This window comes from Pollicipes pollicipes, unplaced genomic scaffold, assembly GCF_011947565.3.
Source record: "Pollicipes pollicipes isolate AB1234 unplaced genomic scaffold, Ppol_2.1 Scaffold_1600;HRSCAF=1878_pilon_pilon_pilon, whole genome shotgun sequence".
Taxonomy (NCBI): Eukaryota; Metazoa; Arthropoda; class Thecostraca; order Pollicipedomorpha; family Pollicipedidae; genus Pollicipes; species Pollicipes pollicipes.
In genome coordinates, this window is record NW_023595962.1 from 17,369,203 (window position 1) to 17,440,747 (window position 71,545).

General features: G+C 51.6%; 3 protein-coding genes and 1 non-coding gene across 4 annotated transcripts in view; 1 reads left to right on the forward strand and 3 right to left on the reverse strand.

Annotated features, from left to right (window-relative positions):
- The window catches only part of Sirt1 (NAD-dependent protein deacetylase sirtuin-1), a gene marked incomplete at its 3' end in the record, with an annotated part of 5,550 nt that extends 2,640 nt beyond the window's left edge, over positions 1–2,910 (reverse strand). The window contains 2 exon segments of the mRNA XM_037214552.1: positions 204–331; positions 2,824–2,910. Of these exon segments, the coding sequence (XP_037070447.1) occupies positions 204–329 (126 nt within the window).
- Positions 2,911–10,975: 8,065 nt separating this feature from the next.
- LOC119110571 (cilia- and flagella-associated protein 300) lies at positions 10,976–14,962 on the reverse strand. The gene is made up of 4 exons (XM_037234485.1): positions 14,877–14,962; positions 12,722–12,803; positions 12,242–12,314; positions 10,976–11,157 (listed from the first exon to the last, which is right to left on the reverse strand). The coding sequence occupies exons 1-4, from the start codon at positions 14,960–14,962 to the stop codon at positions 10,976–10,978; spliced, it is 423 nt and encodes a 140-aa protein (XP_037090380.1).
- Positions 14,963–23,061: 8,099 nt separating this feature from the next.
- Positions 23,062–29,191, reverse strand: LOC119110659 (putative protein FAM47C). Its single transcript, XM_037234592.1, has 3 exons — positions 29,163–29,191; positions 24,912–25,311; positions 23,062–23,142 (listed from the first exon to the last, which is right to left on the reverse strand). Exons 1-3 carry the CDS (start codon positions 29,189–29,191, stop codon positions 23,062–23,064), a joined length of 510 nt encoding a protein of 169 aa, XP_037090487.1.
- Positions 29,192–70,880: 41,689 nt separating this feature from the next.
- TRNAR-UCG (transfer RNA arginine (anticodon UCG)) lies at positions 70,881–70,953 on the forward strand. Its single transcript has one exon. It is a non-coding gene; the product is annotated as a tRNA-Arg (tRNA).
- Positions 70,954–71,545: the final 592 nt, after the last annotated feature.

A 71,545-nucleotide genomic window follows, 5' to 3' on the forward strand; every position in this document is an offset into this window, starting at 1 on the left:
GTGCCTCAAACTTTCTGTGAAAATTTATACCCATTAACCTGAATAACAGACCATGCACCCCTTACCACCGCTACGTAGGTTGTGTCCTGCTTTCTGTCTGCACAGACCACCAGCTGCACAAGCCCTGTGCGACAAACAGCCCAGCTTGCGGTGACCATCTGGTGCGGCGCACCAGGACAGCACGCTGGCCAGCTCCCACTGACCTGCGACAGGGGCTGCTCTGGGCCGGCGGGTGCAGCCGGCAGCTCCAGCTGCAGCTCGGATGCCGGGGCCGTGGGCCGGGGCTCTGCCATCGCGTCTAGGCCGATCTCTGACGTCAGCGAAGCCATAGCTGAGGACACGTACAGGCGTCACTGGACAGTACACCCATCAGAGCCTCCACAGATCAGGTCAGGGGAGGGGTGCGGCTCAGCTGGGAGGCCCTTCACCGGGAAGCCACAAAGCGTGTTGTTTAAACCTGGCTCCATGTCAAAAGTTGCATCACCCAGCCAAAATCAGGGAGTGTCAGCACTTTTGGCGCTCAGCAGCCTGAGTTCACACCAGGTCAGGAGGGATACTGTTAGCATGGGGCAGGCATTGATAACAGCTCTGCCCCACCAGATGGGCCACACCCAAAATACTGAACCAGTTCCAATCTAGACCAGATTATAGCATCATGTTCTAGACAAAAACTGAGGTAGTTTTGTCAACATGATATTTCATTCAAACATTGGCTCTCAATATGCTGAAATTTGTGGTGAATGTGCACCAAGCACAGAGTGCTTGGATTTACAACATGTGTGCATTTAAATCTTTGCTGGGATGTATATTGCTGCTGCTATGCTTGACATACATGTGTGTTTTATTCTAGAGTAGACCGTGGTGCAGGCGTATGGGCCCCATCCAGTGTTCAAATATTCAAGTGTTAAAATATTCAGCGATTTGAGTGATATTGATGTGATATTTTTCATGCTATACACCCCAGCTTAGGGCTCACTGCCTACTGCCCCTCCCCTTGCTCAAAATCAACCAATCAGCATCAAACCTGGTGGCTGTCAACCCAGTATCTAAACACCTCAGGCTTGACAATCAGGCTGGGCAGGTCACATGTCTTGGTTCTGGGTCAAAGGGCAATGAATAAGTGCCAACAAATTGCATGCCTGAGAGGGGGGATTCTGGGAGGGGGCACTGGGGGCACTAGGGGCACTGGGGAGGGGGGCACCGTGGAGCTGGGACTTTTGCGGCATTACTTCACATTCACTTCCTGCACACCCTACTGGATAAATTTTGGAATGCTGGGTCTGACCAGTGGTAGCAGCAAAATTTGTCCTAGTGTGGTTACTTTTTAAGAGAATGCAGGACTCAGCCGAACAACTATTAAAAAATTTAGCTACATTTACCACATGCTGTAATTGCATTTCCACAAACTTTTCTTGTGAATATGAATGTGAATGCTGGCCTCTTTACTGCTCCTAATTGAAAGAGAGACCTATCAAACAATATATACGGATTACATCAACACAAAAAATGTGGATAACAAAAATTGCGCATCAGACAAGAATCATGTTTGAAGAACCACTGAGGATACTTCATTACACAAGACCTACCACATCATTCCTGGTGGCCCATAGCAACTATAGGCTTATAAGGCTAGGAGATTTTTCAATTCTCTGCCTGTGAAAAATCTGTTTGCAATATCACTGCCTGAGGGCCTTGCAACACTGGTCAGGGTATACGTTGCTACCTCATGTTAAGAAAGGGCTTTGTACATCAACCGTCATTTTTAAGGCAGAACACATCATGATTAATTGTAAAACAGGTCATCTAAACTCTTATCTTGGAACTTAGATAACTACCATAGTGAACAAACACCCAAGCGCAAACATGCAGCAACCACGACCCTGGCGCCATTCCTATGCGTACTATTATTGCATGATCAGAACATTACAATGCATCAAGAACCATAAAAATGCATGAGGCCAAGGTAACAAGAATCCAATAAAATGTGTTTCTTGCATATCCAACCAGTCTTCCAAATTGTTTGTAGTTTGGTCAGCATGGTGGGGAAATATGACATTTTTGGGTGGGAATGAAGAGCAAAATGAGAATATGGTGGCTAAACAAAACTTCTTAATACAGTACATATATATGGCAGGGAGCATGGATGCCAGTGGGACACTGGGTTGAAGGAGATAGGTTAGGGTGGGGGGTTAGGTTAGGTTGTCAGGCTAGGTTAGGTTCAGTTCAGTTATGTTAGGTTAGGTCTGGTTAGGCTAGTTCAGGCTATGTTCTGGACTATTGTGGCCTGTCTGTTTCATTAACATACCTAGACACGATAAGAAACATTTTTCATTGCATTATTACTGTTACCTCAGTCCGCTACACTTTTTATGGTTCTTGATAAGCAGAAATATTGTAATTACGCAACAACAACACAGAAACGGCGCTGGGGAGTCGAGGCGGTGGGGTGCGTTCGGTGCCTGGGAGCTCACTCTCGTAGTTATTAAAATTTGAAGGTAGGAGGCTGATTCTGCTTGTTTTGAGATTATTTACAATATGTTCCGCCTTAAACATGACAAATGGTGTACAATTATTTTTTCTAACATTAGGTAGCAAAGCATACCTACACCCAACACCACACACTGAATAACTGACATAAGCTACAACTGATGCCAACTGTGCAACCAAACTCTGAGCATTGGAATTAAGTTGTAAATGCAAAGACATAGTTGCCACAAAGCTGTCTCTAACCTACATCTGTTAAATATGACACATTTATTCATCTACAAGATGCTGCCCAAAGTACTATACAGCGTTATCTATGTTTCAACGTATTATATTCACCTGTACATTGACAGAACTCCTATGGGGGGAGCCTAACAACGGAGCAAAGAGAAGCACAGAAAAGCGCGTTGATTCTGAGCAACCGGGAATGTTAACACGCGGAAATACAGAATATATGCATTTGCATACCTGTATGTGTTGAATAGTCGCATGCACATACCCCTCCCAACGCAAAAGAGGCTATTGCGGCGTTTACGGTTTCTCAAGAATGCGGAAACCGAGGCGTTTACCCGAGTCACAAATGTCTTATCTGGTAACAAAATGACGGCAGCCTGGAAGGTACGACATACTGCGGAGCTCAGCGTAAGTACATCGCGTGAAGGTGCGCTGTATGTGTTTTCACACAAAAAGAGATTGCTTCTTAGTTTAATATCGTGCAATTGTGAAAAAATAAAATTTTCTGACAGCCCAACCGAACTGCATTCTAATACCAATTGCAAAGTCGGGAGATTATATGAGCTGGTAGACGCCCCTGGTCGCACTAACAGCTTCTACCGACTGCCACTACACTGCACCACATTCGGTGCGCGTAGTACCTGCGGGAATCCTGGGCGGCTTCATGGAATCCTTACAGCTGTTTAGTACCTCGAAAGGGATTGCTGACAGGATTTGCACGTGATTTTGGATTATCGAAACTATTTCGACACCAACTCGCAATACAACGCCTGCATTCCTGCCCTGACCGAGCATCGCCAAGCAACTCCCGGTTGATTGCGATTCCACCTCAGAGACGTGACTCTGTTGCGGCCTGATGGAATCGATTGTTATCGAAGCTTTTGGAGATGATCCGCACTGTGGGCTCCTCGGGACCTATGATTAAGAGCCCGAAAGGCCGACCGCACCCGAAGTCGCATTCAGGGCCCGGCCTTCAGGGCTGGGTATTTCAATGCCATCCAGAGGGCATGCGAGCTGATACGGGGCCCGCTGAGTCGATAACGGCCCATATGTCAGTCAGACACCGACAATTACGCATAGTCGGTCCCGTGTCGGCATAGGCCTGGGGACCATTCTCCAATCAGGGACAAAGCAGGAGACAGCGATTTACATTGTTCGGGGCCCCAGCGTCTGTCAGGGGTCCCATAGCGCCTAACAGGGGCCCTGTGCTGGCAATGTGCCCGAGTGGGCCAGATGCAATGTTCAAAGAGGCTCGAAATGCCTGGGGGCCCACCGGGACCAACGACCAAGGGCCCGATTGAAGGTCTTAAGGACACGAAGTGTTGTTCGGGTCTTTTTCAGGGTCTCAACCTTCACGGACGGGCCCTCAAATGACAGTCAGACGGCCCTTTGCGCCGATCGGGGACCCCCTGAATCGGTATGTGCCTACATGTCGGTCAGGCACCACCATTATCCCACAGTCAGCTCCTTGTCGATAAGGGCCAAAGGGTCCACTTCCTAATCAGCCAAAAAAACCGGGGACAGCGACTGGTCGGCGCGCCTGTATCTGTTACGGGCGCGCAATGCCAAACAGAGGGTTCTGTATTCACAACGTGCCCGAGACGACCAAGGGCAGGTATTCGATGAGGCCCGAAGATGGGCCTGGGCGGCCCAGTGGAACCAACGATCAAGGGCTCGGTTGGAGGACATAAGGGCCTGAAGGACAGACTGTAGATCACATAAAGAATCCCGGCCCGTAGGATCGCGACCAAAAACATCAGTCTCGAGGTCCTCTCGCACCGTTTGAGGACCCCTTAGACAATGCCGGTGTCTCGGTCGGCCAGAGACCACAAGCACCGAACAGTCGGGTTCCCGTCAGTCTGAACGCTGGGGGCCCATATCCCAAGCAGGAGCAAGGCCGAAGGCCACGACTTGCATCGGTTTGGGCCTCTGAAACAATGTTTGGGGCCCCTGCGTCAGTCAGGGGCCCACAGTGCCTAACAGGGGTCATGTGTCAGCGAGTGGTCCCGAGTCGGTCACAGGCTTTGTCTTAAGAAAGTCCGAAGAGGGGACAGGGACCCCCGGGAGCAAAGATCATGGGCCCCTGTTGGAGGGCTAAGCGGTCCGAAGAGCTGGTTGTAGGTCACATTTAGTACTCCCGCCCGTGGGGTCGCCATCTCAAAAGTCAGAGGGTCTCTTGTACCGATTTGGGAGCCCTGATACAGGGCATTTGATCTCGGCCACGGACACCAGCACCGAACAGTCGGCTCCGTGTCGGTCTAATCTCTTGGGGCCCATTTCAAAAGCAGGGAAAAGGCCTCACCCGCGATTTACATTGGTTGGGGTCCCGCAACAATGCGGAGCTCCCGTATCGGTCAGGGCTCCAGTGCCTAACAGGGTGTTCTGTGTCAATAACGGCCCTCGAGTCGGTCAGGGGAACATTTGCTCAACAGGGACGGGACGGGACCCCAAATGACAGAGGACCTCTTGCGTTGGTCGCAGCCCTCTGACAATGAAAGGACATATTATGACGCATGGTGAGTGCTCACATGGAGACAATGGGAGGTTCCTGTGCCACTCAGAGATCCCACTACCGAACGGTGGGCCCTCCAGCCCAATTCCAGTATGGTCCCGTACGGCGAAACTGGAGTCTATGCGCCGATTATTGGACCACCTGCAACGATCAGGGGTGTTTGCGTCAATGGGAGTTTCTGCTCGATCCGGGGCCAACTGTGCGGACCAGAAGGCCTTCTGTGCCAGGATGGGACCGATGTGATATGATAACTCTCCCCAAGGACCTCCGGATCGGCGAGGAGATCCCGCCCCTGTTGCCAGAATGGCAGCCGAAAGACACCCTGCGGTGGAACGGAATGGCCCTTAAGCTCCTGACCGGGGGCGAAAATGTGCCTCCTAGTATTCTACTCAACAGGCCCCCTTGCCCGGAAAGAAATAAGACTCTTACTAGTGTCGAAAATAATGGATCGACGTGAGTTTAAAAACGAACAAGTCTATCCCGCGTTTGCCTGACGTTAGTTTTTTGTTTGCAGCATTGAATAGTGAAACAAATTACTTCGAAACATTTGAGCCTGTGCGCCCGAATCTCGGGAGCAAGGACGGCGACGGTCTGGGTTGCAGCTTCCAGAAAACCGGTGTTGGCCACTGCAAGCAACGCCACGCGCCGCGCGCGAGAACGACCGTCATGAAATAATGTCTCCGAATGTCTCAAAATTAATGCGCACTGTTCAAAGACTGGGATTTTCTTTTTACAACCTTGAGGTTGTCCTCCTGATAGATGAACACGCAACACGAAAAATAGAGATACCCATTGGCCCTTCCAATTTCACCACCAGATTCCAGCATCACTTCGCGATGCTGTAAATACCAAGGCCGTTCGTAACATCAATCTAAAATTCGCACCGGTAAAATTTACGCCCAGACTACCTTCTAAACGTGACATTTGATGTCCTGAAGCTTCAAAGGTACCTCTTTTAAATGCGTCATCATTTTCGTCCGCCCAATGAACACGGCTTAGTGTTAGCCGCAGGGCCGACGCCGCGCGGCCTGCGGACGCTGCCACGCCTGGCGTGGATGTTTTGAGATTCGCTAAGGTTTGTCAAGAATTGCGAGCGTGCATGTTCAAAACTACGTGCGTGATTCTTGCCACTTATCGATTCTGACGAAATGTTGAACACTTCCAGGCAAACATAGCTTGGCCACGTTCGTGCAAACTGTTGCCCATTTTGATATGCAATCCGCGTTTGCGGGGTCCCTGATATCTCTGTAGAACCCAGATAAAAATTATGACGCAGCTTCTGAGTTCTGCCGGTTTAGAACGAATGCGATGAGCCACTGAAAAATGGATGGCACCGGCGTTTTTATTTCATTTAGTCGTTTTTACGCATGCTTTCTTCAATTTATTGAATATAAAATTCAGTCAGAATTTATCTCGCGGTAGCTTCTAGCTTCTAGTTCAGCGCTAGAAGGAAAAAATGAAAACATATCAATGAAAAGCGTGCTCTCATATGAACTGGGCCGCAGCTGGCAATGTTTTTGTGCGGGGTCCTGTTCACTATCAGGGGGCACTTCGTCGACCCCGTGCACCTCCCCCCCCCCTTGCCAAGGCTGCGCGTCACGACTGGGACTTCAGGATGAAATTTTTGTTCGATTATTTTTTTCCGGAATAATCTCTGATCTGTTATGAGCGCGGTGCTAGATGTTTTGGCACCTAAGTGTATAGCATCTTTACAAAATGCAAAAAAAAAAATGAAGGTCTTGGCCTTGGCGGTTCATGTTCTACAGAGTCCTTGCCGGGAGGTAGCGTCGGCGACATTTTGCTGAAAAATGAACTTAGTTGCTAACCACAGGAACTGCACTCCAAACCGGCTTTCGGGACAGCTAGTCTTGACCCACCCTGAAGTGGATTACCACCATTCTGGTGACCCTTATAACGCCTGGAGTCGAGTCTGGTCGTCCGGAGTCGTATCATTCTGGAGACTTTTACGTCTGGTCGTCCGGAGTCGAGCGATTCTGGTGACTTTTACGTGTGGTCGTCCGGGGTCGAACCATTCTGGTGACTTGCGTCTGGTCGTCCGGAGATGAGCCATTCCGGTGACTTTTACAACGTCTGGTCGTCCGGAGTCGAGCCATTCTGGTGACCTCTACAATGTCTGGCCATCCCGAGTCGAGCTAGCCCGACCTTTCAGTTGTGATAAGGTTTGAACCAGAGGCTGATTTCGCAAAATTAGTGTGGGGCTGGGAGGGGGGGGGGGGGGGGGCAGAGAAGTAAAAAATGACGCAGCCCAGCCCCGAAATAAGCCGGCAAACAGGTTTCTCACCGGATTTAGCCAACTTTCCAATCAAAATTGGGGGGCTCCCCCTCACAACTGAATACGAAAGTACGTTGCTGGGTGAATTTTCTTATTCGTAGACTTCCAATTTCATGAAATTCACACGATCAAAACCTAGACGGCACATATCTTACAGCTTGGGAATGCATTGATGGCGCTGTTCCCGCTCAGTGACGTGGCTTGTTGAGTGTTGGCTTGTCCACGTAGCTGAGCGGGCCGTTGCTGCAACAACTTCACCCGTTTGGCCCGACATTGCATCGCAGCCCACAGGGGTCGATGTCTGCGCCACCTTTCGAAAACTGTTACCCCATGACGCTCTGGGAGAGCGTCCGTCCATTCGCCGGCACCCACTTCACGAAGCTGCCGCCAGCAGAGGGCGGCCATTTTGCGCGCGCTCGCGTGGCGGTCCGCCGGGCCCAGACGGCGCGAGCCTGGACCGGACGCCGCTTTGTGTACAGGCGCCGGGACATCCCCTAGTTCAGACAGTTCGCCAGCTCCCGGCCGAACGGCTGCTTGACCCGTGACGTCACTGATCGCCCGCGGCCGGCCGCTGGGTGTGCCTATGTCAGCTGATCACCAACACCCCGCAGCTGATGCCGCCAGCCGCTCGACATTAATCACGAGCAAGCGCACTCTCTGCCCCTGTGAGACACCTGGATACACTGTGAGGAGAGCAGTCCCTGGCATTTTGCACGAACAAAACCGATCAAACGTGAGCCAAGTGTACTTGTCAACTGCGTACTGCTCGGTTTGGTCACAGATGTCAGGACTGTCAGCGGAGCAGTGCAACAGTACACTAGCAGCACAATATCAGGTTATGTTATGGCGATGCAAGGCCGAAAACTGCACCCCAACTGGCCACTTCGCCTCCAATCTCTCAAGATGGCATCAAGTGAGCGCGTGCTGACTGACGCCGACCAGCACAGCGGCACATTCAGTAAAGCACGCGCACTCAGCGCCGGTCACAACACGTCCAGCACCAGTCACAACAGCCGGGCAACAGGGTCACGGACCGCGCACACGACCAGCGGGGCACACAACTGTGCCACCCTCACTCGCCAAGGCCGGAGCGATGCCGAGCGGGAGGTGCGGGCCAAGCCGCCGCCGCCGCTCTCCCGGACGTCGCTGCTGACCCCGCGTGCCTTCACCGTCGTGCTACCGGCGCTCTGCTGAGCGGCGGCGGGCAGGAGGTGCGGGCCAAGCCGCCGCCGCCGCCGATCTCCCGGACGTCGCTGCTGACCCCGCGTGCCTTCACCGTCGTGCTGCCGGCGCTCTGCTGGGCGGCGGCAGGCAGGAGGTGCGGGCCAAGCCGCCGCCGCCGCTCCCCGGACGTCGCTGCTGACCCGCGCGCCTCCAGCGTCGTTCTGCCGGCGCTCTGCTGAGCGGCGGCGGGCGGGCCGGGCGTCCTTCGTCGGCGACCTGCCCACCACCCAGCACACACCCGCTGTAGTCGCCGCTGACGAAGCCGGTGTTGACGAGGTCGACAGGGGTCGCCGCGGGCCAGCGGACAGCAAGACGACCGGCCGCGGCCGGACTCCCGTGTGGTCGACCGCCGCCAGCGCTGGACTCCTCTCGCGGATCGCGGTGAGCGGGCCGGCGACCTCAGGCTGAGCTCGGGTCAGTCCGGTGTCTCGGGTCGCGGACCATCAGCCGTGTCGTGTCCTCTGCGGTGCCGCACGGTAAGAGCTGGGCCAGGCCTCATTCCCAGCCCCTCCCTTCCTCTGCGGGCCTTAGGTCTCCTTGCCACGCGAAAAAAAACAAAGCGAAACGAGGAACGCAACGACAACATCTCACAAAGATGATTGGGAGACGCCAGCACGCCTGCCGAGCACTGTCACTAGCAGGGAGCTGGACTAGTTCTCGGCCACCATGGCGCCGAACTGGTGGTAGAAGGTGGTGACGATCCTCTTGAGCGGGTCCACCAGCAGGTAGAGGAAGTTCTGCGGATGCCCCGGGTCGCGCGGCACCAGGTCGCCGCCGTCGGCGGACCTGGCCGTGACCTTGAGCACGTGACTGATGACGGTCAGGCCGGCGGAGTCGGCCGACTTGCAGACGCTGCGGCGACACAGCGCCGGTCAGGGCCGGCCGCAGCCGGTGGCCCGGGAGCGGCGAGGTGGCGGGACCACCGCTGACGCGCCTGGAGCGGGCGGCCCCCGAAGGAACTGCACCCTTCTGCGCTCCACACCCCGAGTGTGCATGTCGATAAAGTATCCGACACTAACTACATCCACATGTAGTGACTGTGGTGAACTGTAGTGACTGTAACGACTGGTAAACTGCAGTGGGCTGTTGTGACTAGAAGTCTGTAGGGACGAGTAGACTAATGACTAGTAGACTGTAGTGACCGTAGTAGACTGTAGCGACTAGTAGACTGCAGTGACTGTGGCGACTGCACCGACTGTAGTGCACAGTCACATTGCACCAGCCACCGGAGGGTGTTCCTGTCGGGCTGCTGGCGCACCGCCGCCAGGGGGTGTTCCCTGTCGGTGCCCGCTGGCGCACAGCGCGGTCGCCCACCTGACTAGCTCCTTGTAGATGAGTCGCGTCGCGTCGAGGTAGGGCTGCACGCTGTCCTCGTACTGGCACCAGCGGCCGCCCAGCGCCAGGTGCGCCAGCAGCCGGTACAGAAACTGGCGTCGCTCGTCCGCCGCGAACACGCCGTCGTAGTCGGACTCCTCGCCTGCCAGCAGCTGCCGCCGCCGCCGGCCGGTGAGGCACAGGCCGCCCGCCAGCGCCGGCGCGTCGGCTCCCAGCTCGCTGTGTCGGCGGCCCCTGACCTAGGCCGGCGGCCTCTGACCTCGACCGGAGGTCACGGTTAGCGGTCACGGTCAGCCGTCAGCGGTCAGAGGTCACGGTCACGGTCACGGTCAGCCGTCAGCGGTCAGAGGTCACGGTCACGGGCAGCCGCCAGCGGTCAGAGGTCACGGTCACGGTCAGAGGTCACGGTCACGGTCACGGTCAGCCGTCAGCGGTCCGAGGTCACGGTCACGGGCAGCGTTGGTGCCATGAAATTACTCTGGATCGTAATGAAACCACCAACGACACATTTCGATCTGACATATGATTTATTGCAGTTACATTTCAGCCACAAATCAAACTGCCCACTGAAGTGAGCAACTGGCTTAGCCGAAGGTGAATGAAACCGCGCTAGGTCTTGCGGAAGAAATTGGTTCAGATGGTGGGGACCAGGGAGACTGATGAGAAAATCCCTCAAAGATCATTGGCTCATGAAAAAATATCAACCGTCGAGGAGGTAAACAATTGCCAAGCAAAAGATCATGCGATGACCATCGTACGCGCCTAATCTAGAGATATCTGGGTGCACTCAGAGTTCGGCAAGATAGGTGTCACGTTCCCTCACAATCATTCTCAGACACGAACACTGTATCGTGCAATATATTACTCAGAAGAATACTTGGTCTGTGTATACTTCAGGAGATACGCACCTTGCGGAGCTCATCCGCCAGCACCACATCGCCTACCCAGACCTCCATACACTTCCTGATGGTGCCGTCCTCCCTGACGACGCCGCTGTCGATCAGCTTGTCGAACATGGCCAGCGAGGTCTCGGTGCAGGGCACCTCCTCGACCGACACCGCCTCGGCGGGCGCTCCTACCGAGGTCCAGAGGTCAGGTCACGAGGTTCAGAAGTCAGCTTAGTGGAAAACGAAGCGGACACACATTGTCAATGGTGCGTCATGTTTCAAAGAGCAGACTTGATCATGTTTCAGAGTGCAGACTTCATCATGTTTCAAAGAGCAGACTTCATCATGTTTCAGAGTGCAGACTTCCCGGTTAGCTTAGGTTCGTGGCCTGTCATGCCTTTTGAACGGCATGGCACTTGCATGGGAACAAACGATGTCACTAAGTACGAAATCAATATAACTCCGATATATTACCCTGATGAAGTGAAGGTCACCAGGGTCATGGCTGACGACGGGGTTGTGACAAGGACCACTCATGACCATAACACGCTGGAAGGTCAGGAAGTGACCCAGTTAGATAGATCAATTATGAAGACCGCAGCAAGACCGCACGATGATACATTGCCGGAATATCTCAATTGCATCAACGTTTAGGACCCGCATATTCAGATTCAAGCTGTCCTAGGTCCCTGATTTGAAATGATCTGGACTGAGAAATGTTGTAGTGTACGTGAATACATACACCAGAAAGCATCGAAAATTTCCAAATGGATAGCTTAAACTGTTTTCCAACTGTTCCTGCAGGGTCATGGGGGACGAGTGGAAGCCTGACCTCTTCTCAGACAGCGCAAAGTTAAGAGGGTGCCGTGGCGGGCTGATGTCCCGTCATATGATGACCCTGGACATTACGGCATGACGGCACTGTCCCGTCGGACCGTAGTGTTACGCACCTGACCGCTGCGACATTGCGACATTGCGACCGTCATCACATGACACACAAAACGGCGATCACCCCGATCACCAGCACAGACGGTGCGCGCGGCCAGACACGGACGCCAGGCGGCGATTCCGATCAGGGGGGGGGGGGGGGGAGGGGGCTCTCATTCCGTACGGAAGACATTGGAGGCTGGGACCCGGGCCCTCTCTGGACGAACACGACAGGCCCGACCCTGTGGCGTCGACAACAGACACACCACTGAAAACGGCAGCGTGGGAACGCCCTGCCTTTGAAGGCGATCTTCAGCCCACGGCTCTAACGCAGCCCTGACTCACCCAACACACACCAGCTCCCCGAACTGCTGAGGACCTTCAGGGTCGACAAGACTTCCGTATCCGCCAAGAACTCCTGAGGGACAGAATGTGTATAATAATGCGAAAGATAGCGTGACACGAGGTAATGTAGGAAGAGGGCAGCGCAGCCAACAAGCAATGGCCGTGACCGTGCGCCCTTGTGTCGTTGCCCCGCCTCAGCCGGAAACGCTGATCTTCACCGTTGCGAGAGCGCAGCTCGCCGAGCTCGAACGAGACAAACGCGTCCGGGGCTCGCGCATGTCCAGGGAGCGTTACTGACGCACAGAGGCACAGAGGCCGACGGGCGGGGAAACACCTCGTCCCACAAAACAGCACGAGGCCTGTGGCCTGGATCCCCGTTTACTGGCATAGCGACCATGGACTCTTGACTGATAACTCGGCTGCTTTTTTAGTCACAGCCCCAATACCGACTTGTCCCTGGAGCGAGCAAGCCTCTCTCACCTTCACCCAGTCCTTCGCTTCGTGGACGCCGAGGTGCTTGTCGTAACAGTACGCCTGCACTGATATCCTGCCCAGCATCGACCTGCGGAATAAGGCGGAACGGTCGGCGCTGCCATTGGTCACACACTGTCCGTCCGATGTGTCGCTCGATCAGACACCAGACATCTGATCGCTTGATAGGACACCTGATCTCTTGATCAGACACTTGATCGCTTGATAAGACACCTGATCGCTTCACCAGACACTTGATCGCTTGACCAGACACTTGATCGCTTGATCAGACACCCGATCGCTTGATCAGACGCTTGATCGCTCGATCAGAGGCAGCCCGACGGGCACTGGCCACTGCCAAAGCTGGAACTAGCATTCAATACGTTTCTACAGCGGCAGCTGGTTACAATTTACACACCGAATCCACGGCGCTAGCGGAGGCATAGCTTCCCAACACAACGCACGGATACAGCGGGAGGACACCAACGGCAGAACTGGTACGGCATGCCTGTCGGTGGGAGCCCCCGGCAATACGGACAGGCTGCTTTTTCAATGCTTCAGGCCATCTGACGTGACTACCGCCATGCGTTCCGTTCGGCAACTGTTCCCCCCCCCCCCCCCCGCGCGACGATAGTCTTGGACCCGGCCTGGTCGTCTTCGCCGCGTGGAGGAGAACATGTCTTGTGCCGGCCAGGCTCCGGCGGCCTTGAACGTACGTGCAAAAGCGCAGTGCATACCGTGCGGAAGCGCCTCAGTCGGACAACCCCATGATTCGACAGGCAAAACAAGCCACGTCGCACAGCGGGCGGGACGAGGGTGACCGCCCTTCCCGCCGGTCTCGGCTGTCCGGTAACGGACAGAGCATCGGGCGTCGGGCGGCGCATGGCTGCAGCCGATCGTCTGTGTGGTTGTTTGGATCAGTGCCAATTATGCGTCGCTATATCTGAGCTCGCAGATACGAACAGCGTCTGGCGCTGGGGGTTCAGGTTGATACAAGTAATGTGGGAGGGACGAAGTTCTTCAAATGTGTATTTTTTCGGTCCCTGATGAGGTGTGCTGCGAATGGAGAACAGGGGAAAATATGAGAGAAATAGTAGGCCCGCCCAAAAGAGAGCCAACGCTCCATCCACGGCTCGGGTCGACGCTGGAGGATAGCAAAACAAGACAGCACAGCCGAGCAGCCCGAGTGAGCACCTTGCGGCAAGCCGTTACAACTGGGGCAACGTCGACGGGAGCTGGTTAATTCTCCACCCATGGCTGGAGTTCAGATGATTTCGAGGCTGATAATCCGGGGACGAAACCGTGATGACAATATAATTATCGGCCACCAGACAGGGGCGTGGCCAGAATTGCGCTCAAAAGAGGGCCAAACGGGGTCATGGCGCGTCCTGCCAGCCAACGGATCCCTTTTCATTACTTAGGGTGCTTTTCGGATTGGGGAAAATGCATGCGTCGCCGCGTCCCTTTTTCAATTTTTCATGTCATTCTTAAAAAAGCTTTAGGAGGCCTACACGCGTCTTGTAACTGTCAAGAGTACTGAGATTTCCGGCCTCAACAGGCCGCCATCCTTCCGAGAGGCATGGCCCCAAGAGCTCCCCTTTGGCTACGCCGCTGCTGCCCGGAGTTCCGCTCCACTGGGCACTGGAGACGTCCCTAGCAACTCCACCGAGCGCTGGAAACGTCCCTGGTAACTCCACCGAGCGCTGGATACGTCCCTAGCAACTCAACCGAGCGCTGGAGACGTCCCTGGCAACTCCACCGAGCGCTGCAGACGTCCCTGGCAACGTCCCCTCAAATATCGAGTCATCGGAGCGGATTAAAAGATAGGGACACTTTGAAGATGGTTCAAAAATTTTTATTCTCTTTCAGGGACGGTCCGATTCAAAAACTTTTTATATCCCCCAACAGACGCGGAAGAACAGAAAGTCGTCCCATGTTTCAGAGTAGCAATGTAAGTGATCGAATTTGGAGCACGACCCAAATCCTTTCAAACTAAACCTAAAGCCAAAACTTCGTAGAATTATTGCAGTGATTCATGCAAAAACGCCGAAGCTGATCATCAGGCAGCTCATAACTACTCACGCACTAAAACTAATGTAAACGACTTGCTGGCAAACACAAGTCCTCTTCCATCACGCGTCCCAAACAACAACACATTGCTTACCATTTCATCAAACCTTCTGTGATGTTTTTGTTCTTCAGAAAGTTCCACTCCTTGTTATTAATGTGTTTGAAGCGAAACGCCTCCATAGCTGCGTCCGAGCTGCTCCCAGCCAAGTCTGGCTGCAGCCCCCCGCCAGGTATGTGCCGCTCACCTGCAGAAGCAAGTCCCATGTGAGTGAGCATGGAGTCGACGCTGCGTGACCATAGGCCGTCGACATGCGCAAAAGCTTCAAACCACCATCATAATGTGTATGGAACACGCAGTCAGCCGATTGTAATGCGTGGAAGCTGTCTTCCTCCTGACCCCGCCTCCTGACGAATGATGCACTAGTGGGAAGGGGGACCGGGAGCAAGTGACCCACATCTCATTTGTTTACTCGCATAATATGCACTTAAATTACATGCATGCAAAAACAAAACGTACTTCTGGTTTTTTGATACTCGCTTTCGGCTTCCCGCCAAACTCAGCATGAAGGGGGACACTGAACTTGGCTTGCCCTCAAACGCCCGGGTGTACGCGCGTGACATTTGAAACAAATAATGGTGCAGGTTTCTCGTCTTGCCACTGTTGGGCCAGTCGGCTGTGTCAACAGTCAAAGCGTACCCGCAGCTTACGACGACTACGGATCCAGCATGAGTACTTCTTTGCTGTTGAGTGGTCAACCCGTTATCACATCGACATTTCGAGACGTGACTTACCCGACATTCTGTTGGCTGGGTCCCCAGGAAACCCGTGAGCTTTGGGTATATATGTAGGAACACATAACCATGCCTGGGTGTGGGTGAGAGACACGAGGTGTTTTAAGAAACATTCTACAAGAACAGTTCCCCCCCCAAACGAAAGTCTAGGTCCGCCCCTGCTCAGCATACGTCAGAAAGGCCAAAAGCAGCGTGATCGCAAACGCGTTACCACGGGCGTGGGAACGTCCATGAAAGTGTAGATTGCCAATTTAAAGACAGTATTACATGCATCGCCACTGGGATGATGTAAGCATTCTCCAAAGTGGGGTCCGCAGCCGCCCCCTCCCCCTTCTCCCCCCCTCCGCCCCCCGGTTCCCATCCCTTATATACCGATGCGTATGGTCACTCCATCTTGAAGACCGCAAAAAGTCTTAGATAAGGGGGACGTATTCATTTGCGATAGTCGAAATTCAAACCGCACATCGGAATAAGAACCGGACACACAACATGATTTCTTCACACGACTTCACACCAAGGATAGTTAAAACAACAACGAAACTGTGTCATCTTACGTTCAAGCGGCAATAATTATGGGCTCGCGCCGGCAACGGCGCTCGAAGTGCGCACCAGCAGCAAAAGATGGCGCTGGTCGTTGATTGGTCGATGAGCCAGTTATGCATGGATAACTTGGCGAAATTGGCAGCAGTCCGTAGTTTAGGTGTGGTGTTTGCACTACACCCGTGGTGTATTTTCAGATGGTTACGCCTAATTCTATAGATATTTAATACCACTAGATCAGCAAGCCATGTCAAATTACTAGCAGAAGTGTGCGATCGAAAGAGGGGCATCAGCTGTAAAATAGTATACACTGGCAGGCAAACTGGACAAAATAAGGGAAGTGGGGCAAGTTACGGCCAACCCGGACTGATTGTGTTTTGTGAAGCGCATGAGCTCGTCAGCTGAATCAACGCCCCATTCGCCTTCGTCGTATATGTTATCGGTAAGCCATACCCCGGCCGTTTACTATGTCAAACTAGATAAACTTTTCAACATATTGCGTACCCCCACCCTCCTCTTTAGGATTATCCCAACAACACCAGTAGAGTACCACTGAAAGCCAACATCACTTGATCCCACTTTATAAATGCTGTAGGGGCGGGGCCAAGCCCCCACCGCTTAGGTTTAAACCCAAGAAAGCGGAAACAAATGATTAAATCGGCCTCATCAGGTTAGTGACGTCATTTTCTACCAACATTTCTCCCCAGCGGAGGTGCTACACTCAGACCATCTCCCTTCAGCACTTCAAGGACTTCAAAGGCGGTGCCATGGCGTGCACCGTGTCGTCGCGGCGGGACCCGGTGGTCAGCGTGCAATGCATGGAAGTGTGGTTCTCTTATCAGTATTGCAACATCTTGGGAAATTAAGGCATTGGGTGCTGAGCAGAATACCGTGCACATCGTAAAACATGGTAAATAACTACCTTCGCAAATTCAGCCCGTGGGTATTTGGTTCAATCATTCCCTTACCTCTCACAGAGTCAAGTACCTCCGCAAGGACCCTGTCTGTCTCCCAACATCACCTAAGCTATGGTTGCAGGAGGGCAACCACGACATCAGCTATAATCTGCTGTGGTCAGTGCCTACATGAGTGCCCTAGTAGTAACAACCAGAGAGCGCAAGCAGCGCGCACCAACAGTAAACACTAACCTTGCCCGACAATCCCTGCCGCCCGCGCAAACAGCAGTTCCGAAGCTGTCACTGACGCCTGAAATACGAGGCATGCAGAAGCCTTGTTGTTGCTATGGCAACCACAAGGGAGGAACTAAACGATCGACAAAACCTGCGGATAGCCTCATGTGCCGAACTTACAGGACGGATCGACACCAAACCTTCACGAGTCCATGCCACTTAGTCGAAAACCTGCGCTGTCCACAAAATGGTGACCTTGGCTCAGGTCAAAGGTCATCAAAATATCATAAAGCTTAAAAACCGGTTTGCAGAAGACCCTTGCTCCAAGCCCATGCGACCGATCTTTACAAAACCTTCACTAGTGGGCGCGCTATAATTAATATTCCACCCTTTCCAGAAGATAATGACCTTTGGTAAGGTCAGAGGTCACCAAATGACCCCCGAAACCATCGAAATTTGCTGCGGACAGCCCCATGCTCCAAACATATGGAGCTGATTAGCGCGAAACCTGTAATATATGCGCAGTGGGCGATAATTTTTCTTTCAAAAAAGATAATGACCTCAGGTCCTGTCAAAAATCACCAAAAACGCAGGAGACCGACAAAAGCAGTCGACAGTTGGCTCAATGCTACACACTCATGACACAGAGTGTCACAACACCTGCATCTCAGATGTGCCGGGGTCGATATTCAATTCTTTAGGGAAAATGATGACCTTGGGTCATCTCAAAGGTAGCCAGAAATGTCCGAAATCGCCTAAATTGGTTGAAGACATCTCTATGTTGTGAGTTTGTGGGACCGATCACCACACAAGTTTCACTGCTTGATGTGCCATAGTTGATAATCTGCTCTATCCAGAAGATCGGACCTTGGGTCAGATTAAAAGTATCCAAAAAGTCCCGAAACTGACAAAACTGATCGTTGGCGGTTTCAAACATTCCGTTGTCAGCAGTTTTGTGGAGCTTTGACCTTACCCAGGGCCACCAGCTTCTGGAAAAGACAGGCTATCGACTATGGCAAATAGGTCGGCAAGGGTGCTGGGCGGATCGATCCCATCTGCTCTGAGCATGTGGCTTGCCTGCAAACTGATTTCTGGCGGTTTCGGACGTTTTCGATGAGCTTTGATTTGACCCAAGGTCACCATGTTTTGGAAATGAAAGGTGATCGACCACGGCGCGCCGATTGGTGAGTGTTTCTTGTCCACATACGCTGAGAGCACGTGGTTTTATGTAAGCTGACTTCTGTAGCGGTATCGGGCGTTTTTGGTGACCTTTGACCTGACGCAATGTAACATGCACTAGAAAGGGTAGGTTATCGGCCAAGCGGCATCTATTTGTGAAAGTTTGGTCTCGTCCAATTCCATAGGCTCAGCACATCGGTTGTCAACAGGATTTGTCGGTCATTTAGTCGCTCCCGCTGCCCCCCCCCCCCCTTCCCCAACGTGGGCTCCAGCTTCTCCCCCCCCCCTCCCAACTTTGAGAAGGGAGTGGTCATACCTCGGGGAGAACCGCGCTTGTTGGCTGTGGCGGGGGTGAGCTGGGTTATTTTTCACTGATCAGCTGCCGCGCCCCTCCCCCAACTCATTTTGCATAACTGCATCCCTGTGACACGATGCCAGCCTACTAAGTGTTGGAAGAGAACTCTGGTGGTGTGAATGCTATGGAGATGGCATTAAATATTTTGAAGTTACGGGTAATAGCCCAAATTTAGATCGGGTCTTGCCGCCCTCCCCCCCTCCCCCCCCCCCTGCCCTCCTTCCCCCTTGCCTGGCTGCTTGCCCTGTGGTAAGTTTTTAGCCGTGTAGAAGTACAAGCAGAAGCGTATTTTCTATTTTTCAGGTATTTTCCAAGTCCCAGGGAAAGCTGATCTATTCTCGGGTGATCTCTGCGTTCCTCTACCTTATGCGCGCTCCCATTTTCTGGTTCCTGTTCACCTACTGCTGGCTTAATCCCGCAGGAACCTGTTTTTGACAACGAATGGGCTATCCGTAATTTGTAGAGCAATTTGGGCTTGGTTCTACAAATGCGTTGTGACAATGAAATTCACTGACCTATATGAAACAGACGGGCTTTCAGGTGACAGACGGGCTTTTCAGACCTTTGGCCTGAGCCCTGTATTTGACATATCGTCACTTAATTCGCAGATGAACGGCTGCTCCCCAGTGCCGGTGCAACCAAGGAGAGGCATTAAGGCGGCATACGTTCAAACTTCCCCTCATGGCGGCTGATTACCCTACAACACTACAAGGATGGGGCTTTTAACCTGTTACCACCTGAGGATGCAGCATAAGGCTGCCCCTGTGACTTTTGCGACGATTGTCCGCAGGTTTCACAGTTGAACGGCCCCTCACCAGCACGGGTCAGAACATAGACAGTCGGATGAAGATGGAGGTTTGCTGCGGGCTCTGCTGGGGGACTATTTGTGGCCTATTTGGTTTTAGACGTTTTTGTTAAGACCAGCGACAGGGGTGAGGCATGCCCTCAACCGAATTGTAAGCGGGATGGGCGTAACCCTGTCTGTGAGATCGGGAAAACAATCCGGATGGAGAGTCAAGGTGAAATTCAGGGGCAGGGGGGAGTCCGACCTAATTGACTCAAAATGTTTGCTATTTACGAAGCTTTTTACCATTCAATGGTAACGTGTGCATTTCAGGGGCATATACCAGCCGCGCGTGGGTACACTCGTGATCAGCAGCATGATCCCGCCGTCGTGTACTGTAATCCTTTCAGGGGCATATACTAGCCGCGCGTGGGTACACCCGTGATCAGCAACATGATCCTGCCGTCGTGTACTGTAATCCTTTCAGGGGCATATACCAGCCGCGCGTGGGTACACCCGTGATCAGCAACATGATCCTGCCGTCGTGTACTGTAATCCTTTCAGGGGCATATACCAGCCGCGCGTGGGCACACCCGTGATCAGCAGCATGATCCCGCCGTCGTGTACTGTAATCCTTTCAGGGGCATATACCAGCCGCGCGCGGGTACACCCGTGATCAGCAACATGATCCTGCCGTCGTGTACTGTAATCCTTTCAGGGGCATATACCAACCGCGCGTGGGCACACCCGTGATCAGCAGCATGTCCCCGCCGTCGTGTATTGCAATAATTTCAGAAGCATATGCCAGCCGAGAGTGGGTACGTCCGTCATCAGCAGCATGCCCCCGCCGTCGTGTATTGCAATCCTTTCAGGGGCATATACCAGCCGCGAGTGGATACATCCGTGATCTGCAGCATGCTCCCGCGGTCGTGTCTTGCAATCATTTCAGGGGAATATACCAGCCGCGAGTGGATACACCCGTGATCAGTAGCATGCTTCTGCCGTCGTGTATTGTAATCATGATCTGACATGCGAATCATCCGCGCCGGTCGACGTGGGGAGTGCTGAGTACCGGGATATTACCTGGCTTGATCTAGGCGAGCCCGATACCGGATATATACTCTGGCCAACGTCTTATCGCTGCAGGGCAGGCTCAAGAAGTTAAGAGGCGACAGGGTTGCATCACTGTCTCGAAAAGTTCAGAAACCGATGCCAGCAAACCCTGGGTCGCGGAGTCCTTGCTGGGAATCTGGTGTGTCTGACCGACATGTTAAACTTGTCGTTTTCCTACTTTAGTTCTTTTTACAGCGGGAAGTGTGGATTCCCTTGATGGATATCCAGAAGGCAAAACAGGGATGTATTTTAAAGCAGAAAATGCTCAAACAGCCTGTGTCGTCACGTGCGTATATTTCTATGGACTTGCGTTTGGCATTTTATGCATTTGTATGAATTTGCCACATGTTTCACAACTGAATAGCTTCTCGCCTATGTGCGTGCGTGCATGGCCCTGCACATTTATGCCGTCCGTCGTGACAGGCCATGTTCCACAGACACTACGAGTGTGAGGCTCCGAACCAAAAGCCACTCGAACATGCAAATTGAGACCACTGCTGTAACCGAACGACTTGCTGCAGGTTCCGCAACTGAGCGGCTTTTCACCGACGCGGGTCAGAACCTGAACAGCCAAGTGGTGGCAGCGACTGAAGGGTCTACCGCAGGACCAACGACGAAACCACGACACAGGTCTTGACTCTTGCTTTTGGATGACATCTTAGGCGTGTGCTGCTACCGTTGTGGAAGCCGGTGTGAGCAGGCTTAAACGGTTAAGAGGAAAGTGGTCGTCCATGAACACCTCAGCTGTATGGCTTTTCAACCATATTAAGAAAAATACGTTCCTACGCGACCTCGACCATCGAGGGGGCTTTCAAGTGATTCAAGACTAACAGGCTTAATTTGGTGCATGTTTCGATGTGCCGTGGTGACTGTGGTAAAATCACCACAGTTACCAACAGTCATCAGCAGTCGCCAACAGTCACGAAAATTCATAGCTGCCAGGCCTCCGGGCCGGTTCATCTGGAGGGGCCGGCATAGGGCCCACGGTGGATGGGCGCTCGAAGGTGACGTGCTCTCGTACTTTCGTGCCCAGCTCATGATTGCAGGTGTACCCATGACGGGGTTTGCTAACGGTAACAGTGTTTTATAATACTTTTTACTGCGCATAAGTGAAGGATGAAATGCAGCGTGCTGTTTTCGGCCTCCATGTTTCAGATGACATGAGGTAACTGAACAAAAAGGTGGTCTGTGCGTGCGTGCTTCCGTGCTGCAGCTGTATTAGGAAGGCGCCGTAGAAGCACATTCGTCGCAATGGCCGGATCACTGGCAAGATTGGCCCGTGCCTGAGGGGAAAGTATTGCCAGCGTGCAATTTAATGGTAGCCATACAATCAGGCGATACGAGGTCACCTCGCGCGATAAGAGGCCAGTAAAAAAATGCGCGCAATAAGAGGCCAGTAATTCATAGCAATTAAGATCAGTGAAAGAGTCTATCGTCCATACAGCGGTGAAATCATTCAGAACGGTGAGCAATAATTAAGCACGAAATGCGTGGTCGGTACAGGAAAAGAACATTCACCCTCAAAAAACACTGCCAGACAGAGATACCGCTTGGAAAAAACAATGCAAAGGGACTGCCTCGTAAAATAAGACACACATTCACCAGCCTGGTTCGCTGCATTAAACACTACATAAGTCAAAGATCTAGAAAGAGCATAATATGTACATGACTCGATCTAGCGCACCGCGGGGTCTGCTCATCTCCAAGCTGGCCCGCACGCACACATGGGTAAATACAACGGCAGCGGCCAGCTCAACACCAACGCTCCATATTTAAAGCATGGAACCGGTTAGTTCAGGGGCGAAACCGGAGAGCTCAAAACCGGCTACTTCAGGGGCGAAACCGGAGAGCTCAAAACCGGTCAATTCAGCGGGCGACCGGCGAGCTCAAAAGGGTGAGACCAGATAATGGTCGATCCAACATCCCGTCCAGCAAACACAAAGCTGGCTGGACGCGGAGTGTGGACTGACACGTATCCAGGGCCACAAAGCGTCTCGACGCTATCGGCAGTCAGTTGCTCTGAAACAGGCTGATTATCGGTTTTCTAAGGTGACTAGATGGAGAGTCATGATTAGCGTAATAGGTCCGAATTGTAATGGGCAATTTTGATTCAACGGGAAGCGCCTCGACGTGGCTCAGTGGCGATTAAGGGTTTGTGACGACGGCTGAGGAGCGTGGCGCGCGCGGCCCATGGCCCGCTGACGGCGGCGGTGGCCAGCCTCGCGCGCGGCCCATGGCCCGCTGACGGTGGCGGCGGCCAGCCTCGCGCGCGGCCCGTGGTCCGGCAGGTGGGGATGGCCAGCCTCACGCGCGGCCCATGGTCCGGCAGGTGGGGATGGCCAGCCTCGCGCGCGGCCCATGGTCCGGCGGGTGGGGATGGCCAGCCTCACGCGCGGCCCATGGTCCGACAGGTGGGGATGGCCAGCTTCGCGCGCGGCCCATGGTCCGGCAGGTGGGGATGGCCAGCCTCGCGCGCGGCCCATGGTCCGGCAGGTGGGGATGGCCAGCCTCACGCGCGGCCCATGGTCCGACAGGTGGGGATGGCCAGCCTCGCGCGCGGCCAATGGTCCGGCAGGTGGGGATGGCCAGCCTCGCGCGCGGCCCATGGTCCGGTGGAGGCGGCGACCAGCCTCGCGCGCAGCCCATGGTCCGGTAGGTGGCGAAGCCAACGCACGACGCCGATTCGAGCGGCGATCGACGATCGATATCAATCGCAGCTACTTGAACCAACCGAGGCAGTCAAAGCTCTCGATGGCGTGGCGGCTTTTGAGCATGCCGAGCGTGGTCGGAGGCGTGGCAGTGGTGGCGGCAGCTGTCAGAATAGAACATTTCCCATAACGGGCTCAGTGAATGGCATTGCATTAAGACATAAAGAAATGAAACTTGTATAGCTGCATGGCCTTCCATTCATGTACCTCACATTGTTTGAAAACTCACTGCGTTTTGGGTCCTGAGCCTTCCTTTCTCATTCTACTTTTGCTGTTTGCTGACCATACCATGGTGTAATTGTCTTTTTCACCGGAAGCACAAGAAAACATTTGTCACTGTCGTACACGCAAGAGTGCGCGTAATCCCGGGTGGATCGCCACCTTAGCACTGAAAGTCCCTCCCGCTACCGGACTCAAGAGCTGCCTTTCCTCATGCCTTCAGCCAGAAATATGAAACCGTCTGCAAAAAGATGCTTAGGAAATGCCTGAAAACTATCACCTACTGAGGATGTTCCGGAGAAACTAGCGTAAAAAACGAGCAAGGGGGAATTCCTCGCGTAAAACAACATTCTGTGTGTAAAAAGGGAAAAGAGTAACCTTTTCTTAATGCATACGTAAGCGAGATCCCAAGCAAATGTGCTGTGACGATCAATCTCCCAACAGACCCTGTACGAAGGGGATGTAACTGATGGTCGGTACAGCTATCGTTCATCGGAGAAGTACCCTCGGGATTTCAGTGATGAAGGAGTGAGTGTAGGCGATGCAATGCATCAATAGCCCACCATGTGGAGTCATTACCTCAAGTGCAAGGACAATGCTATTTTACAGCTCTGTCTTAACTAGATGGCTTGTGCAGGAAAGTGGCAACGATAGCAGCTCTCACAGGATTGAAGCGTCTGTGATATGTTGGAGTGGTTCATAGCCATGGCCCCATATTTCCCATGGGCATAACGATTCATATGATGAGCAGTAACTCAGGAGCTCGGTGTAAAAGAAAGAGCAATGAATGCATGGAGACCGTAGCTGTGAGCACCTAAAAATGAAACGTTCTCTGACCTTAAGTGCCTTTCAATAAGTTAAGCGACAGAAAGATATCTGCTGTTTGTACCAGAACAGGATCGGTATGCTTCAAAGAAAAATGCAGCCATCGCGGTAGATGGAGTAGGTCATCTGCCCGGAGTTAAGTGTCCTAGAACAAAAGTACGAATCTACGTAATTCCAAGTTGCATCGCACTGAGCGATGATCGATCATAGATCTAGAAACAACTAAGTCCGACTGATGCGCCAAATTCATGAGTGAATTTTAAAATCGCAAGACCAGACAAAACTGCTCTGTTCCCCGCTCGTTTGTCTACAGGACACAATTTGGGAGTGCGGAGCCGGCATTGTCACGTTATGAAACTGGGTCTTGTTGGTGCGGCCTGCCCTCCGGCGAACCGCCGCGCAGCCTGCGCCTGGTTCCGCCTCTGCGCCTGGCTCCGCCTTTGCGCCGCCTGCCGGCCGGGGGACGCGGGACAAGAGAGCCCACCTCGGCAGAGGCGTCCTCCTCCGGGCCGAGCGAGGTCGCCCTGGGCTTGTCCTCCCCCGGACCGAGCGAGGCCGCCCTGGGCCTGTCCTCCTCCGGGCCGAGCGAGGTCGCCCTGGGCCTGTCCTCCTCCGGGCCGAGCGAGGTCGCCCGGGGCCTGTCCTCCTCCGGGCCGAACGAGGCCGCCCTGGGCCTGTCCTCCTTCGGGCCGAGCGAGGCCGCACTGGTCCTGTCCTCCTCCGGGCCGAGCGAGGCCGCCCTGGGCCTGTCCTCCTCCGGGCCGAGCGAGGTCGCCCTGGGCTTGCCCTCCCCCGGACCGAGCGAGGCCGCCCTGGGCCTGTCCTCCTCCGGGCCGAGCGAGGTCGCCCTGGGCCTGTCCTCCTCCGGGCCGAGCGAGGCCGCCCTAGGCCCGTCCCGTCAGCCCGGTCCGTCTGCTCCCCGGCGGTCTGCGCGTCATGGCAACGCTTGCGGCCGTCCCTGGACTGGAGAGCGCTGTAACTTTTTGGAAGGGCTGCTGGCGTCAGGTGAGGCATCTCCTGAGGGAGGGAAGCGTTGAGCACTACTTGCTGAGAGTGTATTGACAACATTTGGGCGAGTCCCGGTGTGCATTGTCTAGGTGGGTGTAAGCGCGGTCAAAGTTTCACCAAAGTTCCTCCAAATCCCCAGGTTCAATCTGATTTTGGCAAGTTCCAGTGCTCGTAGCAACCCTTCAACCAGCCCAACTTCGCTGCAGTGTATGGAAACGATAGGCTATTGACCAGACACGCAGCAGAATTCCTTGCGGGGGGGGGGGACAGGCTCGGTAAGCGTACATCAAGCCGATTTTTTATTTTCTGTCGGGAACCATCCATGGTCAAATATGGAACCACTGGAAATGATATGCTATCTGGATGCCATCCATATAGATGGCATTATGGACGGCTGGTGAGCAAAATGCAGGTGAATGCAACAGCTTTGTGCGCCCGCGCAATACAACAACTTTAAAATATAGAGGTGGGCATAAAAAGCAGGAAAATGTGTGATGAACTTTGCTTGAAACATGCTTCGACAATGCTCTGGATGGTAACACCGAAGTGTTGGAGCTGGGGCCTTCAGGAAAGGACTTCTTCAATACGGCTAGAAGCTTGGTGTTCGGCAGACCGGGTGAGTATTGCATTATTGCGACGGTTCCCTTAAAGGGAGTGTTCGATATTTATATGAGGTTTTGAACTGGAATAGCCATCTTGAAGTCCTTTCGGTGTCATTCATAGTCTGCCCCTCGTAAGACCTAAGCCACTCTAGTTTCTGAACCACAGGCCCGTGAAAATGGGGAGTGGTGTATCAAGGAGAATATTTCAAAACCACCTTGGCGTTCATGACATCATAATAACGTCATTTAAATTCTGCCCTTGCATAAACCATGCGGCGACCAGAGCCAAAAATAGGCTGTCGTGGCTTCCACATCTGACGTTCACGACCGCCATTTTTAGATCTAACGACCGTCAATTGGCTTTCAGTCAATGATGTACATGGTACGATGACGTAATCAAACCATGACCCATTGAAGAGCATGTCTATTAAACAGAGAATTGTGCTGTCAGAGCAGTCTTCTCCGCTTACAAAGTATCCCAATAATTATAACTAAACTTGTTTCATCATACCTGATGCTTATTTCAATATCTTCAAAAGAGAAACGTTTCCTTTAATTTTCTGATCGGATGTTGTCCGAAGTGATAACGCGCAGCACGCGAGGGACACTATTACAAAACCTCGGGCGAATTACAACATGCTTGCATGGGCGCGTGATATAAACTTATTTTCGTGGGTCAGAATTCCAGGAAGGTGACTGAAATATCTGATTAAAGATCGGAGTAATGCTCCCGCATGGCTGTGTTCCTCAGCCGCGGCCGGGGTCGGCACTACCCCACTCAGGCCCGAAATATCTGATTAAAGATCGGAGTAATGCTTCCGCTTGGCTGTGTTTGTCAGCCGCGGCCGGGTTCCACATTAACCCACTCGTGCCAGACGACGGGTGTCGGTCAGCCAACGTCTGTTGACTCGTCGTTGTAATCAGGGGTCGTCTATTACACCGTTCCAGACGCAGCCGCGGCCATCAAGCCCAATGCGTTGGCGCTGTTGACTTCAGACAAGGGGCTGCAGAATTCCATCTCTGGTTAATCTTCCTGTACATTGGGCACGGACATCAATAACTTTTCATTAGTGGCAGTGCTGGTAATGCACTATAAGTGGTAGTGCTATTAGCCGAAATAGCATCGCAGTGCTTCTGTGCTACGCCCACAATTATTGTTTTGTCATTACGTCATTGTTTTGCCTATGAAATAGCCCACGCTGGCACTCGGTGTGTTTTACTTTAATTCTTTTTTGTGACAAACATTATGCCGACGTTTGTCGGTGCTGCCAAACATTGGCATTCCGATCGTAGGTAGGCACGGGATTGACCGCAGATTACATAATATCCACATCTTTTCTATCTCTGCAACCTGCATCCCATTAACCAGTTAACATCGGCCATAACTGGAAGGCATTCGTTCGTCACATTGTAACGCGCCAAAGTTGGACGGCGTATCAAAAACTTGTAATCTGGGAGGACATCTGAACACGATAGATCATGCTGTTTCAGCATGTACCTTTGAGCTAAGCTGCTCAGTTGAAAACAAGGTTTCATATCCGCTGTGTGGTAGGTGTGTGGGTACCTGCATCTGGTGACACAAGCGCATCACTTTTGAGGCGAACTGATATTGATCCGTACAGTGATGTGCAGTCGTTCTTACCCAGTCGCTGATTTCCGGTCCTGGCAAAGTCCGGATGGACTTCTTGCGTTCTTGTTGGACATGACGTAAGAAGGCTGCAAGAAGGCTGCTCGCATCATCTCTTTCTGGCCTCTCCAGTTACCACTAACCACCCACCTTGTCGTTCCACGTCAGATCGCACAAGATACGGTCGATTCCTTTCGAATTTGATTGGGTTCGGTACGCTCCTGGTTTTTCGAAAGGAGGGGGAGGGGGTCAAAAGACAAATCCTCAGGCGAGAACATGGGCGAACTGGTTATTACACGGGAAGAATGATATTTTGATCTCTCTAGGGAGGATGAGGGCTGATGTGTTCCTTTCGGGGAAAATGGGCGACCAATGTCGGTAAGCATGGCAAATGAGCCGAAAATGGTTCTCGCGACTTGGCCAAGCCAAGGGACATTCCGGGATCATAGGGAAACAATCATTCATCAATGTCACCTGCGCTATTGGCCATTCAAATGGCGAAGGCTACCTTTCTGTAACACCAAAACACCGAGCTGTGGGCTTTTGAACCGTGCAGCATCTGTAAAAAGTTGTGACCTGTATTGACCTCTATCTGACTTCAGTGATCACCTATAATTGGTTCCCGGTAGCTGTTTTTGGATACGTGCTTTAAGCGTTCCAAATATCATCAAAATCAGATGTGACAAGTTGGGCCATATCTTGTGCAGTTTACCATGCAATAGCCCTCGTACCAACCGTTAGCTTTTAATTGTTTACATCTGTTATGATTGTTTTGCCTACCACTTTCGAGTGCTCGGTTTCCCTGATATTTCTCATGCGGAGCCTCTCACTTGTATTTCCGTTTTCTCACTGATTTAATGTACTGTATTAGCTATTACTCAGGATGTGGTCGGCAAAAGTCTTGGTAATGTTACGGATGTACGCAAAATAGAAGAAACACTCCTACAGCCCTGGAAATATGCACCTATTATGTATAGATCTTAATTCTATATCTGCATGTGCCTCTAGGATTGGCGATGGAAAATAGGATGTAGCGTGATATTTGGAAACAAATCATATAGCCGGTCACAAAATTCTGAAATCAGAGATTTCCTCGCTATGTAATCGGCAACCTGATCAATTTCATCGCCTGCATGGACATCAAACACGTTTTTGTCCGACGCGGTACGGCAGCAACGTAAAACTGTATGCATTGCTCTCAGTTGGGCTTTGTTGTGCAGACTTTGTTTTAGCCGTACTGAATTCGCCGCTTTCATAAATCAGGTCGAAGAGTGTTCGATACGAGCCGCTGCCATCTCACTGGCCAAGAATGGTGGAGCAGTATCACTCCGGCCGCGCGTGATCGGCTGATGGTGGAGCAGTATCACTCCGGCCGCGCGTGATCGGCTGATGGTGGAGCAGTATCACTCCGGCCGCGCGTGATCGGCTCATGGCGGAGCAGTGTCACTCCCGCCACACGTGATCGGCTCATGGTGGAGCGGTTTCACTCCGGCCGTACGTGATCGGCTCATGGTGGAGCAGTATCATTCCGGCCACACGTGATCGGCTCAGTTGTCCACTGCCGATCGCCGTCCAACTGCGAGGCCGTGCGCGCGCCAGCGATGCCCCTAAAATAATTATGTAAAAAACACAGCTTGGCTCTGAAACGAAGAAACCTTGATATTGTATTGCTATTGCTGTGTGTTTTATGTCATATACGGTCACCTCAGGATCCTACCATGACATGCCCCATGTTACTGTGAGGCGCTCTGATTGTTAAAACGTCCGCAGTGAATGAGCCAGACAGCCTGAAGGCTTCAGCGCAGTTGCATGGCGCGCCAGGAAGCTAGACGGAAAAACGCTCTTTTGTTACGGGTCGCGTCAGCGTCCTTTCAGGGCGCGAGGTAGTCTTTCACGGTGAGAGGTGGTCTTTCAGGGCGAGAGATGGTCTTTCAGGGGGGGAGGTAGTCTGTGTACCGCTCAGCCAACCAGCTTGGTTCCAACCCAATATTTATCCTCTCCCGTGAGACTACTCGTCTCAAAAGGATCCTGAAGCCTGTGGCAACGTTCGGTATGTAGGCAGTTTTCCGATCGTGCTCGGCAGGGCATGAGCACTGGCGCCAGATCGGTTACTTTGCCGGGTTGGCTCGTCCTAATATGCGACTAATCACGACTCGTCAGTGCCCCGTTAACCGTTTCTTCGACGCGGCACCGCAAAGTAGCTGGGCCTACCGCACATCACTACAGCTGCAGAAGCGCATTCCTTCTTTCAGATTAAATCCGAATCTATGAATGAATGCATGCATTTCTGGGATCACAGCTAACGCTAAGCAGTGCCTGCTGTGTGAACCCTCACCCCAGCCATCCGATTGCGCAATTCCATCTCAACGGCAAAAAGTTTGTGGCGAAAAGTTAGTATACCGCAGTGCTCGGCACGGTCCGCCCTGCCCTCTGACGCCATCTGACGGCTGTCACGAGCCGCAGGCCATGCCTTTCGAGGGCAAATAACGAGCGCCTAAAGCGACTCGAACCCACCCCGCCACGGGTGGGCGGATCGGAAAGCAGGCACTCTAAACAGCTGAGTCACCGGGACGGACATCAGCCTTTGTCCCCCAGGATGCTCTGTGGAGCCAACCATGGACCATGGCCTGATGACTCCAAGGACAGCTGCGAGGCCATGGTTGGGTAGGGCCACAACTTATCAGAGCCGTCATAGATAAGTCGTCCCGCGAACATGCGGAAAACCTGACAGGGCTCACAAAGTCTCTTGCGAGGGAATCCGCACATCATGAGATGAAGTCTGATCAGGGGCGCCTGTCTTCAGATGCGCCCTCGTTCTGCTGTGGGTCTTGCAGTTTCCAGCGTTCCAATCAGGAGAATCTCGCAGAACATCCGAAAAGTCAGCACCAACACAACACACTTGTCTCGGCTTCACGTGGTCAGTGCCAGCACGACAGCGAAGACTCGGAGCGCAGATTCTGTGGACAATCACGCAGTGAAAGACTCGAAGGTCAACGTCTGGATGCCACTCCTGTAACTGAGGAGACCTACAGATGTCACGTCAGCGGGAAGACATTCAGCCAGAACCTCTCGCTGTAACTGAGAAGACCTACAGGTGTCACGTCAGCGGGAAGACACTCAGCCAGAACCCCTCGCTAGTGATGACACTCCTGTAACTGAGAAGACCTACAGGTGTCACGTCAGCGAGAAGACATTCAGCCAGAACCCCTCGCTAGTGTTGCATGTCATCAGCCACACTGCCCGAGGCGGGACCTTTCCCATGTAAAACATTTGGAAGACTTTTCGCCACGAAGAATGAAATCGACGCCCCTGCCTGCATTCACACAGGAAAAAGAGCGTTTGAGTGTGATTTTTGTGGCAAACTTTGCGGAGCGAAGAGCAATTTGGTAAGGCACGCTCGAGCCCACCCTGATCACAAGCCTCTTACTTGCAGCGTTTGCGAGAGATCATTTGCGGAGAGAGCGCGGCTGACTGGCCACAGCCTGACCTGACCTGACCCACACGGTAGGAGGCCGTTCAACTGTGACGTCTGTGGGAGATCAGTCAGGACCCGCCAACAGTCAGCCATCCATCTCAAGGCCCACATTAGGGCGAAGCCGTGCACTTGTAACGTTTGTGGGAAGCCGTTCCCTCTGAACAGCAGTCTCGTGTTGCACACTCGGACCCACACCGACGAAAAACCGTTTGAATGTGAGGTCTGTGGGAAGTTTTTCGCTAACAAAAGCAGCCTCATGCAGCATACGCGGACTCACACCGGTGAGAAACTGTGCGGCTGTGAAGTTTGTGGCGGGGTGTTCAGTCACCATAGGGACTTAAGGGGTCATGCTCTTATCCACACCGGTGAGAAACCGTACGGCTGTGAAGTTTGTGGCGAGGTGTTCAGTCACCATAGGGACTTAAGGGATCATGCTCTTATCCACACCGATGAGAAACCGTACGGCTGTGAAGTTTGTGGCGAGGTGTTCAGTCACCATAGGGACTTAAGGGGTCATGCTCTTATCCACACCGGTGAGAAGCCGTTTAAATGTGACGTGTGTGACAGATGGCTCATAGACAGCGGTCAGTTCAAAACCCATGTCATATCAGGTCAGTTCAAAACCCATGTCATGACCCACACTGGAGAAAGGCCGTTCATCTGCTAAGTCTGTGGGAAGTCGCTCCGTCGAAGGAATGTTCTGGCATGTTCTGTTCTGCGTGTTCATGTTCTGTTCTGCATATTCATGTTCTGCTCTACATGTTCATGTTCTGTTCTGCATGTTCATGTTCTGTTCTGCATGTGCTGTTCATGTTCTGTTCTGCATGTTCATGTTCTGTTCTGCATGCTCATGTTCTGTTCTGCATGTTCATGTTCTGTTCATGTTCTGCATGTTCTCACACACGCCGGTGAGAACCCGTTTAGCCCTCAGATTTGTGGCAAATCGGCTAGCCTTCGTTGCCAATTGGTCGAGCAGTTCCTGGTCGACCCCCGGTGAGGCACCTTCTCATTGTTAAGTGCCTGAAAAGCTGCTTGCTCACAGAAACAGCCTTGAAACCCACACTCAGGCTCACTCCGGTGAGAAACCCGCTCTGACTCACTCCGGTGAGAAGCCGTTCCGCTGCACAGTCTGTAGCAGGCCGTTCCGAGCTCGTGGCCAGTTACGTGAGCACGACCGGATTCGCGCCGCTCAGAGGCCATTCAGTTGTGAGCTCTGTGGCCAGACGTTCAGGCTTCGAAAGCAGTTAGGCGCAGGTGATCAGAGCCACACAGGCAAGAAGCCATTTCATTGTGAAGCTTGCGGCATGGCCTCCAGGGAGCGCTTTCGGTTAGACAGACATGCTTTGACCCACACTGGATTGAAGCCGTTCTTTTGCGAAGTCTGTGGGAAGTCGTTGCGTCCGAGCAATATTATTGCGCTGCACGTTCGGGCACACGCTGGAGAAATGCTATTTAGTCGTGACGTATGTGGTAAACTGTTCAGTGTTCGTGGCTAGTTCGACGAACATGTTCGGACCCACAACGGGGAAGACCCGTTCCGATATGAAGCCTGTGACACGTCGTTTATCAGTCGCAACAGTTGTACCACGCATGTGAGGACCCACACTGGCGAGGAGCCGTCTAGTTTCGACCCCTGCGAGGCTGCGTTCTGGACTCGCCAGCATTTTAAGTGTTACCCGAAGACCCGCGCTGGAGTCAAGTCCGCGTTCACTCATAGAGTTGTGGGAAGGCGTTCTGCTATACGAGCAGCTTTGTGGTACACGCCCGGATCCACACCGGAAAGACGCCGCTGACTCTGGATGATCCTCCCACCGCCATTATAAAAATTTATGTTGGATTGCATCTATATTTCATGGCTTATGGACTCCTTAAAGTCATTAACATCGTCAGGCATGCAAACCAGGCGCAAAAACACCATGCCATGCATTGTTCAGTTTGCCGGAGCGTCTCGAATTCCTGTTTATTTTCGGTGAAGTGAAACAGGTTCCATTTAAGCTTGTAGAATGCGTGCAAGATAAAGCACTCTCAATACAAGGGCATCTCTAAACAACGAGACATAATTTCGTGCATTCAACGTGGCTGTGACAAGGTTTAAGGTACACAATGTGCACAGGTATTTGCTTATTCAGATAATGCTGCACATGCAAGGTGGGTATCATTGTCATCCACATATATCATGAGACTTCATTGCAAGTCACACCTACCACTTTATTGCCTGCACACCAGAGTTGTGCGGCCATATAAAGACAGTAAACCTCCCACGTCCATCTGCCGGTTAATCACGCCCGCAATATATGCGCCTTTTAGGATCTTGAGCTGGTCATTCTTGCTAGTATATTCGGCCCCGCAGGTCGTGCTATCGATCCTGATGTTCAGGGTGAGCTATGGCCCAGACGTTACTCCAATATGCCTTAATGGAGCACCGGTCGGCGGGTGCATGGGCTACGGCGATGTGTGATCGTTGTGGTATGAGTTGTTGGAGATGAGTTCTGAGTGTTCATACATGCCTAATGTGGTGTCATCGTAACAAATGCCTCCTTTGCTCATAAAACATTTCTGACACGGCCGTGCTGACATGCTGACATCTTTGTCGAGACACCCCCCGCACACACACAACCGTGTGTGTGCAATGACACACGACCCACAAGCAAACCAACAGATATGTGTCATTGTTTCATAATGCTTAATAGATATGACGAAGTCATGTTATATAGGGATGACCTTTTGTGAAGGTATGCAGAGCACAGTTCTGAAATCTAGTGCGAAATTGGTCCGGCCCAATATACTACAAATGAGAGCCAACATTGGTGCATCACAATTCAAACGGATGCTCTCGCATGGGGTAGGGGTCAGGCTTTGCAAGAAATTTTCCCGTCCGGACAGATTTACCCAAACGCTACCAAAAGCGACCATGCAAATTCCGAAACGTGGGGCCTATGAAGATCGTGCCCCACACGAGGCTCAGCAAAACTGTTATGCAGCAGTCGATTGGCAGGATTCAGGTAATCTATCCTTGCGTTTGAAGAAAGAGCCCACCGATGAGGAATACACCAGAGAAATGCCAGGGTCTAAACCATTATGTGCACACTGCCTACATGATGGTGTCAGTGGCGTACCCTATTCACTGCATGCTGGTGTTATGCCATCACGCGGTGCACGCCTAACACATGATGGTGTCAGTGGCGTACCCTCTACACCGCATGATGGTGTTAAGCCATCATGCGGTGTACACTGTACGTGTGTTTTATGCCGAACAAGGCAGTTGTCAGCTGTGAAGCGCCTCTCGGTCTGATATAAGAAGCATAAGCTTATCGGCACATGTTTGGGTGTATTAAATTCATATGAATATATATATATATATATATATATATATATATATATATATATGCACATATATATATATATATATATATATATATATATATATATATATATATGCGTGTGTACCGCAAGATCAACTTTGCCCTAAACTTACATTAAATAAACTGGCAAAATCATGCGGGAAATGACTGCATGAAATAAATCGCAGACGCTTTTCATTTTACAATGGTTCAGTAACTGTTTTAAACGGAAAGAGTTCATAATTTTGTCAGAGCTTTTATCTGGGTTGAACGGAGATAGCAAGAATCCTGCGAATGTAGATTGAAGATTGCAATGGATCAACGAATTGTGTTAACACGGCCAAGCCATGTTTGTCTGGGTATGTTCAACAATCGGTCAGAAGTGATTCGTGGTAAAACTTATGTAACGCAGTTTTGAACGTGCGCGCCCTCGTATAATGGTAAAAGACTCGACGCCAGGCGTTGCAGTCTCCTCAGGCCGCGCGGGTCGGCCTCGCGGCTCACACCAGGCCGTGGCCAACACGTGGACGAAAATGGTAACGCATCTGAAAGTAGTACCTTTAAACGCTTTTGTTCACCAAATAGTACATTTAGAAGGCAGTCTCGGCGCATATTTCACACGCGCGAGTTTTAGACCGATGGTAACAACGGCTTGGCCCTTAAAGCAGCGCGGAGTTGTGCTGGAATCTGGTCGCTGAGTCGCGAAGCGGACTCTGGAACTGGAAGAGTGGAGTAAAATATTTTATTGCCGTACTGTTGTAACAGCTTATCTGTCCAGAGGACATCCTCAAAATTGTATAAGAATTGTCCAATGTAACCTTTGAAATGCACGAAGTAATCTTAAAAGACAATTAGAAGCAATATTTTGCACGATGGTCATTGTTGCGCGCCCTGGGCCCGCCCCCTGGCGTTACTTGCAGTGGGCAACGCCGCTCGGTTTTGCGAAAGTTGCGACCCAAGCCGGTGCTCTCCTTGGTCCTCGGGATTACGGGCGTGTCATCGGGGCTTTATGGCGCTCTCAGCTGCTGAGGCTACATGGCGCCGTCAGCGTCTCACCCCAGCGGGGAGGGCGGGCACCACGGGGAATCGGGCCCCGTACCTGTGGTTTCCCACGCGTGCAGTGGTTAATGCAGGCGCGTTAACCACTACACTAGCGGTACCCAGCGCGCAGGCTCAAACCTTTTGATGTTATGTGTTTCACTAGTCGATTCTGTTAAATGCTGAACGTTCTCAAGGAAATGACCTTGTGCGTTCTGAACTCATTTCGACTCATTCCGTTCAACACGAATGAAACCTCTTATTTCTTTCCGGTAAAGCGGCCCCCTCGAGTACAACACTACGGGGTACATCGGTCAAGGGATGCAGGATCATTCTGTCCCACCGCGGTGTGTTTACCGGCCGTCATTCTGGCGCCGCGGGGCGGCATCCCCTGACCGAACCGGAGGCCCTCAGAGAGATACCTCATATCATATTGGTCCGCTCCCTTACACGGGAGACCTTCTGACCCGTGCAGCTGAACCTCGTTCGGGGCATGAACTGTCATTAACGCAACAACATCCCTGCTCGCCGCAGGTGGCCAAATCATTGGCACATAGACTCGAGCCGGTCTTGACGGGCCCATACCGGGATGGGGATTGAGGCCCACCGTACGGCACTGGGGCCCTGACCTGCACAGGAGTCTTCTATTGCCTCAATGCGAGCACTCATCATAGGTTCATGTTTCCTCCAGTTGTCAGAGGACCCCGACCAACCCAAAAGGCCCTCTGACATTCGGGCTCCCGTCCACGTTCCTGTTGAACATATCTTCCCCTGACCGACTCGAGGCCCCTTGTTGAAGCAGAACGCCCTGTTTGGCACTGGACACCTGAACGGTAAAGGAGCCCGACCAATATAGATCGCGGGCCCGGTCTAATCCCCGCTTGGGAAATGGGCCCCCAAAGCTCGGACCAGTAAGGAGCCGACTGTTCGTTGTTCATGATCTCGGGTCGAAATAGAGGAACGCTCTGTCTCAGGGGTCCCTATCGGTACAAGAGATCATCTTACTGGCATTTGAGGTCACGGCGCTATGAGCGGGGGTCCTTAATGTGACCTACAGTCAGCCCTCAGGACTCCTTAGCCATCACATAGGGCCCTTGATCTTCGGTCTCGAGAGACCCCTCGGCTCTTCTTCGGACCTTTTAAAACACCGCTCCGACTCGGGACCACTTGCCACCACAAGACCCCTGTCCGACATTGCCGCCCCTAACCGACACAGGAGCCCCTCATTGTGTCAGGAACCTCAAACATTGCAAATCGCGAACCCCGGCCTCGTTTCTGCTTGGGTAATGGGTCTCAGGGGCTCAGACGGACATGGAGCCGACTGTTCGGTGTTCGTGGTCTCTAACCGACTCAGACACCCGCATTGTCTCATGGGTTTCTAAAACCGTGCAAGAGGACCTCTGACTGATATCTAGGGTCACTTCCCTACTGACTGCGATTCTTTACGTGATCTACAACCAGTCTTTCTGGTCATTATAACCACCAACTGGGCCTTCGATCATCGTTTTCGGTGGGTCGTTCGGGCCCCTTTTCGGGCCTTATCAAACACTGCCCCTGGTCGGCGAGGGGCCCCTTGCGAGCATAGAACCCTTTGTTAGACACTTAAGGTCCCTAACAGATACGGAGGACCCGACCATTGCAATGTACTGATCCCAGCTCTGTAGCTGAATGGTAAGTGGGCGCTCAGGTCAATACCGATACGGAGCCGACTGCGAGGTACTGGTAGTGCCTGACCAACAATATCGCCCATATCGACTCAGAGGCTCCCCGATCGGCGCAAAGGGCCCTCTAACCGTTACTTGAGGGCCCGTCTTCGCAGGTCGGGGCCCCTAAAATAAGAATCGGATCAGCCCTTTCTACCCTTAGGCCATCCAATCAGACCCTTGATTGCCGGACCCGTGGCCCCTATAGGCTTTTCGTGCCCCCTCGAGTACTGCCTCTGTCGGACTAGGGGGCCCCTTGACAATATAGGGTCACTGTTATGCGCTGTGGGGCCCGAGCAATATAAATCGCCGGTTCTGGTTATATCCCTGCTTGGGGGGCGGGCCCTCAGGCCCATGCCGCCACGGAGCCGACTGTATGTTACTGGTGGAGTCTGACCGAAATATAGGTCTTTATCGACTCAGTGAGCCCTGATAAGCGCAAGGCCTCTGGTTAGTATTTGAGTGCCCGGCCCTTCTGGCCGGAGCCCCTAAATGAGACCTCTGACTGGCTTTTCGGGCGCTTAAAGGGAATGTTCCACATTTGAAGATATTGAGGTAGGCATCAGATATTACTTGTCTCTATAAGTAAGCTTTCAATGTTAAAATACGACCCTAAATAGCAAAGGTTCAAAGTTTGTAAAAATGCATCCCATTACGTTTTTCTTTGATTGCGCCATGGAATGGTTTTGTGCAATACCTGGCAGCATCTGGCAGCCAGACTTGAAGGATACCTCGAAACACACGAAAGCTGACGTCGACCGGCCATTCCGGTCGCGGGGGCTGTGTCGAGCGGTGGATTAATGCGTGGTTTGTTTGTGGATTTTTTTGTCTTGGTGTTGGCCATAAGAAAAGCTTTGGTGGACTGTTTGGCATACACAGCGTAGTGATTGCCGGCTTTTATGACGGATTGTTAATATCAAAGCACGATATGCTGTGCTGCTGCTGTTGCTGCTATGCTGTTGTGATCTTGTCAATACTTTATTGTCGACCCATCATTGCCTGCGGCGCGGTAGTCCTGACACTGATGTTATGTGATGTGCACAGTAGTTGCAGTCTTTGTTGTTTGCAACTGGAAATGAAGTGTCATGCGAAAATGAATAAATTTACAATGTCGCTATGAATTGATTGCCGAAGTATTGCTATTACTATGGTAAAAATGGTAATGTTGGGCTACCAAAAATGCTTTGTGTTGCTTAGGATGATTTATGTAATTAATATCTAGCCCTGATATAACCATTGTGGTGCAATGACATTCTTGTTTCCGATAGTCCTTTGGCATTGTTAAATCAGTTGTTACCAGTCATTCATAAAGGTATAAGCTTCTGTCTCATAGGCTTGACATATAGTAGTCAACCAATGTGGAACACAGTGCAATTGTACGGGTTAACAGTTGTGGCACTACCTCAGTGCTGTACTGTGGCGAGACATAATGAACAATGATATAGTTTTTGTGCTGTGATCCATGCTGCCTTCGTAATAAATTCCATCATGAAAAGATGGGTCAAGTATTCTCATTTGTATTGACTCCCCATCTGACGTACGACTGACCAAAAACACGTGATGCAATATATAATCACTTTCAGCAAAGCAGGCAACAAATAAATGACATCACTTGCTTAACCTGTTTTGGAAATTAAAAAATGTAGCTTAGAAAGATGCAAACACATCTTCCACTTCCACAGCGATGCAACACGCTGCAGCCACCAGGCTGCTTTACTAAAAAATAACAGGAAATGACAATGCAAACACGTGGACCTTGCACAAGGCTGGAGACATAACAAGTGCATGTAGTTGTGGTTGGATGGGCAAAATTTAAGATAGTGATGAAGCTGCCAGTGCACACAAGGCTCATGATAAAACAATGATAAATGCTATGCAATACACCAACAGCAATACTTTTCCACCTATCTCAGCACCTTTCTTTCTTGATGACTCAGGAGCAATGCCCACCTGCGTACCAAATTTGTGAAGACATTACAGTGCGCATCAGTAATAATACAACTCTAGAGTTTCAGAATTCTTTGGGGAAAGACAATTTTGCAAAGCGATATCATTTGGGCAATTACTAAGCATTTGCATTGATGAGCTGCTTGCACCAAGCCCTACTGCCAAAATGAATTGCTGATATAATGACACGCAATGAATTAATTAGGGGAAAACGGGGCAAAATGAGGCACCCTTATAAAACGGATCCTCGCGAATTCGGCTGTTAGAGGTGGCGCCAGCGGAAATCAATGGTTTAAACCAAAGCTTCTCTGACAGGGGACGGAAATGATGTGCACCGGGCCTTTCCGTCGGCGGCCGTCGTTGGAGGACGTGAGTTTCCGCTTTCCATTTTTTGTTAATGTTTTTATGGTGATTTGAACGTTGTTTATTCTACGACTATAATGAATCGTGAATGCAAAGTTGCTGCGCTTTGATGGTGTATGCATGAAGATTCCTTGTGAGCAATTGTGATTTTTTTCGGGCCAGTTTTCGTTGCTTGTCGAATCATGTTGTGTTGTTAGCGTCCATGGGACAGAATGGTTGGGGCAAAATGGGCACTCGGGGGGAAAATAGGATACAAAATGTCCCGTTTTGCCCCACCTGAACTATGACAATCGCAAGAAAAGTTTGACTTAAATAAGCCATGAACACAATGTTTCAATGGCAGTAGCAGGCACATGAGTAGAGCCCGAAAAAGTGAATCGATGCTGTTTCAGTTCTATGATTAAATAGTCGTCGAACTACGGCGTCAAACTGGGAATGTGCGGGGTTGCGATTTGTCGTTTATGATTTATTGAAAGTGCGCATGTCATAGCTCTATACTTGTCGTTCCTTTTAGGTCTAATTTATTGTAATAATGTTGTTTAACAAAGCTTATTTGTAAACATAAGAATTGTAAGTACCTTCCTGTGATGACTTGCTTCAGTATCACGCATTCGCCCATCTCTTTGATAGCCTCTATAACTTACTTGTTGGTCAGCAGACCAGCAAAGACTTCCGACCGACTCGTTATGAAAAAAGTATCTTAAAAAGTAACTTAGGCTATGAAAAAGGTGAAAAGTTAATGCATTTTTGGTCGTTATCGCATAAAACTCACCGTACATTTCACACTTTCCCATACATTTAAAGGGTGCATTTCTCGGCATGCACGGGCACTGGCGTAAGTACTAACGCATAGGTATTCTGTCTTACAGAAGTGGCGCAAAAAAGAAATTTACGTTTTCTTGTCTCTGCTTACGGCCAAGACCCAGAAAAATGTAAAAAGTTTTAATATTTATTTATCATGTTGTGCCCAGAAACGCTGCTAACTCCAATAAACCGGGAAAAGCCTTACATTCCGTTTAAACATATACGATTCAATGTTTTGTTTTTGAGTTATTAAATAGTTCAACGGTTTCTTGTACCTTAAACATTAGGACTGACTTGTTGTATAGCATTACATAGAATGTGTTTCATCATATCGCCCTTAATATTAAACGTAGCCAATTTAACACAAGAAGTGAAATGCGCTATAACCAACTAGTTATAGGCATGCAGTTAGGTATTTCGCTTTGATAGTTGTACTTAATTTGTCATAGCAGGTAAACGTTTTCCTGGTTTATAAAAGGAAATATAGGTACATTGACGGGTCCAGGGGTGGGTAGGAAGGGGGGGGGAGGCTTTAGGGGCAAATGACCCTCCCAAATCTATTCAACGTTCAAGCTGAAGTTCTTTTTTACAGAGGAGCTACTTCGTCAGACGGAGAATAGTTCGAGATTACAAGAGAAAAACCGATCGGCAATCCTGGAAACAATATACAATGGCAAGGGACATGCACGCATTCAATGTGGGAAAAATGTCCTCCAAAGAAGCGGCAGGCCGCTTTCTGGTCCCGAAGTCGACTCTCGACAGACGGCTGAAAAAGGCACGGGCAATGCCAATAACAGAGGTAACAGAGAAGGTCCTGGGTCGACACAAACCTGTTTTTACGGAAGCTCAGGAGTGATATTTGGTGTAGCACATAATGGAGCTCCAAAACCGGATGTTCGGAATAGTGTTGACTGACCCCAAGAATTTCGCATATGAGTTCGCAGACAGAAACAAAATCACTTACCCATTCAGCACGGCGACGAAAATGACAGAGGAGGCATGGATACGGTGCTTCCGCAAGAAGAACCCCACGGTCTCACTAAGGACACCAGAGGCCACAAGCATTGCTCGCGCCGCGGCGTTCAACTCAGTCAATGTCAACGCGTTCTTCGACAACCTTGAAGCGCCGATGGATTCTGCCCAGTTCGGTTGCACACGCATCTACGACATGGATGAAACGGGCTTCAACACGGTCGCAACACAACAAGAGAAGGTGTTGGCGAGAAAAGGGTACAATCAGGTACGCCAACTGACATCTGCGGAACGAGGCACGCTGGTTACCGGGGTGATGTGCATCAACGCTGCGGGGAGCTACATACCTCCAGGTGTGATATTTCCAAGAAAGAGGGCCAACCAGAAGTTGGAGAAGGGTCTTCCCCAGGTAGCCTGGTGCTGTACCATAAGTTTTGTTGGATGCAGAAGGAGCTGTTCATGAAATGGCTCGACCATTTCATACCGCACGCAAAGCCCTCGAAACAGGATCCAGTTCTTCTCATACTGGGTGGACATGCCAGCCACACCAAGAGGCTCGCAGCCATCGTGCTTTGCAGGGAAGCAGGTGTGGTGATGCTCACCATTCCTCCGCACACCTCACACCGCCTTCAACCACTGGACCGGACGTTCATGCTCCCAGTCAGCACCTTCTTCTTCCAAGGACAGAGAACGTGGCTCCGAAACAACCCCGGTAAACTCATCACACTGTATGAGATGGGGGAGCTGATCGGGTCAGCCTACGTGCAGGCGGCAACAGCGACGACGGAGTTGGAGGGCTTTGAAATCACGTGGGTCTTTCCCACAAACCGCCATGTGTTCGTCGAAGAAGATTTTGCAACAACAGAAACAACGAACATCCCGCTGACCGGCACTGCAGACGCACCAGTGGGTCTCAACTCAGCAGCAGCTCCTCTGCCCGTGCCTGGGCCCTCTGACGTTGATGTCTCGGTGAGCACGAACGTTCGGGAGTTCCCGGAAACTGTCGCCGGAGACGCAACGCAGGCTGGAATATCGGGGCAGGGAAGCTCGACTAATGTCGAAACCCTGGCGAAGTTGCTCACAGCTGGGGCTCTGCCAGATGATTTTTCAAGCTCTAGCGATGACGAAGGTGACGTTCTAGAAGTGTCATGCGCAGCTGGACCGAGCCATGCTTACCAAGGTCAAAATGACACACCCGCAAGCTCCTATGTGTCTCCCCGCGAAATCCTCCCTATGCCAAAAGTGCACTCTAGGGAGGAGAGAGGTAAAGGAAGAAAGAAAGGTAAAATATGTGTCTTGATTGACACACCATACAAGGAGGAACTCGAGAAGAGACTCGAAGGAAAAGAAGGTAGACAGGGGGGAAAGAAAAATGACGACAGAACTCAGTCGAAAGGAAGAAAAAGGAAGAGTGCAAAAACTCAGAAACCACAGCGGAAACAAAAGAAACGTACGCCGCGAAAGCTTGACTAGGCAGGATGATGTCTTGTCTAGTTTCGCCATTGTTCGTACCTGCTGACGGGTCCACTAGGCTCTGCTCTTTTCGTGTTTTGCGTTCACAGTAACTAAGAAGTGGATTGATGAGAAGAAGTGAGCGAGTGTTCCTGAGCGAACTTTGCTCGATGACTTGTGTGTTTGAGAATCGATCGTTGTTGTCTCATTGTGTAACCACCAGGCTGTATTCCTCTAGCCATGTGCCTAAGCCATGCGGCAATGGCTGTCGCTTCATACCAAGCTGTAAGACACATTTGCTGGCCATTAAAACTTTTGTTCGTGGGATCATACTAAGGAAACAAGTATGGGGTGGGGTGGTTCGAGCTAGATATGAGAGCCCAAACTTAAGAAATATAGCTATTGGATGTCCAAATAAATACCTATTCACCGAGCAATGTATTTATTGAAGCGTTTGCATCAAAAATGATAACTTTGAAAATATTTATTTCGCTTACTCAATCTCATCACTTGACCGTTTTGCCACGAATATTGCTTCGTTTTGCCCCAAGCCGGGGGCGCAATGATGAAAAACGTTACCTGATATTTAGGAGGATCACACTTCAACATGAAGAGATATCAAACCAGCGCGTTTATAGGGGATAGACAATCGATCAGCCTTCAATATCCACCTGCTAAATGCACCTGCTATCCACTTTCTGGACAGACTTACGAACTTCCCACATTAAAAAACCTTTAAGGTGTCCGTCTTGCACCACTTTCCCCTACATGCTGTAATACCTCAATAGGTTCAAAATGTTAGCGGGGTCATAATGAAGTACCAGCATGCCTTTGTACGCTTATGCAACGTAAGTCCTAGTGCTTCTCAGTTTGCCAGCGTTTCTTTGTCATGCTCGAGCATAAGCATAAAGGCAGAGGCAGGTATCAATATATCACATTTTGTTGGCAGTCACTAGGCTTCAAGAATACCAAAAGAATGTTCTCTCTCAGAAGTACAAATCTCGCGCGCACACTCCCCATCACATCAAGATCAATACAATCCACTGGCACACCCCACCAGTGATCATATACATTTCGAACCCTCGATCTCCTTCGCCAAATAACTGTGATTTCACAGTGGCACAGCTCGCGGGACTATGAAATTGCAGGCTTTCTTGCAATTTCCGCCCAAATTTCCAGTCAAAACACCGCATTTCACCGTGGCCTGCCTTCAAAACAAACTCCCAACGGGGGTTCGTGGTTATGCGGCTCAGGAGGTAGTTCTTGTAGAACACAATATTTTTCACGTTTGAACTTTGCTGCACAATACGCGTCAAGTACATAGCGAAATATCTATTTAAAATTACTGTAATGTTTCCATAATTTCATAATGCCTTGCTAACCCATAAACCCGTGCTAGGCTCTCTGCTCCTGTACACAAGGCGCCAACTGAGCTGTCTGCAGGAGATACGTCAATAGAAGAAGAAAAAACGCCAGCAGTGGAAAAAAGACAGATCTGCCGTCGCGTCCTGTTCTGTTATAGCTTTTGGGAGAGTGGCCGTTCTTTGGGTGCCGTGCTTTTTCGGAGACAGTGGCGCTTTTTATAGCATTGAGCCGTGGCCTAGAAATAAGGAAAAATGGCCCGTTCACGGGTGCCGTTCAACCCGACAGTGCTCACGCTCACGTTCGCGACACGGATTCGGCAGCGAAATCTTCCTAACAGCTAATCTTTTTCCGCGTATTGTATCATACATGCCGCCTCATCGCTTTTGCGAATGTACCAGCGGCCATGCTATTTTGACAGTAAGCAGAAAACAGCCTGTAGTATGACCGCGATCGCATGACGTTTCTATGACGTCATTAATGCCGAGGCAACTTTGAAATAGGCTCCAAATAAGCCCTATCGCACTTTTACGGGCGTGTAACTCAGCAGCCAGATCGTTTTGGGTCTTAAAAAGAACCTAAACTGCATCAAAAGGTCCTCAAGATGGCTATTTCAATTCAAACCGCCCTACAAACGTGGAGCATTCCCATTAGTCACAGGTTCCAGAGGGCCCGAACGGCAGCTTGGAACTTAAGGGGGAGGGGCACGTGCCCCCGTGACGCCGCTTCTGGATGCGCGTGGGGCGGAGTGCGGACGCCGTTCTTCCCTCGTGGTGCGGGCCCGGCTGCAGCCGGCACCACGGGCAATTGGTTCGAAGACCCGTCGCCAGGCGGCGGGTACCTTGGCGGCCGCTGATTCGGGGAGCCGGGCCGGCTGCTAGGCGGCGGTGACGCCACATCGGGCCCGGGATGATCCATCTTACCGCAAGCACATGTTCATCGCGGAGAACGTTTAAATGGAGAAATCCGCGCCCACGCCAGTGCTTGGTGCCTACCCAGGACGGTCAAAAGCCGCCTGGGAGGGGGGGGGGGGGGAGGGGAAGGCGACCCTTGACTTGGGTTTGTTTTCGCTTTTCTACCGCAGTTGTAGCCTGAGAAAAGTTGAAAATCGGCTTGATGATGCACACCTACCGAAACCCTTTGAAAAACCGTGGCTGCACCCCTGAAAAAGCTACACTGACAGGAATTTTCTGATAGGCCTTGGAAGTTGCCCTAAGAGGACAGGTACAAAAAACTTATCGGGTATAGTCCACTTATGATGTGGTTTCTGGTTATCCGTCGTAAGGATGCACACACACACACACACACACCCACACCCACACACCCACACCCACCCACACACCCACACACCCACCCACACCCACACCCACACCCACACCCACACCCACACACCCACACACACACACACACACACACACACACACACACACACACACACACACACACGCCACACCCACACACCCAAACACCCACACCCACCCACACCCACACCCACACCCACACCCACACCCACACCCACACCCCCACACCCCCCACACCCACACCCACACCCACACCCACACCCACACCCACACCCACACCCACCCACCCACACATGCACACACACACACATATATTCATATATACATATATATATATATATATATATACATACATATGTATACATACATGTATACATATATATATATATATATATATATATATATATATATAATAATAACCTTACTGTAACCTTACGCAAGCTCGTGCGCGTAGCCACAGGGAACACATACCGAAAGCTGGCGTGTTGCATCGCCTTCGTATAAGCGTACTTGTTTTGTGAAGTTGTAGGGGTGCAACTGCACCTCTTTCTTGCAAACTCAAAAGTGAACCATGCGCGCAACTTACCATTTACCATTTCTTGAGTCCGAAGGCGGCGACAGGCTGGTGTACTGCGATGTCGGCAGCACGTGACTGCGTCAGACCGCGGTGCTGGTCTGCGAGGGTCTCTGCGGCGCGTCTGGTCCTCCTGTGCCGCGGGCAACGTCCTTCCCCGACACCGTCGTTCTAGAATCGTCCTCAATTCACTCAGCTGCATTGAAGATGTCATAACACGGAGAGTCATTTCTGGTGGCGCACATCACCTGTTGGCCCACGATAACACGGGTGTTGATTTATATTCTTTTGGGTGGGCCACTTGCCCCCTCCCCAATATCCGAGATGCCCACCAGCGGTGGGCTTGCCCGTAACATATTAGAGCCAAAGTACAAGCAGGACAGTACAAATGAGAAATCGAAATTGGATCAACTCTAAAGAAGGTTTCTACTAATTGCCTCACAGGTAAAAAGGCAAAGAAAATGAAACCCACGGTGTCATGTTCATTTGAATGCAGCTGACTGAGCTATTCATGTCATAAAAGCTCCCAGCTCATTCCGTGTTTATTTGAGTATTTTCCGGTAGTTTTGCATGATGCATGCTTTTAATTGCATGATGAATATACCTTGTTGACTCGGATATCGTTTTGATCAATTGTCTGGCTGTTTTAGCATTATTAAATGATGATCACGCATTCTCAGACTACAGCAAGTTGCGTTATTTTGCCACGATACGAGAGAATGTCTTATCGGAAATTGAAAGCAAACCGGATAAGTGTTGGCGCCCAAAAATGTGAACAAGTTTTTTGCCGGCAAAACGAAAAAACCTTGAAAACTGCCAACTTCCAATTCAACGTTAGTATTCGACGGTACAGTTATGGGCACTTGCCACTCGGCACCAGCCGACTAAGCCGATAGCGGCAGTCGTCCGACAATGACCGCAAAAACAACAGCCGTGTCGAACAAGCCCAGCGCGGGTGCTGTGCTGCAGTGTGCAGCCCACCTTGCGGCAACAACCGGAGGTTTCCGTGGAGGCGTTCAGTAGTGGCACACATAAGCTTAAGCTCTTCACTTCCAAGCCGTACACTTCCAAAGGCGTCCTTGCCGTTATTATGCCGCGATGCGAGTTGAGCTAGGAACCAATTTACGTATCAGAAATGTCGAGTTCCCACCCATTAACACGGACACCACGCGCATGATGATATGTTTGGTCGCCCAGACCTAAAGCAAAATCAGGATCAAAGCCGAAACTAAAAAAAGAAACAGTTGTTGGTGCTGAGTTGAAAAAGCAAGTGGTTTGTGCATTTACTGGCTAACCATTGGATGGTCGCTGACTGAACCGCTCGTTGACGGTTGGCTGTTGACTGTTGACGGTTGACTGTTGACGGCTCATCCGACCGAGTTGCGGAGTACAGTGATTGCCCCCGGCGACTGTACCTCTGAGGGGGCGGGGGAGGAAGTCCGCAATGCCAAAAGTGCCGCAAAAGATACAGGCAAAGACGTTGTGGCACCGGTAACACAACGTGATAGTTCTGACGCAGACCTCGTCCGACAGCTTCATATGTCGAGTATGATGGGTTGATCGAGTGCTCCAGCGTAGCATCAGGCGGTGTAAGACGTGGGCCTGACTTCAGTTCGGTGGCGGCGAGTGCCAAGTGTGCAGTTCGTCAGTAGAACTGCCAGTCCGAGGACCAGACGCCGCACGCGGATTTAGTTTATTCCTTCGGGAGCGACGGCGTTCCAAATGTGCCGTCGTGAGCTTCAGCGCGATCCCCACGTGGTACGAGGATGTCGGCGCCTGCGCTCCTGCGATCACGCTGCCGCTGTCGCCCTCCGGAGCGATAAGCATCATATTGCAAGTACATTATGTGAATGTCAGAAGCACCATAAACGTATGAACTAATGTATCATGTATGAGCCAACCACTATGCCTAATGCTGAGTGCTGTTCAGAATGGTTTTAAAATGCTTTTGCCTGGCAGCACCCTTGATATTGGGCAGGGGTCAGCTGAATATCGATGCCACTGAGGCTGATACCAGACCGACGCAGAAGTGCACGCGACGAGCACTGCGACCGGAGCAAGGCGCTTGGCATCAGCGACGACGACTTTGTGTGCGAATGTACTCCACGACTGCGAAGTCGGTCATTATTTGGTGCTGTGGGCATATCTAATGCAGACGACAGTGTGTGCTTGATATGATGAGGGAAAAAGTAGGTTGGGTGATTGGTGGATCTCTTACAAATCGTATTTCGGCATAGCGGGAATATCCACCAATAACATTTTATAACCTGCCATGTTGCCATCGCAACTCTGCAGCATACGAAATAGTGCAATGTGTTTGGATTGTGTAAAAAAAATTGAATGCTGAATTCCAGCTTCTCCTGAATACGCATCACGGCTAATGATCTGACGCATTTTTTGGCAGAGCCCCATTTCTGAGGCAGTTCCCGGTGTGCTCATGAATTCGTAATGTGCGAGTCGACCCGAAACAGCGCCGACTTGTAATTTAAGTACCGACGTATAACCTTCATGTTGGTGTGCTAATGTGTACCAGGCTGAAGTGTTTGCTTTCCACGACTTGGAGCCAGTAATTGTTCTGTTTTGTTTCTTGCGACGCGGCCGCCTGTTGTTGCAACCTCCACGTTTGCTGACGCCTTGGCTTGCTTCCAAACGTCGGCTAACTTCTTTGTGGGTGTTACTGTGAGGTGGGATAGGCATAATGCATAGGGATATGTTCTGGTGTTTTGGTGTGCAATTATGTGGCTCAGGAAGTAATTTAAAAGATGTGATCTCTGTCCTACACCTGCAACACGCCGCTGTAGTCCAGCGCCGCTACCGGTCGAAATTTAAGTGGTAAGCTTTAGAAGTCAAGCTCACTAACTTATACTCTACATGCCCAGAGGCAGTTAATGAGGTATTTAGCCTGTCACTTCATCAGGTGTTTATGGATCATCAAGGCAGTTTTAGGCCGAATCCATTTTTAGGCCGGGGCCACTTTATACCGCAACGCGGTTTCGACCACAGACGCTTCAAAAAGGTGTAGGGTATATGAAGACGATATGCATTGCCGAGACAGATCAACACACGTCTTTGAACGGGGTTGTAGTTTTCTTTCAAGTGTTTTTTCGTTGTTGAAGGGCTCCAGCATCGCAACATCAAGCTTAGAAGAAAGCGGGTCAAACTCGGAGAGTGTTCTGTTTTATGGTGTGCTAGAAGTAAGATTAGCCATTTTCACCGCTCAGCCTCCCCTAAAATCTGTTTTGTCAAGCTTCACTCTTGTCGTGGAGGCTTAGTGACCGTGACACGCGACGGATTCGCTGTCGCATTGCTTAACCGGCCAGCCCATAGCACAGCTCCACGGTGGACGGCGTCTGAATTACGAGGTATATGGATCAAAAACGCTGTTGGTTGATGGACAGCGTACACAAAATGCGTGGGGATACCACAGCTTTCAAGGATTTCGACCGTATTGAGGACTCATTGCAACCTGAATCAGGTTCCCGCACTGCGCATTGCAAAAAGGATGATACCGTGTGGAAAAATTTAACTGCAATTTTTGATTCAACATTGTTTTTCTGTACCTCACAAATATGAAAACCGCATTTTGGAGAAAATTTCACAAAAACATACATTCTACGTTAAAAATTTTAAAACGCCGTCACTGATATAAAAAATACTTATACGATAGACATAGGGACATAGGCATATATCATAGAGACATAGGCACACAGTCCAACAGCCAGTCCCTAGTGCATGTCTTCGTTCACTCCGAACACTTGGGTGGTGCAGTTGGCCGATGGGTCTGCCAGTCTTGGTTTTGAGATTTGGTTCAAGGCCAAAAACCTCCAAAATTGGAGGTTTTTGGCTGAAGGCTGACGCCGGTAGGGTTCTCCAAGACTAGCCCGCTCCCTCCCAGGCGATGACAGTGAGTGGGATGAACAAAGGAATAGGATCTATGCCAGAATAAACGCTGCGACAACCAGCGCCGGCGGCGGTTGGGTCACAGCTACCCTTTGACCCTCAATAGATCTTTCGCTCTGTGGTCCAATCTGATTCGGCCCTCCGGTCCGACCGCGGCCGGCAGGGGCGCTTCTCTGCCACCTTATGGTCCAACCGCGGCCGGCAGGAGCGCTGCTCTGCCTCCTTATGGTTCAGCCGCGCCCGGCAGGAGCGCTGCTCTGCCTCCTTATGGTTCAGCCGCGGCCGGCAGGAGCGCTGCTCTGCCGCCTTCCGGTCCGCCTGCGGCCGTCAGGAGCGCTGCTCTGCCGCCTTCCGGTCTGGCCGCGGCTGTCAGGAGCGCTGCTCTGCCGCCTTCCGGTCCGGCCGCGGCCGGCGGGAGCGCTGCTCTGCCGCCTTCCGGTCCGGCCGCGGCTGTCAGGAGCGCTGCTCTGCCGCCTTTGCCACCAGATAAACGGTGGGTTGCGCTCATGGCCCATCGCGAGCCCGCTGCTTGACAAACTTCCTTCCCATAGAGGGAAGTCCAGATTCACAAGCTGACAGCTCTCTTTCTTAGTCGGATGAGATTAAGGAGGTCGTGGCACCGTTCGTGACACCAATGAGGTACACACTGTACACACATCTGGATCGTCGGAAGCGCGCAGCCAGCCGATCTGACCTGATCTGAAAGAGACATCTAACGGCGCATAGAGACAACGGGGCCCGAAACGGGTATTGCGTTATCGGTAGCATCCTCGGCGGCGAGGGAACATCACCAGCCAAGCTTCTGTATGAGATGGTAGGCCCGGCCAACCACGTCGTCGCTTACATCAAGTGGAAGGCCTCAGAGAAGGGGTCGACAGCGTCTCCGGTGGGTACACGCGTTTTCCGTGTCACACGAGTGTGTGTCCGTCTTTTACCTGCGACCTGTTATCAAACATGAAATAAAATACGCTACGGTATCGGTGAACACCAAAGGTGTTAGTGGTTGCGATGGCACGACGTTTGATGTTGTCAACAGTGTTAGTGGCTGTGATGGCACGACGTTTGATGTTGTCAATGCCTACCTGCTAATTGTTATGCCAACTGAATATCCTTTCTGTACATTATCAACAGCAATTTTGCCTCTGGAATACTGCCATGAAAGATGGGGATGTCACATGTGGGGCTGCTTGTTAGATGTGACCACACCGGGAAACGTTAAACTAGTCTAGTTCATTCGCACAAATCATTTGCTAACAGAAAAGCTGGTGTGCGAATGGATAATGACGCCTTTTACATTGCATGTCCTTATATCTCCAGTCAGCATGGGCTTTGTAAAAGTCATACAACTGAGATGGCAGTCCCTATCTGGGTACCTTGGACGATTGTGGACGTTATGAACACTGGATGCTGCGATGCTTGACGTTTTGGCCATTGGACGTTTTCCCCTCTGAATGTTTCAATACGTATCCTGCTGAGGTGCGTATGGAAATACACCCAATATGAAACACACAAGCTAAGTGCATCGAGTGTAACTGAAATCTAATCAATACGCTCAGCCCTGCTGCGCCTCTATCGTGTGTCGGACACTCAGCTCGGGTTGAGGCGTTTAGTTTGACAGCCTCAGAAGCGCCATTCTCGAAACGTTACGAACATCTCCCCTGGCGAGTATGCTGCCTTCACCAAAATGCAGCTGATTGGTGCCATGGTCCGATCTGCGCGCGCGTGAGGCATGTTTGAATCGCGGTCCTCGACGTCGCAGAGGCTATGACCCAGATGTTCAAAATTTGGTGGACTGAGCGATCTACACGTGGGCCATATGGTCCTGCTCCGTTAAACTCTCAAGTGTCAAATGTGCACGTGCAGTGCACTAGGTTGTCTTTTTAAATGTCTTTCGTATCGCGTAAATGTTGCATTCATCCGTCTCGATTCTGAACCCAGGCGAACGCCAATCGCATCTGTTTGCCAATGGTTCCGTGGAAAGCAATGTGTTTGTTGCCGCCTTCCGCTTCTGGAAACGTCCGAGTTTCTGGGTTTGGGTCAACTAAGCGCTATGTCAGCTCACAGAAACGTCACCACAGCTGAAATGGCAGTCGCAGTACATAATACACAGTCATCTCCCGGGAGCTGCCACATTTGGGCGAGGCCGGTGGCCGGGGGAACACGTGTTGCCAACTTGTGACCTCTGAGGTCAAGTTAGGTGATTGGGGTCACGCCTGCTCGGCATTGCTATTCAATGAGAATATTTGTGCTACCTCCATGAGAAAAAAGCAAGCTCAATTTTCTGACACCTTTTAAGTTAGCACTGTTGGACATTTATTCAACATCATACGTTGTGGCATAGTATGTCGAATAATTTGCTCGTTGGCTGATGCTCACTAGGACATTTGCTGGTAGGTATTCAATTACATTCAAGGACTCTGAATATCGGCATAGTTGTATACATTAAAGGGGCGCAAACATTTTAGCATGATCTAGTGCTTAGTTTGTAACGCATTGTTCTAATCTATTCGCTTTTGTTTTGAGATGGTTGACTATGCCGCTCGCCTGCTCATGGCTTGCACCTATACTAAGGCCTCCAGCACGGCGCTCAAGGACCTCGTCCAGTACGAGGTTGGCTGGCCACCTTGTGGAGTTATGGTCCGCCATCCGGGAGAACAGTAGCTGTGACTTTAGCTCACGCAACTTGTAAGGAAGCGTCGCGCTACTCCGCGAGCTGCCGCCGCACACACAGGCTACCGTGCAGCCAGTACTCCAGCGCAGCGGGAACTGAGCCCGTCCGGAACAGCTGCTGCCGGACATGGTGGCGAACGAGAACCGTGTTGTTCGCGAAAGGCGGTTCGGATCATTGCGCTGTGCGTACGCAGCAAACCAAAGGTCTTCTTCAGCCCAGGCTCTCCGTCATCCCAGCGATAAACCCGGGTGCACAGGCTGTGGGGTACACAGAGCTGATCTCCAGGCGCGGACCAGTCACACAGCCTCCGCTGCGAGACCTCAGCGACGTCGAGCTGCGAGAGAAAGTGCGGGTTCCGCTGGCATTCCCGCCTTTTCCGGCATGCCCCGAGGCGATGTAGAGGGCATCGTCGCCGTCGGCATGTTCGGCCAGGGTGGGAGGACAGGCGCGTTATGGTCTCGTCACCCCCAAGCTCAGGCAACGCCTAATTCTCCCAAGCACCTAAGAAAGATTTGCTGCTGTGAAGGTAAGCTGGTAATTGTTAACTAATCACATCCCCAAAAGCATCATGCTCCCCTTTTAACTCTAATCTTCCATACGATCGCTGGAATCTGTATCGATCTTTATGTTTCACTCAGTCGATAGGCAAATTGGAAATGCACGCGTGATTACAAGGTGCGCTGTGTTTTCTTTTTAGTACTTCCAGGATTGCCGTGCCTCTACCACAGCCCCTTTCAATGCGTCTGCCGCAGGCGATCCTAACAGCAGGCCACGGCAAAGCAGCCGCCGCCGTCACCACCGCACCATTTCCAGCAGGCCACGGCAAGGCAGCCGCCGCCGTCACCACCGCACTATTTCCAGCAGGCCACGGCAAAGCAGCCGCCGCCGTCACCACCGCACCATTTCCAGCAGGCCACGGCAAAGCAGCCGCCGCCGTCACCACCGCACCATTCCCAGCAGGCCACGGCAAGGCAGCCGCCGCCGTCACCACCGCACCATTCCCAGCAGGCCACGGCAAGGCAGCCGCCGCCGTCACCACCGCACCATTCCGTCCGCCCTCTGTGCGGATGCGGGACAGTCCTTCAAAAGAGGCTAGACGGGAGAGCGGGCAGCCTGACCAGCACTCGGCGCTCCAACTCGGCGTTTGGGCCGTGCATCGAACGCGGAAGCTCGGCCAGGAGCATCACGTGTAATGCCCATGGTCCGTGACAGGTCGAGGACAGCGAGGCTCTAGGATGCCAGGGTCCCCCCCCTCCCCCCTCCCCGCCACCGTAACCAGAGACGTTGGCCGATATCATCACCATGCACGGTCAGGAGAGGCGCTCAACGTTTAATACTGCTCAACATGGGTAGCACGGGACCACCCTGCGTGTTTTTGGTGGACGTTGCGGCCGTTCGTTGCACTTCCGGCTTCTTCCGCTTCAGCTCGACATGTGGGGACGACAAATCCGTCTCGTGTGAGTGGTAGCCAATCAGTCCATCTAACGGCTGGCTCGCACGCGATATCGCCGTGTTGACCACAGCGCTTAGCAGCGATCGACTGACTCTGCGGCAGGCCGTCGCCGTGGCCTCCGCATTCCGCCGCGCCCAGTCCCTCCCGGACAGCGGCGGAGGTCAGTGACGCCCTGCGGCGCCTCCAGCCTCGAGTTTAGATTTGTATTCTTTTGGTCGGACCACTGGCCCCCGAGAGTCAACCTGGCCCCGCCCGCAATGCCGAGTTTGCCCCCCAGCCTTCTGGGGCTCGAGCACATGTAGGATATACGCCATGCGAACTTGAAATTGCAACAAACTCTGAGAGCATTTTCACTAATTGGTTCACCGGTGAAACACCAAATATCATTATAATTGCGACATCGTGCACAGTTTAGTGCACCTGACTGACTCAGTCACTCCTTGAAAAGGCCCGCGGTTGTACCGTGTTCACTTAGTTTTGTTAGTTTTTCCGGCGTGCCATGCTTTTTTAACTACACGATTTCTATCTGTTGCTGACTTTGTTTTAGTTTTGTGCTATTGTAGGAGCGTTTTGGCATCATTCAGCGATGCTTTAGTTATACAGACCGCAGCCAGTGGCGTTGTTCTGCTACGGGCGCCTTGTCACGGGATGAAAATAAAGCGACGGAATATTTGCACCCAAAAACGTAACCAAGATACTAATCGTTTACATTCGGAGGAGCCCTTGAAATGTAACAGCCTTCATTTCAACGTCAATATTCGATGAAACAGTTGCAAAAACCTGATAGTGCGGGTGTCAATTTGCATTTCTTTGAATGCTCCATTGCCCCCCCCCCCCCCCCAGTTCATTCAATTTGGCCCCAAACGGCGAGTTTGCCCCCTAATCGTCTGGAGCCTAGGCAAAAGCAAGGCATTACAAGCCAGAACGCAAAAATTATGGGAATTTCAAAGTTGTTTAATGGGCGTCTCACAAGTAAAAGGAACCAAGGAAGTGCAAATTGCCATGTCAGTTTCAGTCGAGTGCCGCTGACGGAGCCCATCAAACTTTAAAAGCTGCCCGTTCGTACAATGTGCACTGAAGCATTTTCTGTTTTACTCGCTTCTGTATGCTTGAATTGCACAATTTATATGCCCTGTCCATCTTGGTTCTAGTTTGGGGACAATTGCCTGAGTGATTAGACGTTCTTCAGCGGTGTTTCAAGTTCTTAAGACCGCGACAAGCTGCGGCCACTGCAAAGTTCTGCCACGACGTGTTATGGGAAAATTTAATTTTTTTGTTGTTGTAAATTAATTAACATGCGCTCGGGGATGAGGTCAAGTCGACATCTCAAGGGTTTTTACGAAATAATTTCCAAACGGACCCGCGTAGCCGCGCCAAAATTTGCAGAGCTGTAGGCCATTGAATAGCGGATTGCTTGGTATAAAAATATGCACACCTTGTGAGGTCATTGACCTATGACTGTTCAAAATGAGACCATGGCTGTCAGCGAAAACAATTTATAGGAATTTACTCAATGTGATGTGAAAACGGAGTGTTCGACGAAGCCATACATCTCTGACATAGTTTCTTAGACAATAAGTCACTTGAATTTAGAAGTACCTATTCCATCAATTTTGGATTAGGTATCAAGTTCAGACGGAGTTCAAAACCGGCCTTTTTTGCTCATGAACTCACCGTCTGAAGTGATTTCTGATGCTCATTTCAAACGCATTAATACGGGGACCGCAACAGGAATATTTCATAGATTTCTTAAAGGAATGATTCAGATATGAAGGTGTCTAAACAAGCATCAGACAGGTTCAAAAAGCTCATGTATGTAATGATTGGTATACTTTTCAGTGAGAAAGGCTGTTCCAGACTATGCATTTTTTCCTTTAGTAAAAATCATCCTCAATACATCACTATATGATGACGTCATCGTGCCGTACACAACCAACCGTAGTAAAACCAACCGACGGCCGGTGCATTTGAAAAACGTGCCCACAAACGACAGATATCACGACTTGATAATTACATTCTTAGTGGTTTTGATCACTGCGTAGCTAATGTAGCTACAAAGTTTGAGTAACGCTATTATGACGTAATGGATAACAGGGTGACCTTGAAATAGCCTCCGAAAAACAGTCTGCACCTCTTCGCGGCTGTGCAGCTTAGAAACTAGGGGGGTTTGGCTCTTAAGCAAGGCAGGTCTTTTTAAGGGCTTAAGGCAGGGCAGGGCAGGCAAGGCAACAGCACAAAAGGATCTTCAAGATGGTTATTTAGGTTTAAAACCCCAGACAACTGTGGAATACTCCCTTTTAAGGTCAGAGTAAGTAACTGACTTAACACGCCCCCGGGTGGCCGGCTGTATACCCCTCGCCCGGGTGGCGAGAGGTCGATTTGACCGCTCTGAAATCTCGGGAACTAAGAAAGCACACTATGTGAATTGACCTGTACGTGCACTCACTTACGTCAAAGTTTGAGGTTTCTAGGTCACGACCTTCGGGTCAAATAGTCAAACAAGGTCACAGCCCAGATTTATCTCCAAAGTGCCCCGAACCTAGATAGCTGTTTGTAAGCAAAAGGTCAAACGCTCCCTTAAGGCCAGTGACCTTGTTTGACCTTTTAAAGGTCATGTGAGCCAAAATCATACAAGACTGCTCTGAATTTTTCATTTGAATAAGCGACAAAGATTACGCTAGGCGGTATGTTCGTAAAAAAAAATGTTGACCTCGGTTATTTTAGGTCAATAACCTATTCTGACCTCCAAGAAGACCATGAAAGATGTAGAATGCGGTTCGTGCTATCAATAAATTCCACATGGGCACCAGAAACCATCCCACACAGCAAGCCCCAGGCCGATAAAGGGGTTGGTATTGGCCTCATTCTGACCTTCATACCTGACATAAGGTCTATGCTATTTGCTGAATCAATTGTTGTGTTGCCTAAGAAGGCATCTCAGGGATGTGCGGCTTCGTCTAACTCTCCGTTCTTGCATCAGATTAAACAATTCCCTGGAAATTGACTTCGTTTACGCCATGGCCTGACTTTGACCTGCCATAGGTCAGCGACCTTACACAGCACATGTAAATTTGGCGCCCAACAATTTGCTATTCAATTGTCTACAGCTGTGCAAAATTTGGCGTAGTTACACCGCGCCATTCAGAAACCATTCTGGAAAACCTTCAGGGGTCAATTTGAGCCCCCACCCGGAACTGAACTAGCTATACTAGCTAGAACTAGAACTAGCCGCTTGGAGCAGTGGGCTCGGAGTACAGCAGCATAGCAGTACAGCGGAACTGTACCCGGAGTACAACAGACCCGCAATGCGTGTTCATTGAAATGAACGGGGAAGAGACATTCCAGACGGGAGCGACATTGCCTAAGCGTTTTCACGGTATGGTCGAAGGCCACCGTCTTCAAAAGTGCATGGAGAGCTACGCATGTTTTGTTTTACATTAACTGAAGTGCATCTGTTTTAACGATGAGATATTGATCTTGTTGTGAGTACGCCCAGCCGGCCCGGCGGCACAGCATGCCGTCCCTGCCGTGTCGCGGCGCAGCCTCGGCCGAGCGGTGGAATGCGACCTACCGCCGCGGGCGCTGACCACCGTCCCGCGGCGCTGACCGCCGTCCCGCGGCGCTGACCGCCGTCCCGTGGCGGACCGTACGGGACACGGGACAGCTGCGTGTATGCAAGCTGACTTGTGAGTGGCAGTTCACCCGAGCTAAATGTTATGCTGTGCCAGCCTGGGATAGAAGGGGCAGGACGCCACTGGGCTCGTTCCAATACAGATCGCCGCGTCGCCACACGTCTGTCTGACCGAGCTGAGCCGAACTGCTGCACGAAGACATCAAAGATCAGTCGAGACCGCGCGTATAATTGGTTGCGATAGACACGCACATTCCAGACGGTCCATTTTTGTTACTACATAGATGCATAACCAACAACTTACCTAAATACATAATGGGGTATTAGACGCATATTTTACGCGTCGGTATACAAATGGGGCGTGCTACCGGCCACCCTCTGTTACTCAAAAGTGCTGTGTTTCTAAAGAGCTGATACAATCTGAGGCTTCCATATGTGATTGTTGTGGATATGCACATTTTAGCTTTCAAAACATGTCCTAAATGCTGATATATATATATATATATATATATATATATATATATATATATATATATATATATACGGTGGACGAAATCCGAGAAGTTCAGTTTATCGTGCCTGTCCTCGTTTGAAGACTTCTTCGACTTTGGCCCTCCCCGATCATTTTGAGAAATTGACCCCATGCCTACGGCTGTTCAGCGTGCCCCGCCGGCCCTGGTGCTCACTACAGGCACAAGCTGTTCTGTCTGATCTGTTTGCCCGTCCTCCAAGCGTTGCCGACACGGCCTCACCTGTCTCCACCTGCCCGTGGTCCCCACCCTGGTGCATCCCGTGACAAAGACGTCACCAATGTCAGCGAGAATATCCACCCAACCGTATCGATCCACCCACCCGTGGCGGGGTGGGTTCGAGTCGCTTTAGGGCGCTCGCTATTTGCCCTTGACAGGTATGGCCTGCGGCCGGTGGCAGCGCTCGCGCTAAAGGTCAGTTGACGTCAGAGGGCAGGACGGACCGTGCCGAGCATTGCGGCACGTTAAGTTTTCGCCACAAAATTCTGCCGTTGACATGGAATTGCGCGATCGGATGGTAGGGGTCAGAGCTCACACAACAAGCACTGCTTAGCGTGAACTCTGATCCCGGAAATCCATCCATTCAAAGGGTTCGGATCAAATCTTTAAAAAAAAATGGGAAGCGGTTTGGCAGCGCAACTATGTATTTCTAACCTTTTAAACCACAAAAAGATCATACAGCCCCGTACCGTTAATGGTAGCCTGCGTTTGGGCTTCATGTCGGCCTCTGGGTTTTAACTGCACATTTGTGAGCCCTGCGTCCCCCTCCACTTATCTTCTGACTCCAGCCGCGTGACTCGTAACGTAAGCAGGCGTCTACTCACGACACACAGAGAGCGCAGTGCTCCGACTTCAGTAGAGGTGGTCGTAGTGGTTGTAGTAAATTCAATAGTAGTAGCAAGTAGCATAACATGCACTGAATACACACAGCGCTGTTGAAATCGGCGAATCAGTGCCGTTTGGTTTGGTGAAGCGGCCATGATCAGTACCAGCGGCTGCGAGAAGCGGTGATGATCGGTACCGGCGGCTGCGAGAAGCGGTGATGATCGGTACCGGCGGCTGCGAGAAGCGGTGATGACCGGCACCGGCGGCTGCGAGAAGCGGTGATGATCGGTACCGGAGGCTGCGAGAAGCGGTCATGATCGGTAGCGGTAGCTTCCGAAAACAACGTCCCATGACGACGATGTGCACCAGTCCAACGCATGACTAACAGCAGCTCTGCAACTCGCGCCGGTCAGGCCACTGCAGCCTGCACCTGGTGCATTAAACTACGTTGATGCTATGACGCAAAACCTGACCAGCGCGAAATGCCACTGAGATGCAACGCTATAAAGTCCTCCGCAACGCTCCGTCAAGCGTATCAGCTCTGTTTCACCCGCCCGGTTCCCTGCATGTACACTCCGCTACACGGCGCTCCTCAACATTTAGAGCTTCTTCACCGGCTGCCAACCGTGACCATGGAGCCCATGGTGACCATCGCCAGCGCCCTGGGAGCCCATGGTGACCATCGCCAGCGCCCTGGGAGCCCATGGCGACCATCCCCAGCGCCCTGGGAGCCCATGGTGACCATCGCCAGCGCCCTGGGAGCCCATGGTGACCATCCCCAGCGCCCTGGGAGCCCATGGTGACCATCCCCAGCGCCCTGCTGACCTCGCAATCCCGGCTGCCGACATGTACCCTCTCCGGCACCAATGGGACGGTGCTACGGCCGCACCAGCCGGTTCCCGAAGACGGCCAGCTCGGCAAAGTCCGTGATCTCGTTACTGCGAACCAGGCGGACGTAGCGGCCGGTCAGCGGCGTGGAGCAGCGGAGCAGACGGGCGAAGCTCTCCCCAACGAACTGAGCCTCCCGCAGCACGCAGCGCGCCGAGTGGCGCTCGTCGAACGTCTCCGGGCGGCTGCCGACGCGGATCTCCGTGTTGCGGTTGCGCCAGCCGCAGCAGGCACGGGCCACGTACAGTACGCTGCTCACCTGGACCGGGACGCCCAGGTCGACGGTCCAGGTGCGCACCGGCGGCGCAGTGCCGTCCATCGGGTCATGGATGAAGCTCAGCGGGTCGCCGTCGTTGCCGCGCCGGGGTGGGTGCCCTTGACCGTAACGGTTCATCCAGCTGAGCTTGCCGAGCGCCAGGTTCTCGCCGACGTACTGGCAGAGCGCCGGGCCGCGATTGGCGTCGCAATTAATGTCGTTGAGGCCTTCGTTGGTCAAAATCTCCACGCAGCGCTCCACGCCACCCATGTTACTCGGCTCACCAGGGGCCCAAGTCACGTTCGCCGGCATCCCTTCGCTGGTGACAAAGCTGCCCGCAGTCACCAGAGCGTCGATACCAACGACGGGAAAGGTGGCCTGTGGCAGGCCGAGGTCAGCCAGCAGCGCCTTCGGCGGGAGCGGTGGCGGCGCTGCGATGGCGCCGTCCAGGTAGCACGTCTTCGGCGCCTCCGCGGCGGTGGTGACAGCACGGGTTGCGAGGTTCACATCTCCCACCAGGCGGTAGTCGGGTGGTGGAGTGCCGTCCGGCCGCGAGAAGTGCCAGACGAACGACCGCACGTCGCGTTCCGAGCCGGCGTCGCTGGTGATGCCCTCCGAGTAAAACGTGCAGCGCTGTTCGGTCGTCGTGAAGTCGAAGGCGACGCAGGTAAGGTTATCGGCACAGATGACCGCGCAGTCGTCGGCGGAAGCTGCCTGCGCCTCGAACAGAACACTGGAGGTCAGCCGACCGGTGCCTACCGCGCTGAAGTTGCCCGTCTTGTGGCAGCGGCCGTCCTCCTCCCTCAGCGGCGGCCGACACACGCAGGTGCTGTTCTGGCAGACTGCGCCACCCACCAGTAGCGAGCAGTCGCTTTCGGTAGTGCACGGTTCGCCCAGCCGGCGGACGCCGGTGCGCGCGTGCCACCGCCAGACATCGGTGCTCTCCTCCATCCTCTCCGGCGTCGGCAGCAAGCGGGTCAGGCGGCAGGCGGCCGAGGAGTCGCTGAAGCCGTACCCACGGCAGTCAGGATCGCCGAGGCAGAGGTGACGGCAGTGGCACTCGCTGACGCCGCCCGGCCCGGACCCGTCCCCCGGCGGCATCTCAGCGTCGCTCTGCTGCAATGGCTCGAACGCGAACGCCCTGGCCGGCAGGGCCGTCCCCTGGCGCACTGACCCGACCGCCGCCGCCGCCTCGGCCAGCCAGAGGAGGGCGATAATCAGCCGGAGGCGCCGCATGGCGTGACTGACCGCCGCCGCTGTCCGGGAAGGGACTGGGCGCGGTGGAACGCGCAGCGACGACGGCGGAGGCGCGCAAAGGCAGTCGATCGCTGCTAAGCGCTGCAGTCAATACGCACCGCGACAGTATTACGTTCAGACGCCGTTCTTGGCATGGATAATGAATATGGGCTAAGATTATGCTAGGAATGCGATACTAACCAAAGACGTCTGAGGTCAGATGGATAGGCTGAAAGTGAAGTTATCCATCGATCCACACGAACTAACTGTACCATGCCGCTTTGTGGATGCATGGTACCATTCCAGGCATGCCACAGCTGGCCAGCATGCAGGCCTGGAGCTGGGCAAATTTTCTTTCGAATCTGGTCACATTTCCAACATGCTTTGCAAACTTGACCGACTGCAGGGTGGTTCGTTGATGTTATGCGCAGGACAAGTGGAACCTCAGCACTAAAAGAGTATCTGTTGTTCCAACAGATCTGTCCTACCAGGAACGCAGGTCAAGCGAAGGTCCCATGTCGCCCACATCACCTACCGTGGCTGAGCGACAAGCCAGCCCTCCGGAGGAAACACAGTGCAGAGATGAAATCCTCAAGGAGGGGGAGGGGAGCGGGCATTGTGAGTAGAACAGCACCACACTAAATGCAAGTTAATCCAAAATGTAGCCATTATCCCCTTGATGAAGCCTTAGCGAAGGTAACTGTGCTATCAGCTGGCGAACAAAGACCAGTGCAATTTCTGGGGCATCTAGCCCCAAAGTCGTCGGTCCTGCCCTCCCCTAGCAGCAATCGCCGAGTTATTGCTGTCGGGGTTATTACTGCCGTAAGCCGGCTTATTACATGACAGGGGCTGCAGTTGGCGGCAAGTACATCGCATACCGATAACGCACGGTCTGTCTTTGGTCTCGCGTGCCAATACCTGGATCAGCAAACAACACTTCGCTTTGGGTCTGTAACTACCTGCTTTGTGCAGCGCCGGACCCAGTTATTAGCATGCTAGCATAGCATGCTGATATGCTTGCTTCCAATACCTGGGTCAGCAAACGACAATTCGCTCGGGTCCGTTACTACATAGGCATGTTTTGTGCAGTACCATGTTGTATGCTGGCATGCGTGTCTCGCAGTTGTTTCCGAGCAACGCTCATAACTTGGCCAGCGCACATACTGCACAGCATAGCCGGATACAGCCGGATACAGCCGGATATAGCCAGACCCGCGCAGTCACGCGGCACAGCACTCGACAGCGCATCGCAACCGCCGGCACCCACCCCGGTCAACAGGCATCACAACCGTCGGCACCCGCCGCGGTCAATAGACATTGAAACTGTCGGCACCCGCCCTGGTCAACAGGCATCACAACCGTCGGCACCCGCCCTGGTCAACAGGAATCACAACCGTCGGCACCCACCCCGGTCAACAGGCATCGCAACCGTCGGCACCCACCCCGGTCAACAGGCATCACAACCGTCGGCACCCACCCCGGTCAACAGGCATCACAACCATCGGCACCCACCCCGGTCAACAGGCATCACAACCGTCGGCACCCACCACGGTCAACAGGCAAATCACAACCGTCGGCACCCACCCCGGTCAACAGGCACATCACAACCGTCGGCACCCGCCCTGGTCAACAGGCATCACAACCGTCGGCACCCGCCCTGGTTAACAGACATCACAACCGTCGGCACCCACCCCGGTCAACAGGCATCGCAACCGTCGGCACCCACCCCGGTGAACAGGCATCACAACCGTCGGCACCCACCCCGGTGAACAGTACATAGAGAGGGCCGCGCGGCTGCAGGCTGCCGCGGACCCACACCGGCTCCGCTGGGCTCTCTCCGGAACAGGCCGGACGTTCGGACCGCGCTGCCGTGGTCAGGGCGCTGATGACGTCAGGTAGCCGATGCTTGCCACACGAACAGTTCGCGGGTAAGAGCTTTCTACCCGGCCCACCCGCCACTGGTTCGCGGGTAAGAGTTTTTCCACCCGGCCCACCCGCCACTGCTTTCGGCGCTCCCTGCCCTTGCACCCGTTACCCTTTGAGGTAATAGGCTAATCAGGGCTACTCGCCCGACACGAGCCCACTTCAGGCTCCTTTCTTTGCTGCTAATTTATGACACACAGCACTTATCCCTACTTTGAATGTCCATTTAGGACATACAGTAACACCCAATCACATAACATGCATTCATAGCCCTGGTGTAATTGCGTTTGTTCCAAGCACATGATGACCATGCAAGCGTTCGCTGCAGTGATGGTGGGCTTTTTAAATGTGATCCGAACCCTTTGCATCGATGGATTTCTGGGATCGGCGCTCACGCTAAGCAGTGCTTGTTGTGTGAGCCCTGACCCCTACCACCCGATCGCGCAATTCCGGGCAACGGCAGAATTTAGTGGCGAAAGCTTAACGTGCCGCAATGCTCGGCACGGTCCGTCCTGCCCTCTGACGTCAGCTGACATTTAGCGCGAGCGATGCCACCGGCATTAAGGTCCATAACAACCCGAGCGTATTTACTGGATAATTAGAAACACAATATTGCTACAAATGTACTAGCCAATGCTCTCTGATATTTGAAAGCTGTTGGCAAAAATCCCAGCGAATGCCCTTGCCTGTTATCTTTTCGAGAATTAAACACAACACACAGCTTGCGGACATTTCTGCCGCCCTGCCCCCCCCCCCCCCCCCCCCCATCGCGGGTCAGCAATACCTCACCGGCGTTCAGCCTGATCAATGAGCCGTTCAGGAACCAGTGCAGGGGGCAGTGAGAGGCTAGCGAAGCCTCTCACTGCGGCCCGCACCGAAATTTTCTAGACAACGAGCAGACAACGAGCGTTTTTCCGCACTAACATGCAGACAAAACGCTCGTCAAAAGCGCGGAGCGGCCAGGCATGGTAGTGATTCAGCACAAAGAAACAACTCATTGTCTTGTCGATTTTATATTTTTTGTCGTGCGTAAAACCCACGATGCGAAATGACCAGCTTGATCATGAATAGCCAAGAACAGATGATTGCTCTAAATCCAAGACGCTTCCAAGGCCACCTCTCATCATTGGGGGACGGGACGGAGGGGGGGAGGAGGGCATTCCATATGGGCAGCACAATGGCAAGTCTGAGCTTTGCGTCACTGTATCGGGAGCTTTGGTCGATATTTATTACTTCGCTTCTTAAATGCAGATTCGGGAGCAGGCAAGGCAGCCAAGGATGGTGCCTTCAGCTCTGTGGCCCCCTCCTTGCAGCCGGATTTTTCGTGTTTCACCATGTCGATGGCTCCCGAGATAAAAATAAAATCAGCGCAGTGCAGGGCTGTAGTTTTCTGTTCAGTTGGGAGAGATCCCCGTCCCCAACACACTTGGAGGACAAAGTGGGCCGAATCTGGTGAGAAGCCCGTTTGCTGACGTATTTCAGCCTAGGTTGTCATTTTTTTAGGTTGATTTAACTACGCCCCGGGCGTGATGCACACTCACCGAGCTTCAGGTTCTCACTTAAAGGGAGTTTCCACATCTAAAGACATTGGAGCGTGCCCAGATATGATGGAACAAGGTTACCTGTAATTATTGGTATACATTAAAGCGAAACTACTCTAGACAACAAGGCTTATCCATTTGATGAACGTGTATCTCAATATCTTATTGTTCGATTGTGTTATGGAACGTTTGTACGTTGAGTTGCTGCCAAACTGGCTGTGCGAAATTGCCACCCTGGCACCCACTTGCTATGCTTTAAACTCACCGAGAGATGGCAGTGGCAGTGCTCGAGGTGTTTGCTGATCCAGATATTGTTATACACTCGTTTAGTGCCATTTCTCGTGGCGTACTTGCGTATTCCTCCCAGAGTTTCACTAGCCTTCTTCCATGCACATACCCCGTTATGGCGCTTCTCTTAATTTGTTCGAATGCCAGTCTCCTCTCCGTGATAACAAAGACCAATGTCCAACTTCTTGTATTTTGTAGTACAACTTGTAATTCGTGATTGAACGAGGAAACGTCGTCGAACCATCCGTTGATCCCGCCCGGCTGGCAAAACGTTCTCTAAGTTAGCGCAGCTGCTGCTGTTGCGGCCTTTTGTCAAGGATTCCTTTCTACTCCTCGTGATTTTTGTCGTTTGGCTCACATTTCACTCTAAACACACTTACACATGTAAAGTTTGTTGCCCTCTGCGTTCTACCCCACCAGCACGAAACGAGGTAAAAGGAAGGATGACATTAACGCTGAATGCGACTCTGGTTTGACCACTAACACTGATGGCCCTTTGGTCACTGAAAGCACGTCTACGATGACCCCAGCACACAGACTGTTTCTACTGCTGACCACCACATGAACACTGAAATCGTCTCTGGATCTACCACTATTTCTCGCACTGCCGATACCCGGGCGTCAATGGATACTGCCTCTGGATCTGGATCTGGCCCTGCTGAATATCCTCCACAAACCGTTACTGATGCTCGCTTGGCTCTGGCAAATATCCCTGACTTCACCGGACGTGCGACCCGTTCCAGCTCTGATCACAGCATATCTTGGCACAATAACTCACCAAACTAGAGCTCGGAAGCGTTTCTAGATTCCTTCGGCATATTCTTGGACGTGAAACCATCAGACGAGAACGTTTTATTCCGTAAGGACAACGTTTTCTGCCAGAAAAGTCAAGTTCAGGCTCTTTTCGGTGCACCTGATTTGGAGACTCTGGCAAATAGCTCTGTGGTCGTTAAAACAAAAATCCAGGCTAAAACTAATCAGACCAATCTCAGGCTAACGTCATCCTGATAACGTAATCCTGATAACGTCATCCTGATAACGTCATCTTGATAACGTCATCTTGATAGCGTCATCTTGGTAACGTCGTCTTGATAACGTCATCTTGATAACGTCATCTTGATAACCACGCATGGAGCGCCACCAAGTGAACAGTTCCCGCTCCTGAAATGCGGTTCATGACCGAAAACAGAACTCTCGAAGGGTTTCACGTAGAGGTTTGCTACTCCCGTCGGTTGACCACATTCAGATATGGCCAAAGGCGTGACACAAGCCTGCTTATGCCCACTTTCCAGACAAGTCAGCCGCCTGAAGCTCTCATCACTGGCCATATTCGTTAACATGCCTATAAAACATTCGTTATTTAATGCGCGGAGGGGCCAACATGGCGGCGATTCAGGATACGGTACCAACTCATTGCCAAGTCCTGTGTGGGAGTGCGAGAAGGAGACCTGCGCAAGCAAAGTAGCGACAGATGTGTCGTATTCCCAGGCACGGCGCACTGTCAAAAATATCCCCACAGTCCAACACAACATTTGTTCCTAAAGTTTCATGCAAACCATTTTGCAACACTGAATCCTTAGATTTTCAGACCTCTTTTCTTCTCCATTGAACCCTATAGCAAGAGTAATGCTGCTGTGGTCAGGCCGACAGCCGGGCAGGGTATGGGCTGTTGACTGCGCCTCAAAGACTGATGGTCAGACCGACAGCCGGACAGGGTATGAGCTGTTGACTGCGCCTCCAAGGCTGATGGTCAGACCGACAGCCGGACAGGGTATGGGCTGTTGACTGCGCCTCCAAGGGTGATGGTCAGACCGACAGCCGGACAGGGTATGGGCTGTTGACTGCGCCTCCAAGGGTGATGGTCAGACCGACAGCCGGACAAGGTATGGGCTGTTGACTGCGCCTCCAAGGGTGATGGTCAGACTGACAGCCGGACAGGGTATGGGCTGTTGACTGCGCCTCCAAGGGTGATGGTCAGACCGACAGCCGGACAGGGTATGGGCTGTTGACTGCGCCTCCAAGGGTGATGGTCAGACTGACAGCCGGACAGGGTATGAGCTGTTGACTGGGCCTCCAAGGCCGATGAAATCTGTCTCCGTCCCCGCACTCACGAAATGACCCAGACCGCGAAACTCACCTTTTGCCTTTGCTGAGATACCAGGCAGCGGTCACGCCTAATATGGAGAGACAGTACAAGACGAGAGGGAAAGCATGGGCTCCGCCAACGAGTTTGTGGGTATTAACTGGTGGCAAACTGATATTAATGTACATAAAACACGATAGGATTACACTTTTTAACTTGTTTTGTGTGTGTTGCTCCCAGAACAAGGCACGGTCGCAGGTAACTCCCAGTATCCCTACGTGCGGCGAGGAGGTCATGAAGTTGGAGTTGCCAAGATACAGGCTGATATCTGTTTCCGGTCTGGGGTGCCCGGCCGACCGCGACCGACGTCTGATCGACGACGAACGACGTCTGATCGACGGCGACCGACGTCTGATCGGCGGCGACCAACGTCTGATCGACGGCGACCTACGCGTTGCCTGCTTCTGGCTGCCCACGTCGCACGGGGCGCTTCCATATCATGGGGCCTCATCCCGGAGCCGCCAGCCGCCAGCCGCTTTCCCCTCCCCCTCCCCCCCCCCCTCCCACCCACCCTCCCCCGGGGGTGTGCAGTGTTCATGTCCAATTTTTGCCAACATGCCATCGATGAAAGCGTTTGCCCGCGCGCGCGCTCTTGTTCCGCTCTTGGTGCATTTTCATCATGACCGCATCATCATTTTTATCGCGTAGCATGCGGCCCATTGTCTCAAATGAAACATTAAGATATATGCATATATATATATATATATATATATATATATATATATATATATATATATATATATATATATGTATTTCATGATTGCTTGTGAATACATATTCGTGAATATTATTATCATTTATACAATATGAAAACGTGATAATGGTGATGACCATCCTGATAGCGGTGTCCATGTGGCAGAGTTCTGCTGCGGCACGCTGCGATCCTCTGCAGTGTGGTTTTAAAGATTCGTTGATAGATGGCAGCAGGGTTGACAGATACTCTGTGGGGAGGGTCTGCAAATAGTCGCTCATCTGGGGCAAGGCCACCACTTTTTTGGATGTGGAATACCTGCACCCACCTCACACCCAAATTTGCAAGCCGGCGCCCGCCTCGCAGGGCAGGCGTCCCCAAAAAAGTCCGCATGGGCCCGCCCACCTTATTTTCCATTCCAGGTACACCTAGGCAACCTTATGATATTATTGCTCTTAAACCAAAAAGCTTCAAGAAACCCTAAGATCTATTCGTTCCTCCATTTATATTTATGTAATACCTAACATTGAGAGATCTTCTACCAATTCCAGGTACAGATATTTAGCTCGATTATAATAAAAGAGTCGCCACAAGAATCCCCAAATCTCCAGCCTTCATAATGACAATTTTATGAACTAACGCTGAGTGACACTATTTATTCTTATCAATTTCAAGATACGAAACTAGTACTCATCTTGAAGACTGCTGAGGAATCAACGCATGCAATTACTTTAGTCCCAAAAATAAATCCTCTTTGTTCAAGACAAATAATCTCGGTTTTCTTCACAAGGCTCTCCAAAGGAATTACCAATCTACACCTTGAGAGGCATTAGCTCTAAAAAGCATGAACCCCAGATAACATTCGAATTCAAACACCGACTGATTTACATCATACCTGGGCTCATATGACGACTGCAGTCCTAAATATGCATGCATAGAGGCATGCCTTATGTAAACAAGCTTTGGCCACTAAAGCCCAAAAGTTATTGTCACCTCAAACCAGCCATGTGTTCGATTTCACAAAGGAGCACCAACGCAAAAAAATTGTACGCCTTACACATAAGCACATTTCAGGGGAAGAATATTGAAAAGATATAAAAAGTGTAGTTTTGCAAAATATTGACATGCTCGGGGTGGGTTGAGAAGGGATAAGTGACTTCTTTTATTAAGCTGCTGGGGGCTGGAGCTGGAGCCCACTATATGATTAGGAAACTACGCCCATGGCAGAATGTGCCACTTGTGTGGGATTATCTCAGAATGCTTTTCCTGATGTGTTTGGATTGTATCTTTTCGGAATGGTTAGTTAAGCAACTACTCCTTATTGTAGTTTGACAGTTATTAAACCATGGTAGTCTACTATTGAAGGTACTGTATGTCATGAATTCTATGTTCACGAAGTTGCATGCATTGTATAGCTGGTACACTTTATAGCAAAATGTAACTTCCCTGTTCTATTAATTGTGTGGAAGCAAATCGCTTCTTTTCCAGTGACATTTATGAACAGCAATGGATGGTTCATTCAATGCACACATTTGGCGGCGGGACAAGAGAAGTGGATAAATTTTGTTATGTGCAATACCCGCTAATGCCCACATCGCACCAATCTGGGGATAAGCTGCAAGACCTCCCAAGCTGGTACAAAGGCCAGGCTAACACGCCAACGGATTTACCTTCTGTGGGTGTCAGGGGGGGGGGGGGGGGGGGGCGGTGGTGTGCGGAATCATGGTCGATTGCATGATTACGCTGTTTTCAGCGACAGGTATCCATGTTGCCTGTATCTGACGTGCAGGGAGGCTCGTTATTGGACTTGGGCAATCATCGACCAGGCGGCCGCCTGCTGCCTAAGTCGCTTTTACAATGGCGTGCTCATCAACAAAACGATAAGGTGGTCGGCACATGTCCCTATACTTGACATGCGTGCACACGTGCCTTGTTTGTGTCCACTCGGCCGGTCCTGCATCTAGCTTACGGGAAGGTCCGACAACGGACTTGGAGCAATCCTGCGGAAGCTCCGGTCCCACGAGGGGCAATTTCGGACCCGGGAGCGATAAGACAGCTGGTACAGCTCTGACATTGTAGCATGCATGTACACCTTTCAGTTTGTAGCAGGCTGGGCGGTATTGTAGCTAATCTATCGGGAGGTGCGGCACTGGACATGAGGTATTTCCTGCCCAGGCAGCCGCGTGTCACTACGGGCACCCTTAGAAACTTGACAATATCAGTCTTGACAATATCAGGAAGCTTGTCAATATCAGTCCCGAAAACGATTGAGTGGTCGGCGCATGTCTACAATTTTCACTAACGTACACGCTTGCTACATTTGTGCCAATGCGAGTAGTCTTGCAGAAAGCTTGCACGGACTCCGCGAAATTAAGCAGGACTTTCTGTCTCCTAACGCGTTATTTCGGACCGGAGGGCGATAAGGCGCTTGCGCTTCGCGCTATTCGTGCTTCGGTAACGTGCGCTTCAAAACCTGGGGCGATTCCCGGTCGGACGGACGCCCCTCACTCAGACCGTTTTGAGAATGGAAATTTCAGACTGGAAAGCGACAGAACGGTCGCAGCTGCTATTGTGGGAGCACATATGCCACTCTGGCCCGTCTGCAGCTCTTTACATTGGTAGCGTTACTTCTATATATTTGATCTAAGCAGCAATGCTGCCTACAACAAATTGCATCCGCATCCCGCATCTGCTGAGTGCGGTGTGCCACAGCTTCGCCAGTCGCGTGGACGATGGCTGGCCGCCACCTGGTGGTGGCGGGCGCGAAACAGGTGGCGCAACATACGCCAGTCAGCGATAAACCACTCATAATTATTTTAAATGCTCGGCCACAAAGAGTGAGAGGTCCTAGGGAATTGCTCGAATACTGTCTATATTATATCACGCCCAGTCGGCCCGTTTCTTCGTTGGCCGTGTGGCCTAATGGATAAGGCGCCTGACTTCGGATCAGGAGATTGCAGGTTCGAGTCCTGTCACGGTCGGTGCTTTTCCGGTCGTCCACCAAACTTGGTGAATGTGCAGTTACGATGAAGAAGTCCGCTTTTTTCAGGCAATATGATATAGCAGTACTTGTGTCTAATAATCCACCGCAAATATAAAGAATCACTTAAATCTTGTTCCATTAGCCTGTTTGGCTGGTGTTTACGTTCAAAAATATCAGCTGGGACAAAATGAACGCAAAAATATGATATTTCAACCAGCCTGTTTCTGACGAGCGGAGGTTTTCGGGATAGTCGGTATCTTCACCTCAGCTCTGGCATGGTGCAGCCCCAAGGCACCAGATCACTCTCCTGGAAAATCGATAACCCAGCTTAAGATCTATGAACTCAACATTTTGTAAGTTGTAAAGTTCATTTGCGAGGAACTTTATCCACAAAGATAAGACATTAGTAATAGCCTTACTCCTCTGAGAAAGGCAGGAGAATGGAAACACACATGCGTTGCTATTTCGGCAGAATGCCTTTATCGAAACGAATAGCAGGCGCGGAAAGTGTTTTAAGCAGTGTTGAGCAAGAGTAGTAAGTGTAGAAAGTGTAAGCAGGAGTGAAAGTTTCTCAAAGTGTAACAGTGTTG

Excerpts from the sequence above, each read along its gene's own strand:
- LOC119110659 (XM_037234592.1), bottom strand. The coding sequence starts at position 29,191 with ATGATACTGCTCCACCATGAGCCGATCAC. Across the intron at positions 25,312-29,162 it reads CTCCACCATGAGCCGATCAC|GGCGGCCTCGCTCGGCCCGG; the intron begins GTACGGCCGGAG and ends GGACGGGCCTAG. Across the intron at positions 23,143-24,911 it reads AGGAGGACGCCTCTGCCGAG|GCTGGCCATCCCCACCTGCC; the intron begins GTGGGCTCTCTT and ends GCCGCGCGCGAG.
- LOC119110571 (XM_037234485.1), bottom strand. The coding sequence starts at position 14,962 with ATGGAGGCGTTTCGCTTCAAACACATTAATAACAAGGAGTGGAACTTT. Across the intron at positions 12,804-14,876 it reads ACAGAAGGTTTGATGAAATG|GTCGATGCTGGGCAGGATAT; the intron begins GTAAGCAATGTG and ends CTTATTCCGCAG. Across the intron at positions 12,315-12,721 it reads AAGCGAAGGACTGGGTGAAG|GAGTTCTTGGCGGATACGGA; the intron begins GTGAGAGAGGCT and ends TCTGTCCCTCAG.